Here is a 71113-nt window from a genome sequence, read left to right on the forward strand (position 1 = left end):
TGATCTCCGCGGACCTCTTGAGTTTTCAAAGGATGTGAGGCCTCCGGTCGCGTTGAGCCGGAGAATTACGTCTTTCTCTGTGTTCTGCACAGGGGATTCAGACATCCCTTCGTCTTCGGAGATGCAAGACGAGCCTGCATTCAGTTCACTGCAGGCATATCCGGCCTTACTTCGAGTCAGAGGATCTCGGTGTCCATTCCACTTGAGGCCACAAACTCAGGGTCCCTCTCACATAACTGTAGCTGAGAGAAGCCTCCTCTTGAGGGGCTTGTGGAAAGTTCGTATTCCTCTTGAGTCGAAGCCAGGGACTAAGCTCTCATCTCGAGTTGATTTGGGGTCCACGGAACCCTTTTGTGTTGCTCCAGTGACATCAGGATCCCTCTAGACTTGAGACAATGATCTTGGGTTTTCTCCGGAGTGCCATCAAGGAAATCAAGGCTCCTTTCACGTTTGATGTGGACCACGGAATTGCTCTGCACGCAGTGCAGGGGAATCGGGCCTCATCTCGTGGCGAGGGGGAAGCCTCATGGTTTTTCACGAGTTGCGGCCGGAACCTGGGGTATATTCTCGAGTTACGACTGGGAGGGCCCTTCCAGACACGAGATTGTTCAGCGAGACCAGGACTCCTGCCTAGGTGCGAGGGACACCTCGGGATTCCCCTCGAGTCTTGGCATGGCAATTGGGACACGTCTCCACGTGATGCGGGAGACCCAGAGTCCCTTTCCACGTAACACAGTTTTCCTGGGGCTCCTATCCATTTTCAAGAGGAGTCAGGCATCGTCTCCTTTGGAAGCATTGATCTCCGCGGACCTCTCGAGTTTTCAAAGAATGTGAGGCCTCCGGTCGCCATGAGGCGGAAAACTAGGTCTTTCTCTGGGGTCTGCACTGGGGATTCAGACATCCCTTCGCCTTGGGAGATGCAAGACTAGCCTGCATTCAATTCACTGCAGTGATATCCGGCCTTACTTCGAGTCAGAGCATCTCGGTGTCCATTCCGCTTGAGGCCACAAACTCAGGGTCCCTCTCACATACCAGTAGCTGAGAGAAGCCTCCTCTTGAGGTGCTTGTGGAAAGTTGGTATTCCTCTTGAGTGGAAGCTACGGACTGAGCTCTCATCTCGAGTTGATTTGGGGTCCACGGAGCCCTTTCGTGTTGCTCCAGTGACCTCAGGATCCATCGAGACTTGAGACAGAGATCTTGGGTTTTCTCTGGAGTGCCATCAAGGAAATCAAGGCTCCTTTCACGTTTGATGTGGAACACGGAATTTCTCTGCACGCAGTGCAGGGGAATCGGGCCTCATCTCACGGCGAGGGGGAAGTCTCATTGTTTTTCTCGAGTTGCGGCCGGAACCTGGCGTATATTCTCGAGTTACGACGGGGAGGGACCTTCCAGACACGGGTTTGTTCAACGACGTGAGGACTCCTGCCTAGGTGCGAGGGACACCTCGAGATTCTCCTCGAGTCTTGGCATGGCAATTGGGACGCGTCTCCACGAGAGGCGGGAGACCCAGGATCCCTTTCCACGTGCCACATGGATCCTGGGACTCCTATCCATTTTCAAGAGGTGTCAGGCATCGTCTCCTTTGGAAGCATTGTTCTCCGCGGACCTCTCGAGGTTTCAAAGGATGTGAGGCCTCCGGTCGCGCTGAGCCGGAGAACTAGGTCTTTCTCTGTGGTCTGCACAGGGTATTCAGACATCCCTTCGCCTTGGGAGACGCAAGACGAGCCGGCATTCAATTCACTGCAGGGATATCCGGCCTTATTTCGAGTCAGAGCATCTCGGTGTCCATTCCACTTGAGGCCACAAACTCAGGGTCCCTCTCACATAACTGTAGCTGAGAGAAGCCTCCTCTTGAGCTGCTTGTGGAAGGTTGGTATTCCTCTTGAGTGGAAGCCAGGGAATAAGTTCTCATCTCAAGTTGATTTGCAGTCCACGGAGCCCTTTCTTGTTGCTCCAGTGACCTCAGGATCCCTCTAGACTTGAGACAGTGATTTAGGGTTTTCTCTGGAGAGCCATCAAGAAAATCAAGGCTCCTTTCATGTTTGATGTGGAACACGGAATTGCTTTGCACGCAGTGCAGGGGAATCGGGCCTCATCTCGCGGCGAGGGGGAAGTCTCATGGTTTTTCTCGAGTTGCGGCCGGAACATGCGGTATATTCTCGAGTTACGACGGTGAGGACCCTTCCAAGCACTTGTTTGTTCAGCGACGTCAGGACTCCTGCCTAGGTGCGAGGGACACCTCGGGATTCTCCTCGAGTCTTGGCATGGCAATTGGGACGCGTACCCACGTGAGGCGGGAGACCCAGGGTCCCTTTCCAAGTGCCACAGGGATCCTGGCACTCCTATCCATTTTCAAGAGGAGTCAGGCATCGTCTCCTTTTGAAGCATTGATCTCCGCCGACCTCTCGTGTTTTCAAAGGTTGTGGGGCCTCCGGTCGCCATGAGGCGGAGAACGAGGTCTTTCTCTGTGGTCTCCACAGGGGATTCAGACATCCCTTCGTCTCGGGAGCTGCAAGACGAGCCTGCATTCAATTCACTGCAGGGATATCCGGCCTTACTTAGAGTCAGAGCATCCCGGTGTCCATTCCACTTGAGGCCACAAACTCAGGGTCCCTCTCACATACCTGTAGCTGACAGAAGCCTTCTCTTGAGGTGCTTGTGGAAAGATGGTATTCCTCTTGAGTGGAAGCCAGGGAGTAAGCTCTTATCTCGAGTTGATTTGGGGTCCACAGAGCCCTTTCGTGTTGCTACAGTGACCTCAGGATCCCTCTAGACTTGAGACAGTGATCTTGGGTTTTCTCTGGAGTGCCATCAAGGAAATCAAGGCTCCTTTCACGTTTGATGTGGAACACGGAATTGCTCTGCACGCAGTGCAGGGGAATCGGGCCTCATCTCGCGGCGAGGGGGAAGTGTCTTGTTTTTTCTCGAGTTGCGGCTGGAACCTTGGGTATATTCTCGAGTTAGGATGGGGAGGGCCCTTCCAGACACGTGTTTGATCAGCGACGTCAGGATTCCTGCCTAGGTTTGAGGGACACCTCGGGATTCTCCTCGAGTCTTGGCATGGCAATTGGGACGCGTCTCCACGTGAGGCGGGAGACCCAGGGTCCCTTTCCACGTGCCACAGGGATCCTGGGACTCCTATCCATTTTCAAGAGGAATCAGGCCTCGTCTCCTTTGGAAGCACTGATCTCCCCGGACCTCTCGAGTTTTCAAAGGATGTGAGGCCTCCGGTCGCGATTAGGCGGAGGACTAGGTCTTTCTCTGTTGTCTCCACAGGGGATTCAGACATCACTTCATCTTGGGAGATGCAAGACGAGCCTGCATTCAATTCACGGCAGGGATATCCGGCCTTACTTCGAGTCAGAGCATCTCGGTGTCCATTCCACTTGAGGCCACAAACTCAGTGTCCCACTCACATACCTGTCGCTGAGAGAAGCCTCCTCTTGAGGTGCTTGTGGAAAGTTGGTATTCCTCTTGAGTCGAAGCCAGGGACTAAGCTCTCATCTCGAGTTGATTTGGGGTCCACGGAGCCCTTTCGTGTTGCTCCAGTGACCTCAGGATCCCTCTAGACTTGAGACAGTGATCATGGGTATTCTCTGGAGTGCCATCAAGGAAATCAAGGCTCCTTTCACGTTTGATGTGGAACATGGAATTGCTCTGCATGCAGTGCAGTGGAATCGGGCCTCATCTCGCGGCGAGGGGGAAGTCTCATGGTTTTTCTCGAGTTGCGGCCGGAACCTGGGGTATATTCTCGAGTTACGACGGGGAGGGCCCTTCCAGACACGTGTTTGTACAGCGACGTCAGGACTCCTGCCTAGGTGCGAGGGACAACTCGGGATTCTCCTCGTGTCTTGGCATATCAATTGGGACGCATCTCCACGTGAGGCGGGAGGCCCAGATTCCCTTTCCACGTGCCACAGGGATCCTGGGACTCCTATCCATTTTCAGGAGGAGTCAGGCATCGTCTCCTTTGGAAGCATTGATCTCTGCAGACCTCTCGAGTTTTCAAAGGATGTGAGGCTTCCAGACGCGATGAGGCGGAGGACTAGTTCTTTCTCTGTGTTCTGCACAGGGGATTCAGACATCCCTTCGTCTTGGGAGATGCAAGACGAGCCTGCATTCAATTCACTGCAGGGATATCCGGCCTTACTTCGAGTCAGAGCATCTCGGTGTCCATTCCACTTGAGGCCACAAACTCAGGGTCCCTCTCACGTACCTGTAGCAGAGAGAAGCCTCCTCTTGAGGTGCTTGTGGAAAGTTGGCATTCCTCTTGAGTCGAAGCCAGGGACTAAGCTCTCATCTGGAGTTGATTTGGGGTCCATGGAGCCCTTTCGAGTTGCTCCATTGACCTCAGGATCCCTCTAGACTTGAGACAGTGATCTTGGGTTTTCCCTGGTGTGCCATCAAGGAAATCAAGGCTCCTTTCACGTTTGATGTGGAACACGGAATTGCTCTGCACGCAGTGCAGGGGAATCTGGCCTCATCTCGCGGCGAGGGGGAAGTCTCATTGTTTTTTTCGAGTTGCGGCCAGAACCTGGGGTATATTCTCGAGTTACGACGGGGAGGGCCCTTCCAGACACGTGTTCGTTCAGCGACGTCAGGACTCGGGCCTAGGTGCGAGGGACAACTCGGGATTCTCCTCGAGTCTTGGCATGGCAATTGGGACTCGTCTCCACGTGTGGAGGGAGACCCAGGGTCCCTTTCCACGTGCCACAGGGATCCTGGGACTCCTGTCCATTTTAAAGAGGAGTCAGGCATCCTCTCCTTTGGAAGCACTGACCTCCTCGGACCTCTCGAGTTTTCAAAGGATGTGAGGCCTCTGCTCGCGATGAAGCAGAGAACTAGGTCTTTCTCTGTGGTCCCACAGGGGATTCAGACATCCCTACGTCTTGGGAGATGCAAGACGAGCCTGCATTCAATTCACTATTGGGTTATCCGGCCTTACTTCGAGTCAGAGCATCTCTGTGTCCATTCCACTTGAGGCCACAACTTCAGGGTCCCTCTCAGATACCTGTAGCTGAGAGAAGCCTCCTCTTGAGTTGCTTGTGGAAAGTTGGTATTCCTCTTTAGTCGAAACCTGGGACTAAGCTTTCATCTCGAGTGGATTTCGGGTCCACGGAGCCCTTTCGTGTTGCTACAGTGACCTCAGGATCCCTCTACACTTGAGACAGTGATCTTGGGTTTTCTCTGGAGTGCCATCAAGGAAATCAAGGCTCCTTTCACGTTTGATGTGGAACACGGAATTGTTCTGCACGCAGGGCAGGGGAATCGGGCCTCATCTCGCAGCGAGGGGGAAGTCTCATGGTTTTTCTCGAGTTGCGGCCGGAACCTGGAGTATATTCTCCAGTTAGAAGGGGAGGGACCTCCCAGGCACGTGATTGTTCAGCGACGTCAGGACACCTGCCTAGGTGCTAGGGACACCTCGGGATTCTCTTCGAGTCTTGGCATGGTAATTGGGACGCGTCTACACGTGAGGCGGGTGACCCAGGGTCCCTTTCCAAGTTACACAGGAGTCCGGAAACTCCTATTCATTTTCAAGAGGAGACAGGCATCGTCTCCTTTGGAAGCATTGATCTCCGCGGACCTCTTGAGTTTTCAAAGGATGTGAGGCCTCCGGCCGCGAGGAGGCGGAGAACTAGGTCTTTCTCTGTGATCTCCGCAGGGGATTAAGACATCCCTTCGTCTTGGGAGATGCAAGACGAGCCTGCATTCAATTCACTATTGGGTTATCCGGCCTTACTTCGAGTCAGAGCATCTCTGTGTCCATTCCACTTGAGGCCACAAATTCAGGGTCCCTCTCAGATACCTGTAGCTGAGAGAAGCCTCCTCTTGAGGTGCTTGTGGAAAGTTGGTATTCCTCTTGAGTCGACGCCAGGGACTAAGCTCTCATCTCGAGTTGATTTGGGGTCCACTGAGCCCTTTCGTGTTGCTACAGTGACCTCAGGATTCCTCTAAACTTGAGATAGTGATCTTGGGTTTTCTCTGGAGTGCCATCAAGGAAATCAAGGCTCTTTTCACATTTGATGTGGAACACGGAATTGCTCTGCATGCAGTCCAGGGGAATCAGGCCTCATATCGCGGCGAGGGGGAAGTCTCATGGTTTTTCTCGAGTTGTGGCCGGAACCTGGGGTATATTCTCGAGTTACGTGGGGAGGGCCCTTCCAGACACGTGTTTGTACAGCGACGTCAGGACTCCTGCCTAGGTGCGAGGGACACCTCGGGATTCTCCTCCAGAGTTGGCATGGCAATTGGGACTCGTCTCCACGTGAGGCGGTAGACCCAGGGTCCCTTTCCACGTGCCACAGTGATCCAGGGACTCCTATCCATTTTCAAGAGGAGTCAGGCATCGTCTCCTTTGGAAGCATTGATCTCCGCGGAACTCTCGAATTTTCAAAGGATGTGAGGCCTCCTGTCGCGATGAGGCGGAGGACTAGGTCTTTCTCTGTCGTCTCCACAGCGGATTCAGACATCCCTTTGTCTTGGGAGATGCAAGACGAGCCTGCATTCAATTCACTGCAGAGATATCCGGCCTTACTTCGAGTCAGAGCATCTCGGTGTCCATTCCACTTGAAGCCACAAACTCAGGGGCCCTCTCACATACCTGTAGCTGAGGAAGCCTCCTCTTGAGGTGCTTGTGGAAAGTTGGTATTCCTCTTGACTCGAAGCCAGGGACTAAGCTCTCAGCTCGAGTTGATTTGGGGTCCACGGAGCCCTTTCGTGTTGCTCCAGTGACCTCAGGATCCCTCTAGACTTGAGACAGTGATCTTGGGTTTTCTCTGGAGTGCCATCAAGGAAATCAAGGCCCCTTTCACGTTTGATGTGGAACACGGAATTGCTCTGCACGCAGTGAAGGGGAATCGGGTCTCATCTAGCAGCGTGGGGGAAGTCTCATGGTTTTTCTCGAGTTGCGGCCGGAACCTGGGGTATATTCTCGAGTTACGACGGGGAGGGCCCTTCCAGACATGTGTTTGTTCAGCGACGTCAGGACTCCTGCCTAGGAGCGAGGGACACCTCGGGATTCTCCTCGAGTCTTGGCATGGCAATTGGGAGGCGTCTCCACGTGAGGCGGGAGACCCAGGGTCCCTTTCGATGCGCCACAGGGATCCTAGGACTCCTATCCATTTTCAAGAGGAGTCAGGCATCGTCTCCTTTGGAAGCATTGATCTCCGCGGACCTCTCGAGTTTTCAAAGGATGTGAGGCCTCCGCTCGCGATGAGGCGGAGAACTCGGTCTTTCTCTGTGTTCTGCACAGGGGATTCAGACATCCCTTCGTCTTGGGAGATGCAAGACGAGCCTGCATTCAATTCACTGCAGGGATATCCGGCCTTACTTCGAGTCAGAGCATCTCGGTGTTCATTCCACTTGATGCCACAAACTCAGGGTCGCTCTCACATACCTGTAGCTGAGAGAAGCCTCCTCTTGAGGGGCTTGTGGAAAGTTCGTATTCCTCTTGAGTTGATGCCAGGGACTAATCTCTCATCTCGAGTTGATTTGGGGTCCACGGAGCCGTTTCGTGTTGCTCCAATGACCTCAGGATCCCTCTAGACTTGAGACAGTGATCTTGGGTTTTCTCTGGAGTGCCATCAAGAAAATCAAGGCTCCTTTCACGTTTGATGTGGAACACGGAATTGCTCTGCACGCAGTGCAGGGGAATCGGGCCTCATCTCGCGGCGAGGCGGACGTCCCATGATTTTTCCCAAGTTGCGGCCGGAACCTGGGGTATATTCTCGAGTTACGATGGCGAGGGCCCTTCTAGACACGTGTTTGTTCAGCGACGTCAGGACTCCTGCCTAGGTGCGAGGGACACCTCGGATTCTCCTCGAGTCTTGGCATGGCAATTGGGACGCGTCTCCACGTGAGGCGGGAGACCCAGGGTCCCTTTCCACGTGCCACAGGGATCCTGGGACTCCTATCCGTTTTCAAGAGGAGTCAGGCATCGTCTCCTTTGGAAGCATTTATCTCCGCGGACCTCTCGAGTTTTCAAAGGATGTGAGGCCTCCGCTCGCGATGAGGCGGAGGACTAGTTCTTTCTCTGTGGTCTCCACAGGGGATTCAGACATCCCATCGTCTTGGGAGATGCAAGCCGAGCCTGCATTCAATTCACTGCAGGGATATCCGGCCTTACTTCGAGTCAGAGCATCTCGGTGTCCATTCCACTTGAGGCCACAAACTCAGGGTCCCTCTCACATACCTGTAGCTGAGAGAAGCCTCCTCTTGAGGTGCTTGTGGAAAGTTGGTATTCCTCTTGAGTCTAAGTCAGGGACTAAGCTCTCATCTCGAGTTGATTTGGGGTCCACAGAGGCCTTTCGTGTAGCTCCAGTGACCTCAGGATCCCTCTAGACTTGAGACAGTGATCTTGGGTTTTCTCTGGAGGGCCATCAAGGAAATCAAGGCTCCTTTCACGTTTGATGTGGAACACGGAATTGCTCTGCATGCAGTGCAGGGGAATTGGGCCTCAACTCTCGGCGAGGGGGAAATCTCATGGTTTTTCTCGAGTTGCGGCCGGAACCTGGGGTATATTCTCGAGTTACGACGGGGAGGGCCCTTCCAGACATGTGTTTGTTCAGCGACGTTAGGACTCCTGCCTATGTGCGAGGGACACCTCGGGATTCTCCTCGAGTCTTGGCATGGCAATTGGGACGCGTCTCCACTTGAGGTGTGAGACCCAGGGTCCCTTTCCACGTGCCACAGGGATCCTGGGACTCCTATCCATTTTCAAGAGGAGTCAGGCATTGTCTCCTTTGGAAGCATTGTTCTCCGCGGAAGTCTTTAGTTTTCAAAGGATGTGAGGCCTCCGGTCGCGATGAGACGGAGAACTAGGTCTTTCTCTGTGGTCTCCACAGGGGATTCAGACATCCCTTCGTCTTGGGAGATGCAAGACGAGCCTGCATTCAATTCACTGCAGGGATATCCGGCCTTACTTCGAGTCAGAGCATCTCGGTGTCCATTCCACTTGATGCCACAAACTCAGGGTCCCTCTCACATACCTGTAGCTGAGAGAAGCCTCCTCTTGAGGGGCTTGTGGAAAGTTCGTATTCCTCTTGAGTTGAAGCCTGGGACTAAGCTCTCATCTCGAGTTGATTTGGGGTCCATGGAGCCCTTTCGTGTTGCTCCAGTGACCTCAGGATCCCTCTAGACTTGAGACAGTGATCTTGGGTTTTCTCTGGAGTGCCATCAAGGAAATCAAGGCTCCTTTCACGTTTGATGTGGAAGACGCAATTGCTCTGCACGAAGTGCTGGGGTATCGGGCCTCATCTCGCGGCGAGGCGGAAGTCTCATGGTTTTTCTCGAGTTGCGGCCGGAACCTTGGGTATATTCTCGAGTTACGATGGGGAGGGCCCTTACAGACACGTGTTTGTTCAGCGACGTCAGGACTCCTGCCTATGTGCGAGGGACACCTCGGATTCTCCTCGAGTCTTGGCATGGCAATTGGGTCGCGTCTCCACGTGAGGCGGGAGACCCAGGGTCCCTTTCCACGTGCCACAGGGATCCTGGGACTCCTATCCATTTTCAAGAGGAGTCAGGCATCGTCTCCTTTGGAAGCATTTATCTCCGCGGACCTCTCGAGTTTTCAAAGGATGTGAGGCCTCCGCTCGCGATGAGGTGGAGAATTAGGTCTTTCTCTGTGGTCTCCACAGGGGATTCAGACATCCCTTCCTCTTGGGAGATGCAGGACGAGCCTGCATTCAATTCACTGCAGGGATATCCGGCCTTACTTCGAGTCAGAGCATCTCGGTGTCCATTCCATTTGAGGCCACAAACTCAGGGGCCCCTCACATACCTGTAGATGAGAGAAGCCTCCTCTTGAGGTGCTTGTGGAAAGTTGGTATTCCTCTTAAGTCGAAGCCAGGTACTAAGCTCTCATCTCGTGTTGATTTGGGGTCCACGGAGCCCTTTCGTGTTGCTCCAGTGACCTCAGGATCCCTCTAGACTTGAGACAGTGATCTTGGGTTTTCTCTGAAGTGCCATCAAGGAAATCAAGGCTCCTTTCATTTTTGATGTGGAATTCGGAATTGCTCTCCACGCAGGGCAGGGGAATCGGGCCTCATCTCGCGGCAAAGGGTAAGTCTCATGGTTTTTCTCGAGTTGCGGCCGGAACCTGTGGTATATTCACGAGTTACGACGGGGAGGGCCCTTCCAGACACGTGTTTGTTCAGCGACGTCAGGACTCCTGCCTATGTGCAAGGGACACCTCGGGATTCTCCTCGAGTCTTGGCATGGCAATGGGGACGCGTCTCCACGTGAGGCGGGAGACCCAGGGTCCCTTTCCACGTGCCACAGGGATCCTGGGACTCCTATCCATTTTCAAGAGGAGTCAGGATCGTCTCCCTTGGAAGCATTGATCTCCGCGGACCTCTCGAATTTCCAAAGGATGTGAGGCCTCCGGTCGCGTTTAGGCGAAGAATTAGGTCTTTCTCTGTTGTCTCCACAGGGGATTCAGACATCCCTTCGTCTTGGCAGATGCAAGACAAGCGTGCATTCAATTCACTGCAAGGATATCCGGCCTTACTTCGAGTCAGACCATCTCGGTGTCCATTCCACTTGAGGCCAGCAACTCAGGGTCCCTCTCCCATACCTGTAGCTGAGAGAAGCCTCCTCTTGAGGTGCTTGTGCAAAGTTGGTATTCCTCTTGAGTCGAAGCCAGGGACTAAGCTCTCATCTCGAGTTGATTTGGGGTCCACGGAGCCCTTTCGTGTTGCTCCAGTGACCTCAGAATCCCTCTAGACTTGAGACAGTGATCTTGGGTTTTCTCTGGAGTGCCATCAAGGAAATCAAGGCTCCTTTCCCATTTGATGTGGAACACAGAATTGCTCTGCACGCAATGCAGGGGAGTCGGGCCTCATCTCGCGGCGAGGGGGAAGTCTCATGGTTTTTCTCGAGTTGCGGCCGGAACCTGGGGTATATTCTCGAGTTACGACGGGGAGGGCCCTTCCAGACACGTGTTTGTTCAGCGACGTCAGCACTCCTGCCTAGGTGCGAGGGACACCTCGGGATTCTGGTCGAGTCTTGGCATGGCAATTGGGACGCGTCTCCACGTGAGGCGGGAGACCCAGGGTCCCTTTCCACGTGCCACAGGGATCCTGGGACTCCTATCCATTTTCAAGAGGAGTCAGGCATCGTCTCCTTTGGAAGCATGGATCTCCGCGGACCTCTCGAGTTTTCAAAGGATGTGAGGCCTCCGGTCGCTATGAGGCGGAGGACTAGGTCTTTCTCTGTGGTCTCCACAGGGGATTCAGACATCCCTTCATCTTGGGAGATGCAAGACGAGCCTGCATTCAATTCACTGCAGGGATATCCGGCCTTACTTCGAGTCAGAGCATCTCGGTGTCCATTCGACTTGAGGCCACAAACTCAGGGTCCCTCTCACATACCTGTAGCTGAGAGAAGCCTCCTCTTGAGGTGCTTGTGGAAAGTTGGTATTCCTCTTGAGTCGAAGCCAGGGTCTAAGCTCTCATCTCGAGTTGAATTTGGTTCCACGGAGCCCTTTCGTGTTGCTCCAGTGACCTCAGGATCCCTCTAGACTTGAGACAGTGATCTTGGGTTTTCTCTGGAGTGCCATCAAGTAAATCAAGGCTCCTTTCACGTTTGATGTGGAAGACGGAATTGCTCTGCACGAAGTGCTGGGGTATCGGGCCTCATCTCGCGGCGAGGAGGAAGTCTCATGGTTTTTCTCGAGTTGCGGCCGGAACCTTGGGTATATTCTCGAGTTACGACGGGGAGGGCCCTTCCAGACACGTGTTTGTTCAGCGACGTCAGGACTCCTGCCTATGTGCAAGAGACACCTCGGGATTCTCCTCGAGTCTTGGCATGGCAATGGGGACGCGGCTCCACGTGAGGCGGGAGACCCAGGGTCCCTTTCCACGTGCCACAGGGATCCTGGGACTCCTATCCATTTTTAAGAGGAGTCAGGATCGTCTCCCCTGGAAGCATTGATCTCCGCGGACCTCTCGAATTTTCAAAGGATGTGAGGCCTCCAGTCGCGTTTAGGCGAAGAATTAGGTCTTTCTCTGTTGTCTCCACAGGGGATTCAGACATCCCTTCGTCTTGGCAGATGCAAGACAAGCGTGCATTCAATTCACTGCAAGGATATCCGGCCTTACTTCGAGTCAGACCATCTCGGTGTCCATTCCACTTGAGGCCAGCAACTCAGGGTCCCTCTCCCATACCTGTAGCTGAGAGAAGCCTCCTCTTGAGGTGCTTGTGCAAAGTTGGTATTCCTCTTGAGTCGAAGCCAGGGACTAAGCTCTCATCTCGAGTTGATTTGGGGTCCACGGAGCCCTTTCGTGTTGCTCCAGTGACCTCAGAATCCCTCTAGACTTGAGACAGTGATCTTGGGTTTTCTCTGGAGTGCCATCAAGGAAATCAAGGCTCCTTTCCCATTTGATGTGGAACACAGAATTGCTCTGCACGCAATGCAGGGGAGTCGGGCCTCATCTCGCGGCGAGGGGGAAGTCTCATGGTTTTTCTCGAGTTGCGGCCGGAACCTGGGGTATATTCTCGAGTTACGACGGGGAGGGCCCTTCCAGACACGTGTTTGTTCAGCGACGTCAGCACTCCTGCCTAGGTGTGAGGGACACCTCGGGATTCTGGTCGAGTCTTGGCATGGCAATTGGGACGCGTCTCCACGTGAGGCGGGAGACCCAGGGTCCCTTTCCACGTGCCACAGGGATCCTGGGACTCCTATCCATTTTCAAGAGGAGTCAGGCATCGTCTCCTTTGGAAGCATGGATCTCCGCGGACCTCTCGAGTTTCCAAAGGATGTGAGGCCTCCGGTCGCTATGAGGCGGAGGACTAGGTCTTTCTCTGTGGTCTCCACAGGGGATTCAGACATCCCTTCATCTTGGGAGATGCAAGACGAGCCTGCATTCAATTCACTGCAGGGATATCCGGCCTTACTTCGAGTCAGAGCATCTCGGTGTCCATTCGACTTGAGGCCACAAACTCAGGGTCCCTCTCACATACCTGTAGCTGAGAGAAGCCTCCTCTTGAGGTGCTTGTGGAAAGTTGGTATTCCTCTTGAGTCGAAGCCAGGGCCTAAGCTCTCATCTCGAGTTGAATTTGGTTCCACGGAGCCCTTTCGTGTTGCTCCAGTGACCTCAGGATCCCTCTAGACTTGAGACAGTGATCTTGGGTTTTCTCTGGAGTGCCATCAAGTAAATCAAGGCTCCTTTCACGTTTGATGTGGAAGACGGAATTGCTCTGCACGAAGTGCTGGGGTATCGGGCCTCATCTCGCGGCGAGGAGGAAGTCTCATGGTTTTTCTCGAGTTGCGGCCGGAACCTTGGGTATATTCTCGAGTTACGACGGGGAGGGCCCTTCCAGACACGTGTTTGTTCAGCGACGTCAGGACTCCTGCCTATGTGCAAGAGACACCTCGGGATTCTCCTCGAGTCTTGGCATGGCAATGGGGACGCGGCTCCACGTGAGGCGGGAGACCCAGGGTCCCTTTCCACGTGCCACAGGGATCCTGGGACTCCTATCCATTTTTAAGAGGAGTCAGGATCGTCTCCCCTGGAAGCATTGATCTCCGCGGACCTCTCGAATTTTCAAAGGATGTGAGGCCTCCAGTCGCGTTTAGGCGAAGAATTAGGTCTTTCTCTGTTGTCTCCACAGGGGATTCAGACATCCCTTCGTCTTGGCAGATGCAAGACAAGCCTGCATTCAATTCACTGCAAGGATATCCGGCCTTACTTAGAGTCAGACCATCTCGGTGTCCATTCAACTTGAGGCCAGCAACTCAGGGTCCCTCTCACATACCTGTAGCTGAGAGAAGCGTCCTCTTGAGGGGCTTATGGAAAGTTGGTATTCCTCTTGACTCGATGCCTAGGACTAAGCTCTCATCTCGAGTTGATTTGGGGTCCACGGAGCTCTTTCGTGTTGCTCCAGTGACCTCAGGATCCCTCTAGACTTGAGACAGTGATCTTGGGTTTTCTCTGGAGTGCCATCAAGGAAATCAAGGCCCCTTTCACGTTTGATGTGGAACACGGAATTGCTCTGCACGCAGTGCAGGGGAATCAGGCCTTATCTCGCGGCGAAGGGGAATTCTCATGGTTTTTCTCGAGTTGCGGCCGGAATCTGGGGTATATTCTTGAGTTAAGACTGGGAGGGCCCTTCCAGACACGTGTTTGTTCAGCGACGTCAGGACTCCTGCCTAGGTGCGAGGGACACATCGGGATTCTCCTCGAGTATTGCCATGGCATTTGGGACGCGTCTCCACGTGAGACGGAAGACCCAGTGTACCTTTCCACGTGCCAAAGGGATCCTGGGACTCCTATCCATTTTCAAGAGGAGTCAGGCATCGTCTCCTTTGGAAGCATTGATCTCCGCGGACCTCTCGAGTTTTCAAAGGATGTGAAGCCTCCGGTCGCGTTGAGGTGGAGAACTAGGTCTTTCTCTGTGTTCTGCACAGGGGATTCAAACATCCCTTCCTCTTGGGAGATGCAAGATGAGCCTGCATTCAATTCACTGCAGGGATATCCGGCCTTATTTCGAGTCAGAGCATCTCGGTGTCCATTCCACTTGATGCCACAAACTCAGGGTCCCTATCACATACCTGTAGCTGAGAGAAGCCTCCTCTTGAGGGGCTTGTGGAAAGTTCGTATTCCTCTTGAGTCGAAGCCAGGGACTAATCTCTCATCTCGAGTTGATTTGGGGTCCACGGAGCCCTTTCGTGTTGCTCCAGTGACCTCAGGTTCCCTCTAGACTTGAGAGAGTGATCTTGGGTTTTCTCTGGAGTGCCATCAAGGAAATCAAGTCTCCTTTCACGTTTGATGTGGAACACGGAATTGCTCTGCACGCAGCGTAGGGGAATCGGGCCTCATCTCGCGGCGAGGGGGAAGTCTAATGGTTTTTCTCGAGTTGCGGCCGGAACCTGGGGTATATTCTCGAGTTACGACGGGGAGGGCCCTTCAAGACACGTGTTTGTTCAGCGACGTCAGGACTCCTGCCTAGGTGCGAGGGACACCTCGGGATTCTCCTCGAGTCTTGGCATGGCAATTGGGACGCGTCTCCACGTGAGTCGGGAGACCCAGGGTCCCTTTCCACGTGCCACAGGGATCCTGGGACGCCTATCCATTTTCAAGAGGAGTCAGGCATCGTCTCCTTTGGAAGCATTGATCTCCGCGGACCTCTCGAGTTTTCAAAGGATGTGAGGCCTCCGCTCGCGATGAGGCGGAGAATTAGGTCTTTCTCTGTGGTCTCCACAGGGGATTCAGACATCCCTTCGTCTTGGGAGATGCAAGACGAGCCTGCATTCAATTCACTGCAGGGATATCCGGCCTTACTTCGAGTCAGAGAATCTCGGTATCCATTCCATTTGAGGCCACAATCTCAGAGGCCCTCTCACATACCTGTAGCTGAGAGAAGCCTCCTCTTCAGGTGCTTGTGGAAAGTTGGTATTCCTCTTGAGTCGAAGCCAGGGACTAAGCTCTCATCTTGAGTTGATTTGGTGTCCACGGAGCCCTTTAGTTTTGCTACAGTGACCTCAGGATCCCTCTAGACTTGAGACAGTGATCTTGGGTTTTCTGTGGAGTGCCGTCCAGGAAATCAAGGCTCCTTTCATTTTTGATGTGGAATACGGAATTGCTCTGCACGCAGGGCAGGGGAATCGGGCCTCATCTCGCGGCGAGGGGGAAGTCTCATGGTTTTTCTCGAGTTGCGGCCGGAACCTGGGGTATATTCTCGAGTTACGACGGGGAGGGCCCTTCCAGACACGTGTTTGTTCAGCGACGTCAGGACTCCTGCCTAGGTGCGAGGGACACCTCGGGATTCTCCTCGAGTCTTGGCATGGCAATTGGGACGCGTCTCCACGTGAGGCGGGAGACCCAGGGTCCCTTTCCACGTGCCACAGGGATCCTGGGACTCCTATCCATTTTCAAGAGGAGTCAGGCATTGTCTCCTTTGGAAGCATTGATCTCCGCGGACCTCTCGAGTTTTCAAAGGATGTGAGGCCTCCGCTCGCGATGAGGCGGAGAATTAGGTCTTTCTCTGTGGTCTCCACAGGGGATTCAGACATCCCTTCGTCTTGGGAGATGCAAGACGAGCTTGCATTCAATTCACTGCAGGGATATCCGGCGTTACTTCGAGTCAGAGCATCTCGGTGTCCATTCCATTTGAGGCCACAATCTTAGGGGCCCTCTCACATACCTGTAGCTGAGAGAAGCCTCCTCTTGAGGTGCTTTTGGAAAGTTGGTATTCCTCTTGAGTCGAGGCCAGGAACTAAGCTCTCATCTCGAGTTGATTTGGGGTCCACGGAGCCCTTTCGTGTTGCTCCAGTGACTTCAGGATCCCTCTAGACTTGAGACAGTGATCTTGGGTTTTCTCTGGAGTGCCAACAAGGAAATCAAGGCTCCTTTCACGTTTGATGTGGAACGCGGAATTGCTCTGCACGCAGTGCAGGGGAATCGGGCCTCATCTCGCGGCGAGTGGGAAGTCTCATGGTTTTTTTCGAGTTGCGGCCGGAACCTGGGGTATATTCTCGAGTTACGACGGGGAGGGCCCTTCGAGACACGTGTTTGTTCAGCGACGTCAGGACTCCTGCCTAGGTGCGAGGGACACCTCGGGATTCTCCTCGAGTCTTGGCATGGCAATTGGGCCGCGTCTCCACATGAGGCGGGAGACCCAGGGTCCCTTTCCACGTGCCACAGGGATCCTGGGACTCCTAACCATTTTCAAGAGGAGTCAGACATCGTCTCCTTTGGAAGCATTGATCTCCGCGGACCTCTCGAGTTTTCAAAGGATGTGAGGCCTGCGGTCGCGATGAGGCGGAGAACTAGGTCTTTATCTGTGGTTTCCATAGGGGATTCAGACATCCCTTCGTCTTGAGAGATGCAGGACGAGCCTGCATTCAATTCACTGCAGGGATATCCGGCCTTACTTCGAGTCAGAGCATCTCGGTGTCCATTCCACTTGAGGCCACAAACTCAGGGTCCCTCTCACATACCTGTAGCTGAGAGAAGCCTCCTCTTGAGGTGCTTCTGGAAAATTGGTATTCCTCTTGAGTCGAAGCCAGGGACTAAGCTCTCATCTCGAGTTGATTTGGGGTCCACGGAGCCCTTTCCTGTTGGTCCAGTGACCTCAGGATCCCTCTAGACTTGAGACAGTGATCTTGGGTTTTCTCTGGAGTGCCATCAAGGAAATCAAGGCTCCTTTCATTTTTGATGTGGAATACGGAATTGCTCTGCACGCAAGGCAGGGGAATCGGGCCTCATCTCTCGGACAGGGGGAAGTCTCATGGTTTTTTTCCAGTTGTGGCCCGAACCTGGGGTATATTCTCGAGTTACGACGGGGAGGGCCCTTCAAGACACGTGTTTGTTCAGCGACGTCAGGTCTCCTGCCTAGGTGCGAGGGACACCTCGGGATTCTCCTCGAGTCTTGGCTTGGCAATTGGGACGCGTCTCCACATGAGGCGGGAGACCCAGGGTCCCTTACCACGTGCCACAGGGATCCTGGGACTCCTATCCATTTTAAAGAGGAGTCAGGCATCGTCTCCTTTGGAAGCATTGATCTCCGCGGACCTCTCGAGTTTTCCAAGGATGTGAGGCCTCCGGTCACGATGAGGCGGAGTACTAGGACTTTCTCTGTGGTCTCCACAGGGGATTCAGACATCCCTTCGTCTTGGGAGATGCAACACGAGCCTGCATTCAATTCACTGCAGGGATATCCGGCCTTACTTCGAGTCAGAGCATCTCGGTGTCCATTCCACTTGAGGCCACAAACTCAGGGTCCCTCTCACATACCTGTAGCTGAGAGAAGCCTCCTCTTGAGGTGCTTGTGGAAAGTTGGTATTCCTCTTGAGTCGAAGCCAGGGACTAAGCTCTCATCTCGAGTGGATTTGGGGTCGACGGACCCCTTTCATTGTGCTCCAGTGACCTCAGGATCCCTCTACACTTGAGACAGTGATCTTGGGTTTTCTCTGGAGTGCCATCAAGGAAATCAAGGCTCCTATCATGTTTGATGTGGAACACGGAATTGCTCTGCACGCAGGGCAGGGGAATCGGGCCTCATCTCGCGGCGAGGGGGAAGTCTCATGGTTTTTCTCGAGTTGCGGCCGGAACCTGGGGTATATTCTCGAGTTACGACGGGGAGGGCCCTTCCAGACACGTGTTTGTTCAGCGACGTCAGGACTCCTGCCTAGGTGCGAGGGACACCTCGGGATTCTCCTCGAGTCTTGGCATGGCAATTGGGACGCGTCTCCACGTGAGGCGGGAGACCCAGGGTCCCTTTCCACGTGCGACAGGGATCCTGGGACTCCTATCCATTTTCAGGAGGAGTCACGCATCGTCTCCTTTGGAAGCATTGATCTCCGCGGACCTCTCGAGTTTTCAAAGGATGTGAGGCCTCCGGTCGGGTTGAGGCGGAGGACTAGGTCTCTCTGTGGTCTCCACAGGGGATTCAGATATCCCTTCGTCTTCGGAGATGCAAGACGAGCCTTCATTCAATTCACTGCAGGGATATCCAGCCTTGCTTCGAGTCAGAGCATCTCGGTGTCCATTCCACTTGAGACCACAAACTCAGGGTCCCTATCACATACCTCTAGCTGAGAGAAGCCTCCTCTTGAGGTGCTTGTGGAAAGTTGGTATTCCTCTTGAGTCGAAGCCAGGGACTAAGCTCTCATCTCGAGTAGATTTGGGGTCCACTGAGCCCTTTCTTGTTGCTAAAGTGACCTCAGGATCCCTCTAGACTTGAGACAGTGATCTTGGGTTTTCTCTGGAGTGCCATCAAGGAAATCAAGGCTCCTTTCACGTTTGATGTGGAACACCGAATTGCTCTGCACCCAGTGCAGGGGAATCGGGCCTCAACTCGCGGCGAGGGGGAAGTCTCATGGTTTTTCTCGAGTTGAGGCCGGAACATTGGGTATATTCTCGAGTTACGACGGGGAGGGCCCTTCCAGACACGTGATTGTTCAGCGACGTCAGGATTCCTGCCTAGGTGCGAGGAACACATCGGGATTCTCCTCGAGTCTTGGCATGGCAATTGGGACGCGTCTCCACTTGAGGCGGGAGACCCAGGGTCCCTTTCCACGTGCCACAGGGATCCTGGGACTCCTATCCATTTTCAAGAGGAGTCAGGCATCGTCTCCTTTGGAAGCATTGATCTCCGCGGACCTCTTGAATTTTCAAAGGATGTGAGGCCTCCAGTCGCGATGAGGCGGAGAACTAGGTCTTTCTCTGTGGTCTCCACAGGGGATTCAGACATCCCTTCGTCTTGGGAGATGCAAGATGAGCCTGCATTCAATTCACTGCAGGGATATCCGGCCTTACTTCGAGTCAGAGCATTTCGGTGTCCTTTCCACTTGATGCCACAAACTCAGGGTCCTTCTCACATACCTGTAGCTGAGAGAAGCCTCCTCTTGAGTGGCTGGTGGAAAGTTCGTATTCCTCTTGAGTTGAAGCCAGGGATTATTCTCTCATCTCGAGTTGATTTGCGGTCCACGAAACGCTTTCCTGTTGCTCCAGTGACCTCAGGATCCCTCTAGACTTGAGACAGTGATCTTGGGTTTTCTCTGGAGTGCCATCAAAGAAATCAAGGCTCCGTTCACGTTTGATGTGGAACACGGAATTGCTCTGCACGCAGGGCTTGGAAATCGGGCCTCATCTCGCGGCGAGTGGGAAGTCTCATGGTTTTTCTCGAGTTGCGGCCTGAACCTGGGGTATATTCTCGAGTTACAATGGGGAGGGCCCTTCCAGACACGTGTTTGTTCAGCGACGTCAGGACTCCTGCCTCGGTGCAAGGGACACCTCGGGATTCTCCTCGAGTCTTGTCATGGCCATTGGGACGCGTCTCCACGTGAGGCGGGAGACCCAGCGTCCCTTTCCACGTGCCACAGTGATCCTGGGGCTCCTATCCATTTTCAAGCGGAGTCAGGCCTCGTCTCCTTTGGAACCATTGATCTCCGCGGACCTCTCGAGTTTTCAAAGGACGTGAGGCCTCCGATCGCGATGAGGCGGAGAACTAGGTCTTTCTCTGTGGTCTCCACAGGGGATTCAGACATCCCTTCGTCGTGGGAGATGCAAAAGAGGCCTGCATTCAATTCACTGCAGGGATATCCGGCCTTACTTCGAGTCAGAGCATCTCGGTGTCCATTCCACTTGAGGCCACAAACTCAGGGTACCTCTCACAAACCTGTAGCTGAGAGAAGCCTCCTCTTGAGGTGCTTGTGGAAAGTGGGTATTCCTCTTGAGTTGAGGCCAGGAACGAAGCTCTCATCTCGAGTTGATTTGGGGTCCACGGAGACCTTTCGTGTTGCTACAGTGACCTCAGTATCACTCTAGACTTGAGACAGTGATCTTGGGTTTTCTCTGGAGTGCCATCAAGGAAATCAAGGCTCCTTTCATGTTTGATTTGGAACACGGAATTGCTCTGCGCGCAGTGCAGGGGAATCGGGCCTCATCTCGCGGCAAGGGGGAAGTCTCATTGTTTTTCTCGAGTTGCGGCCGGAACCTGGGGTACATTCTCGAGTTACGACCAGAAGGGCCTTCCCAGACACGTGTTTATTCAGCGATGTCAGGACTCCTGCCTGGGTGCGAGGGTCACCTCGGGATTCTCCTCGAGTCTTGGCATTGCCATTGTGACGCGTCTCCACGTGAGGCGGGAGACCCAGGATACCTTTCCACGTGCCACAGGGATCCTGGGACTCCTATCCATTTTCAAGAGGAGTCAGGAATCGTCTCCTTTGGAAGCATTCATCTCCAAGGATCTCTCGAGGTTTCAAAGGACGTGAGGCCTCCGGTCTTGATGAGGCGGAGAATTAGGTCTTTCTCTGTGGTCTCCACACCGGATTCAGACATCGCTTCTTTTGGGAGATGCAAGACAAGCCTGCATTCAATTCACTGCAAGGATATCCGGCCTTACTTCGAGTCAGACCATCTCGGTGTCCATTCCACTTGAGGCCAGCAACTCAAGGTCCCTCTCCCATACCTGTAGCTGAGAGAAGCCTCCTCTTGAGTGGCTTGTGGAAAGATCGTATTCCTCTTGAGTCGAAGCCAGGGCCTAAGCTCTCATCTCGAGTTGATTTGGGGTCCACGGAGCCGTTTCGTGTTGCTTCAGTGACCTCAGGATCCCTCTAGACTTGAGACAGTGATCTTGGGTTTTCTCTGGAGTGCCATCAAGGAAACCAAGGCTCCTTTCAGGTTTGATATGGAACACGGAATTGCTCTGCACGCAGTGTATGGGAATCAGGTCTTATCTCGCGGCGAAGGGGAATTCTCATGGTTTTTCTCGAGTTGCGGCCGGAACCTGTGGTATATTCTTGAGTTAAGACGGGGAGGGCCCTTCCAGACACGTGTTTGTTCAGCGACGTCAGGACTCCTGCCTAGGTGCGAGGGACACCTCGGGATTCTCCTCGAGTATTGCCATGGCATTTGGGACGCGTCTCCACGTGAGGCGGAAGACCCAGTGTCCCTTTCCACGTGCCAAAAGGATCCTGGGACTCCTATCCATTTCAAGAAGAGTCAGGCATCGTCTCCTTTGGAAGCATTTATCTCCGCGGACCTCTCGGGTTTTAAAAGGATATGAGGCCTCCTGTCGCGATGAAGCGGAGAACTAGGTCTTTCTCTGTGGTCTCCACAGGGGATTCAGACATCCCTTCATCTTGGGAGATGCAAGACGAGCCTGCATTCAATTCACTGCCGGGATATCCGGCCTTACTTGGTGTCAGAGCATCTCAGTGTCCATTCCACTTGAGGCCACAAAGTCAGGGTCCTCTCACATACCTATAGTTGAGAGAAGCCTCCTCTTGAGGTGCTTGTGGAAAGTTGGTATTCCTCTTGAGTCGGAGCCAGGGACTAAGCTCTCATCTCGAGTTGATTTGGGGCCACGGAGAAATTTCATGTTGCTCCAGTGACCTCAGGATCCCTCTAGACTTGAGTCAGTGATCTTGGGTTTTCTCTGGAGTGCCATCAAGGAAATTAAGGTTCCTTTCACGTTTGATGTGGAACACGGAATTGCTCTGCACGCAGTGCAGGGGAATCGGGCCTCATCTCGCGGCAAGTGGGAAGTCTCATGGTTTTATTCGAGTTGCGGTCGGAACCTGGGGTATATTCTTGAGTTACGACGGGGAGGGCCCTTCCAGACACGTGTTTGTTCAGCGACGTCAGGACTCCTGCCTAGGTGCGAGGGACACCTCGGGATTCTCCTCGAGTCTTGGCATGGCAATTGGGACGCATCTCCACGTGAGGCAGGAGACCCAGGGTCCCTTTCCACCTGCCACAGGGATCCTCGGACTCCTATCCATTTTCAGGAGGAGTCAGGCATCGTCGCCTTTGGAAGCATTGATCTCTGCAGACCTATCGAGTTTTCAAAATATGTGAGGCCTCCGGACGCGATGAGGCGGAGGACTAGTTCTTTCTCTGTCGTCTCCACAGGGGATTCAGACATCCCTTCGTCTTGGGAGATGCAAGACGAGCCTGCATTCAATCCACTGCAGGGATATCCGGCCTTACTTCGAGTCAGAGCATCTCGGTGTCCATTCCACTTGAGGCCACAAACTCAGGGTCCCTCTCACGTACCTGTAGCTGAGAGAAGCCTCCTCTTAAGGTGCTTGTGGAAAGTTGGTATTCCTCTTGAGTCGAAGCCAGGGACGAAGCTCGCATCTCGAGTTGATTTGGGGTCCACGGAGCCCTTTCGTGTTGCTCCAGTGACCTCAGGATCCCTCTAGACTTGAGACAGTGAACTTGGGTTTTCTCTGGAGTGCCATCAAGGAAATCAAGGCTCCTTTCACGTTTGATGTGGAACACGGAATTGCTCTGCACGCAGTGCAGGGGAATCGGGCCTCATCTCACGGCGGGGGGGAAGTCTCATCGTTTTTCTCGAGTTGCGTCCAGAACCTGGGGTATATTCTCGAGTTACGACGGGGAGGGCCCTTCTAGACACGTGTTTGTTCAGCGACGTTAGGTCTCCTGCCTAGGTGCTAGGGACACCTCGGGATTCTCCTCGAGTCTTGGCATCGCAATTGGGACGCGTCTCCACGTGAGGCGGGAGACCCAGGGTCCCTTTCCACGTGCCACAGGGATCCTGGGACTCCTATCCATTTTCAAGAGGAGTCAGGCATCGTCTCCTTTGGAAGCATTGATCTCTGCAGACCTCTCGAGTTTTCAAAGGATGTGAGGCCTCCGGTCGCGATGAGGCGGAGGACTAGGTCTTTCTCTGTCGTCTCCACAGCGGATTCAGACATCCCTTCGTCTTGGGAGATGCAAGACGAGCCTGCATTCAATTCACTGCAGGGATATCCGGCCTTACTTCGAGTCAGAGCATCTCGGTGTCCATTCAACTTGAGGCCAAAAACTCAGGGTCCCTCTCACATACCTGTAGCTGAGAGAAGCCTCCTCTTGAGGTGCTTGTGGAAAGTTGGTATTCCTCTTGAGTCGAAGCCAGGGACTACGCTCTCATTTCGAGTTAATTTGGGGTCCACGCAGCCCTTTCCTGTTGGTCCAGTGACCTCAGGATCCCTCTAGACTTGAGACAGTGATCTTGGGTTTTCTCTGGAGTGCCATCAATGAAATCAAGACTCCTTTCACGTTTGATGTGGAACACGGAATTGCTCTGCATGCAGTGCAGGGGAATCGGGCCTCAACTCGCGGCGAGGGGGAAATCTCATGGTTTTTCTCGAGTTGCGGCCGAAACCTGGGGTATATTCTCGAGTTACGACGGGGAGGGCCCTTCCAGACACGTGTTTGTTCAGCGACGTCAGGATTCCTGCCTAGGTGGGAGGGACACCTCGGGATTCTCCTCGAGTCTTGGCATGGCAATTTGGACGCGTCTCCACGTGAGGAGGGAGACCCAGGGTCCCTTTCCACGTGCCACAGGGATCCTGGGACTCCTATCCATTTTCAAGAGGAGTCAGGCATCGTCTCCTTTGGAAGCATTGATCTCCGCGGACCTCTCGAGTTTTCAAAGGATGTGAGGCCTCCGGTTGCGATGAGGCGGAGAACTCGGTCTTTCTCTGTGGTCTCCACAGGGGATTCAGACATCCCTTCGTCTTGGGAGATGCAATACGAGCCTGCATTCAATTCACTGCAGGGATATCCGGCCTTACTTCGAGTCAGAGCATCTCGGTGTCCATTCCACTTGAGGCCACAAACTCAGGGTCCCTCTCACATACCTGTAGCTGAGAGAAGCCTCCTGTTGACGTGCTTGTGGAAAGTTGGTATTCCTCTTGTGTCGAAACCAGGGACTAAGCTCTCATCTCGAGTTGATTTGGGGTCCACGGAGCCCTTTCGTGTTGCTCCAGTGACCTCAGGATCCCTCTAGACTTGAGACAGTGATCTTGGGTTTTCTCTGGAGTGCCATCAAGGAAATCAAGGCTCCTTTCACGTTTGATGTGGAACACGGAATTGCTCTGCACGCAGTGCAGGGGAATCAGGCCGCATCCAGCGGCGAGGGGGAAGTCTCATGGTTTTTCTCGAGTTGCGGCCGGAACCTGGGGTATATTCTCGAGTTATGACGGGGAGGGCCCTTCCAGACACGTGTTTGTTCAGCGACGTTAGGACTCCTGCCTAGGTGCTAGGGACACCTCGGGATTCTCCTCGAGTCTTGGCATGGCAATTGGGACGCGTCTCCACGTGAGGCGGGAGACCCAGGTTCCCTTTCCACATGCCACAGGGATCCTGGGACTCCTATCCATTTTCAAGAGGAGTCAGGCATCGTCTCCTTTGGAAGCATTGATCTCCGCGGACCTCTCGAGTTTTCAAAGTATGTGAGGCCTCAGGTCGCGATGAGGCGGAGGACTAAATCTTTCTCTGTGGTCTCCACAGCGGATTCAGACATCCCTTCTTCTTGGGAGATGCAAGACGAGCCTGCATTCAATTCACTGCAGGGATATCCGGCTTTATTTCGAGTCAGAGCATCTCGGTGTCCATTCCACTTGAGGCAACCAACTCAGGGGCCCTCTCACATACCTGTAGCTGAGAAAAGCCTCCTCTTGAGGTGCTTGTGGAAAGTTGGTATTCCTCTTGAGTCGAAGCCAGGGACTAAGCTCTCATCTCGAGTTGATTTGTGGTCCTCGGAGCCCTTTCGTGTTGCTCCAGTGACCTCAGGATCCCTCTAGACTTGAGACAGTGAACTTGGGTTTTCTCTGGAGTGCCATCAAGGAAATCAAGGTCCTTTCAAGTTTGATGTGGAAAACGGAATTGCTCTGCACGCAGGGCAGGGGAATCGGGCCTCATCTCGCGGCGAGGGGGAAGCCTCATGGTTTTTCATGAGTTGCGGCCGGAACCTGGGGTATATTCTCGAGTTACGACGGGGAGGGCCCTTCCAGACACGTGTTTGTTCAGCGACGTCAGGACTCCTGCCTAGGTGCGAGGGACACCTCGGGATTCTCCTCGAGTCTTGGCATGGCAATTGGGTAGCGTCTCCACGTGAGGCGGGAGACCCAGTGTTTCTTTCCACGTGCCACAGTGATCCTGGGACTCCTATCCATTTTCAAGAGGAGTCAGGCATCATCTCCTTTGGAAGCATTGATCTCTGCAGACCTCTCGAGTTTTCAAAAAATGTGAGGCCTCCGGACACGATGAGGCGGAGGACTAGGTCTTTCTCTGTGGTCTCCTCAGGGGATTCAGACATCCCTTCGTCTTGGGAGATGGAAGACGAGCCTGCATTCAATTCACTGCAGGGATATCCGGCCTTACTTCGAGTCAGAGCGTCTCGGTGTCCATTGCACTTGAGGCCACAAACTCTGGGTTCCTCTCACATACCTGTAGCTGAGAGAAGCCTCCTCTTGAGGTGCTTGTGGAAAGTTGGTATTCCTCTTGAGTCGAAGCCAGGGACTAAGCTCTCATCTCGAGTTGATTTGGGGTCCACGGAGCCCTTTCGTGTTGCTCCAGTGACCTCAGGATCCCTCTAGATTTGAGACAGTTGTCTTGGCTTTTCTCTGGAGTGCCATCAAGGAAATCAAGGCTCCTTTCACGTTTATGTGGAACACGGAATTGCTCTGCATGCAGTGCAGGGGAATCGGGCCTCAACTCGCGGCGAGGGGGAAATCTCATGGTTTTTCTCGACTTGCGGCCGGAACCTGGGGTATATTCTCGAGTTACGACGGGGAGGGCCCTTCCAGACACGTGTTTGTTCAGCGACGTCATGACTCCTGCCTAGGTGCGAGGGACACCTCGGGATTCTCCTCGAGTCTTGGCATGGCAATTGGGACGCGTCTCCACGTGAGGCGGGAGACCCAGGGTCCCTTTCCACGTGCCACAGGGATCCTGGGACTCCTATCCATTTTCAATAGGAGTCAGGCATCGTCTCCTTTGGAAACATTGATCTCCGCGGACCTCTCGAGTTTTCAAAGGATGTGAGCCCTCCGCTCGCGATGAGGCGGAAAATTCGGTCTTTCTCTGTGGTCTGCACAGGGTATTCAGACATCCCTTCGCCTTGGAAGACGCAAGACCAGCCTGCATTCAATTCACTGCAGGGACATTCGGCATTGCTTCGAGTCAGAGCATCTCGGTGTCCATTCTACTTGAGGCCATAAACTCAGGGTCCCTCTCACATACCTGTAGCTGAGAGAAGCCTCCTCTTGAGGTGCTTGTGGAATGTTGGTATTCCTCTTGAGTCGAAGCCAGGGACTAAGCTCTCATCTCGAGTTGATTTGCGGTCCACGGAGCCCTTTCGTGTTGCTCCAGTGACGTCAGGATCCCTCTAGCCTTGAGACAGTGATCTTGGGTTTTCTCTGGAGTGCGATCAAGGAAATCAATTCTCCTTTCACGTTTGATGTGGAACACGGAATTGCTCTGCAAGGAGTTCAGGGGAATCGGGCCTCATCTCGCAGTGAGGGGGAAGTCTCATGGTTTTTCTCATGTTGTGGTCGGAACCTGGGGTATATTCTCGAGTTATGACAAGAAGGGCCATTCCAGACACGGGTTTGTTCAGCGACGTCAGGATTCCTGCCTAGGTGAGAGGGACACCTCGGGATTCTCCTCGAGTCTTGGTATGGCAATTGGGATGTGTCTCCACGTGAGGCGGGTGACCCAGGGTCCCTTTCCACGTGCCACAGGGATCCTGGGACTCCTATCCATTTACAAGAGGAGTCAGGCATCGTCTCCTTTGGAAGCATTGATCTCCGCAGACCTCTCGAGTTTTCAAAGGATGTGAGGCCTCCGGTCGCGATGAGGCGGAGAACTAGGCCTTTCTCTGTGGTCTGCACAGGGTATTCAGACATCCCTTCGTCTTGGGAGATGCAAGACGAGCCTGCATTCAAATCACTGCAGGGATATCCGGCCTTACTTCGAGTCAGAGCATCTCGGTGTCCATTCCACTTGAGGCCACAAACTCAGGGTCCCTCTCACATACCTGTAGCTGAGAGAAGCCTCCTCTTGAGGTGCTTGTGGAAAGTTGGTATTCCTCTTGCGTCGAAGCCAGGGACTAAGCTCTCATCTCGAGTTGATTTGGGGTCCACGGAACCCTTTTGTGTTGCTCCAGTGACCTCAGGATACCTCTAGACGTGAGACAGTGATCTTGGGTTTTCTCTGGAGAGCCATCAAGGAAATCAAGTCTTCTTTCACGTTTGATGTGGAACACGGAATTGCTCTGCAGGCAGTGCAGGGAAATCTGGCCTCATGTCGCGGCGGGGTGAAGTCTCATTGTTTTTCTCGAGTTGCGGCCGGAAGCTGGTGTATATTCTGGAGTTACGATGGGGAGGGCCGTTCAGACACATGTTTGTTCAGCGACGTCAGGACTCCTGCCTAGGTGCGAGGGACACCTCGGGATTATCCTCGAGTCTTTGCATGGCAAATGGGACGCGTCTCCACGTGAGGCGGGAGACCCAGGGTCCCTTTCCACGTGCCACAGGGATCCTGGGACTCCTATCCATTTTCAAGAGGAGTCAGGCATCGTCTCCTTTGGACGCATTGATCTCCGCGGACCTCTCGAGTTTTCAAAGGATGTGAGGCCTCCGGTCGCGATGAGGCGCAGAACTAGGTCTTTCTCTGAGGTCTCCACAGGGGATTCAGACATCCCTTCGTCTTGGGAGATGCAAGACGAGCCTGCATTCAATTCACTGCAGGGATATCCGGCCTTACTTCGAGGCAGAGCATCTCGGTGTCCATTCCACTTGATGCCACAAACTCAGGGTACCTCTCATATACCTGTAGCTGAGAGAAGCCTCCTCTTGAGGGGCTTGTGGAAAGTTCGTATTCCTCTTGAGTTGAAGGCAGGGACTAATCTCTCATCTCGAGTTGATTTGGGGTCCACGGAGACCTTTTGTGTTGCTCCAGTGACCTCAGGATCCCTCTAGACTTGAGACAGTCATCTTGGGTTTTCTCTGGAGTACCATCAAGGAAATCAAGGCTCCTTTCACGTTTGATGTGGAACACGGAATTGCTCTGCAAGGAGTTCAGGGGAATCGGGCCTCATCTCGCGGCGAGGGGTAAGTCTCATGGTTTTTCTCGAGTTGCGGCCGGAACCTGGGGAATATTCTCGAGTTATGACGGGGAGGGCCCTTCCAGACACATGTTTGTTCAGCGACGTCAGGACTCCTGCCTAGGTGCGAGGGACACCTCGGGATTCTCCTCGAGTCTTGGCATGGCAATTGGGACGCGTCTCCATGTGAGGCGGGAGACCCAGAGTCCCATTCTACGTGCCACAGGGATCCTGGGACTCCTATCCATTTTCAAGAGGAGTCAGGCATCGTCTCCTTTGGAAGCATTGATCTCTGCAGACCTCTCGAGTTTTCAAAGATGTGAGGCCTCCGGTCGCAATGAGGCGGAGGACTAGGTCTTTCTCTGTGGTCTCCACAGGGGATTCAGACATCCCTTCATCTTGGGAGATGCAAGACGAGCCTGCATTCAATTCACTGCAGGGATATCCGGCCTTACTTCGAGTCAGAGCATCTCGGTGTCCATTGCACTTGAGGCCACAAACTCAGGGTCCTTCTCACATACCTGTAGCTGAGAGAAGCCTCCTCTTGAGGTGCTTGTGGAAAGTTGGTATTCCTCTTGAATCTAGGTCAGGGACTAAGCTCTCATCTCGAGTTGATTTGGGGTCCACAGAGCCCTTTCGTGTTGCTCCGGTGACCTCAGGATCCCTCTAGACTTGAGACAGTGATCTTGGGTTTTCTCTGGAGTGCCATCAAGGAAATCTAGGCTCCTTTCACGTTTGATATGGAACACAGAATTGCTCTGCATGCAGTGCAGGGGAATCTGGCCTCAACTCGCGGCAAGGGGGAAATCTCATGGTTTTTCTCGAGTTGCGGCCGTAACCTTGGGTATATTCTCGAGTTACGACGGGGAGGTCCCTTCCAGACACGTGTTTGTTCAGCGACGTCAGAACTCCTGCCTAGGCGCGAGGGACCCCTCGGGATTCTACTCGAGTCTTGGAATGGCAATTGGGACGCGTCTCCATGTGAGGCGGGAGACCCAGGGTCCCTTTCCAAGTGCCACAGGGATCCTGGGTCTCCTATCCATTTTCAAGAGGAGTCAGGCATCGTCTCCATTGGAAGCATTGATCTCCGCGGACCTGTCGAGTTTTCAAAGGATGTGAGGCCTCCCGTCGCGATGATGCGGAGGACTAGGACTTTCTCTGTGGTCTCCACAGGGGATTCAGATATCCCTTCGTCTTGGGAGATGCAAGACGAGCCTGCATTCAATTCACTTCAGGGATATCCGGGCTTACTTCGAGTCAGAGCATCTCCATGTCCATTCCACTTGAGGCCACAAACTCAGGGTCCCTCTCACATACCTGTAGCTGAGAGAAGCCTCCTCTTGAGGTGCTTGTGGAAAGTTGGTATTCCTCTTGAGTCGAAGCCAGGGACTAAGCTTTCATCACGAGTTGATTTTGGGTCCACGGAGCCCTTTGGTGTTGCTCCAGTGACCTCAGGATCCCTCTAGACTTGAGACAGTGATCTTGGGTTTTCTCTAGAGTGCCATCAAGGAAATCAAGTCTCCTTTCACGTTTGATGTGGAACACGGAATTGCTCTGCACGCAGTGCAGGGAAATCGGGCCTCATCTTGCAGCTAGTGGGAAGTCTCATGGTTTTTCTCGAGTTGCGGCCCGAACCTGATATATTCTCGAGTTACGCCGGGGAGGGCCCTTCCAGTCACGTGTTTGTTCAGCAACGTCAGGACTCCTGCCTTGGTGCGAGGGACACCTCGGGATTCTCCTCGAGTCTTGGCATGGCAATTGGGACGCGTCTCCATGTGAGGCGGGATACCCATGGTCCCTTTCCTCGTGCCACAGGGATCCTGGGACTCCTATCCATTTTCAAGAGGAGTCAGGCATCGTCTCCTTCGGAAGTATTGATCTCCGCGGACTTCTCGAGTTTTCAAAGGATGTGAGGCCTCCGGTCGCGATGAGGCGGAGAACTAGGTCTTTCTCTGGCTTCTGCACAGGGTATTCAGACATCCCTTCGCCTTGGTAGACACTAGACGAGCCTGCATTCAATTCACTGCAGGGATATCCGGACTTGCTTCGAGTCAGAGCATCTCGGTGTCCATTCCACTTGAGGCCACAAACTCAGGGTCCCTCTCACATACCTGTAGCTGAGAGAAGCCTCCTCTTGAGGTGCTTGTGGAAAGTTGGTATTCCTCTTGAGTGGAAGCCAGGGACTAAGCTTTCATCTCGAGTTGATTTGCGGTCCACAGAGCCCTTTCGTGTTGCTCCAGTGACCTCAGGATCCCTCTAGACTTGAGACAGTGATCTTGGGTTTTCTCTGGAGTGCCATCTAGGAAATCAAGGCTCCTTTCACGTTTGATGTGGAACACCGAATTGCTCTGCACCCAGTGCAGGGGAATCGGGCCTCATCTCGCGGCGAAGGGGAAGTCTCATGGTTTTTCTCGAGTTGCGGCCGGAACCTGGGGTATATTCTCAAGTTGCGACTGGAAGGGCCCTTCCAGACACGAGTTTGTTCAGCGAGGTCAGGACTCCTGCCTAGGTGCGAGAGACACCTCGGGATTCCCCTCGAGTCTTGGCATGGCAATTGGGACACGTCTCCACGTGAAACGGGAGACCCAGAGTCCCTTTCCACGTGCCACAGTGATCCTGGGACTCCTATCCATTTTCAAGAGGAGTCAGGCATCGTCTCCTTTGGAAGCATTGATCTCCGCGGACCTCTCGAGTTTTCAAAGGATGTGAGGCCTCCGGTCGCGATGAGGCGGAGGACTAGGTCTTTCTCTGTGGTCTCCACAGGGTATTCAGACATCCCTTCGCCTTGGGAGACGCAAGACGAGCCTGCATTCAATTCACTGCAGGGATATCCAGGCTTACTTCGAGTCAGAGCATCTCGGTGTCCATTCCGCTTGAGGCCACAAACTCAGGGTCCCTCTCACATACCTGTAGCTGAGAGAAGCCTCCTCTTGAGGTGCTTGTGGAAAGTTGGTATTCCTCTTCAGTGGAAGCCAGGGACTAAGCTCTCATCTCGAGTTGATTTGTGGTCCACGGAGCCCTTTCGTGTTGCTCCAGTGACCTCAGGATCCATTTAGACATGAGACAGAGATCTAAGGTTTTCTCTGGAGTGCCATCAAGGAAATCAAGGCTCCTTTCACGTTTGATGTGGAACACGGAATTTCTCTGCAAGCAGTGCAGGGGAATCGGGCCTCATCTCGCGGCGAGGGAGAAGTCTCATGGTTTTTCTCGAGTTGCGGCCGGAACCTGCGGTATATTCTCGAGTTACGACTGGAAGGCCCTTCCAGACACGAGTTTGTTCAGCGAGGTCAGGACTCCTGCCTAGGTGCGAGGGACACCTCGGGATTCTCCTCGAGTCTTGGCATGGCAATTGGGACGCGTCTCCATGAGAGGCGGGAGACCCAGGATCCCTTTCCACGTGCCACAGGGATCCTGGGACTCCTATCCATTTTCAAGAGGTGTCAGGCATCGTCTCCTTTGGAAGCATTGTTCTCCGCGGACCTCTCGAGGTTTCAAAGGATGTGAGGCCACCGGTAACGAAGAGGCGGAGATCTATTTCTTTCTCTGTGGTCTCCACAGGGGATTCAGACATCCCTTCGTCTTGGGAGATGGAAGACGAGCCTGCATTCAATTCACTGCAGGGATATCTGGCCAAACTTTGAGTCAGAGCATCTCGCTGTCCATTCCACCTGAGGCCACAAACTCAGGGTCCCTCTCACATACTTGTAGCTGAGAGAAGCCTCCTCTTGTGGTGTTTGTGGAAAGTTGGTATTCCTCTTGCGTCGACGCCAGGGACTAAGCTCTCATCTCGATTTGATTTGGGGCCCACGGAGCCCTTTCTTGTTGCTCCAGTGACCTCAGGATCCCTCTAGACTTGAGACAGTGATCTTGGGTTTTCTCTGGAGTGCAATCAAGGAAATCAAGGCTCCTTTCTCGTTTGATGTGGAACACGGAATTGCTCTGCACGCAGTGCAGGGGAATCGGGCCTCATCTCGCAGAGAGGGGGAAGTCTCATGGTTTTTCTCAAGTTGCGGCCGGAACCTGGGGTATATTCTCGAGTTACGACCGGGAGGGCCCTTCCAGACACGAGATTGTTCAGCGACGTCAGGACTCCTGCCTAGGTGCGAGGGACACCTCGGGATTCTCCTCGAGTTTTGGCATGGCAATTCGGATGCCTCTCCAGGTGAGGCGGGAGACCCAGGGTCCCTTTCCACATGCCACAGGTATCCTGGGACTCCTATCCATTTTCAAGAGGAGTGAGGCATCGTCTCCTTTGGTAGCATTGATATCCGCGGAACTCTCAAGTTTTCAAAGGATGTGAGGCTCCGGTCACCATGAGCCGGAAAACTAGGTCTTTCTCTGTGGTCTGCACAGGGTATTCAGACATCCCTTCGCGTTGGGAGATGCAAGACGAGCCTGCATTCAATCCACTGCAGGGATATCCGGCCTTACTTCGAGTCAGAGCATCTCGGTGTCCATTCCACTTGAGGCCACCAACTCAGGGTCCCTCTCACATACGTGTAGCTGAGAGAAGGCTCCTCTTGAGGTGTTTGTGGAAATTTGCTATTCCTCTTGAGTCGAAGCCAGGGACTAAGCTCTCATCTCGATTTGATTTGGGGCCCACGGAGCCCTTTCTTGTTGCTCCAGTGACCTCAGGATCCCTCTAGACTTGGGACAGCGATCTTGGGTTTTCTCTGGAGTGCAATCAAGGAAATCAAGGCTCCTTTCTCGTTTGATGTGGAACACGGAATTGCTCTGCATGCAGTTCAGGGGAATCAGGCCTCATCTCGCAGAGAGGGGGAAGTCTCATGGTTTTTCTCAAGTTGCGGCCGGAACCTGGGGTATATTCTCGAGTTACGATGGGGAGGGTCCTTCCAGACACGAGATTGTTCAGCGACGTCAGGACTCCTGCCTAGGTGCGAGGGACACCTCGGGATTCTCCACGAGTCTTGGCATGGCAATTGGGACGCGTCTCCACGTGAGGCGGGAGACCCATGGTCCCTTTCCTCGTGCCACAGGGATCCTGGGACTCCTATCCATTTTCAAGAGGAGTCAGTCATCGTCTCCTTCGGAAGTATTGATCTCCAGGGACCTCTCGAGTTTTCAAAGGATGTGAGGCCTCCGGTCGCGATGAGGCGGAGAACTAGGTCTTTCTCTGGGGTCTGCACAGGGATTCAGACATCCCTTCACCTTGGTAGACGCAAGACGAGCCTGCATTCAATTCACTGCAGGGATATCTGGCCAAACTTTGAGTCAGAGCATCTCGCTGTCCATTCCACCTGAGGCCACAAACTCAGGGTCCCTCTCACATACTTGTAGCTGAGAGAAGCCTCATCTTGAGGTGTTTGTGGAAAGTTGGTATTCCTCTTGTGTCGAAGCCAGGGACTAAGCTCTCATCTCGATTTGATTTGGGGCCCACGGAGCCCTTTCTTGTTGCTCCAGTAACCTCAGGATCCCTCTAGACTTGGGACAGTGATCTTGGGTTTTCTCTGGAGTGCAATCAAGGAAATCAAGGCTCCTTTCTCGTTTGATGTGGAACACCGAATTGCTCTGCACGCAGTGCAGGGGAATCGGGCCTCATCTCGCAGAGAGGGGGAAGTCTCATGGTTTTTCTCAAGTTGCGGCCGGAACCTGGGGTATATTCTCGAGTTACGACGGGGAGGGCCCTTCCAGACACGAGATTGTTCAGCGACGTCAGGACTCCTGCCTAGGTGCGAGGGACACCTCGGGATTCTCCTCGAGTCTTGGCATGGCAATTCGGATGCCTCTCCACGTGAGGCGGGAGACCCAGGGTCCCTTTCCACATGCCACAGGTATCCTGGGACTCCTATCCATTTTCAAGAGGAGTGAGGCATCGTCTCCTTTGGTAGCATTGATATCCGAGGACCTCTCAGTTTTCAAAGAATGTGAGGCCTCCGGTCGCCATGAGGCGGAAACCTAGGTCTTTCTCTGTGGTCTGCACAGGGTATTCAGACATCCCTTCGCCTTGGGAGATGCAAGACGAGCCTGCATTCAATTCACTGCTGGGATATCCGGCCTTACTTCGAGTCAGAGCATCTCGGTGTCCATTCCACTTGAGGCCACCAACTCAGGGTCCCTCTCACATACCTGTAGCTGAGAGAATCCTCCTCTTGAGGTGCTTGTGGAAAGTTGGTATTTCTCTTGAGTGGAAGCCAGGGACTAAGCTTTCATCTCGAGTTGATTTGCGGTCCACGGAGCCCTTTCGTGTTGCTCCAGTGACCTCAGGATCCCTCTAGACTTGAGACAGTGATCTTGGGTTTTCTCTGGAGTGCCATCAAGGAAATCAAGGCTCCTTTCACGTTTGATGTGGAACACGGAATTGCTCTGCACGCAGTGCAGGGGAATCTGGCCTCATGTCGCGGCGAGGGGGAAGTCTCATTGTTTTTCTCGAGTTGCGGCCGGAACCTGGGGTATATTCTCGAGTTACGACGGGGAGGGACCATCCAGACACGGGTTGGTTCAGCGACGTCAGGACTCCTGCCTAGGTGTGAGGGACACCTCGGGATTCCCCTCGAGTCTTGGCATGGCAATTGGGACGCGTTTCCACGTGAGGCGGGAGATAGAGGGTCCCTTTCCACGTGCCAGAGGGATCCTGGGACTCCTATCCATTTTCAAGAGGAGTCAGGCATCGTCTCCTTTGGAAGCATTGATCTCCGCGGACCTCTTGAGATTTCAAAGGATGTGAGGCCTCCGGTCGCGTTGAGCCGGAGAACTAGGTCTTTCTCTGTGTTCTGCACAGGGGATTCAGACATCCCTTCGTCTTGGGAGATGCAAGACGAGCCTGCATTCAATTCACTGCAGGCATATCCGGCCTTACTTCGAGTCAGAGCATCTCGGTGTCCATTCCACTTGAGGCCACAAACTCAGGGTCCCACTCACATAACTGTGGCTGAGAGAAGCCTCCTCTTGAGGGGCTTGTGGAAAGTTCGTATTCCTCTTGAGTCGAAGCCAGGGACTAAGCTCTCATCTCGAGTTGATTTGGGGTCCACGGAACCCTTTTGTGTTGCTCCAGTGACATCAGGATCCCTCTAGACTTGAGACAGTGATCTTGGGTTTTCTCCGGAGTGCCATCAAGGAAATCAAGGCTCCTTTCACGTTTGATGTGGACCACGGAATTGCTCTGCACGCAGTGCAGGGGAATCGGGCCTCATCTCGCGGCGAGGGGGAAGTCTCATGGTTTTTCACGAGTTGCGGCCGGAACCTGGGGTATATTCTCGAGTTACGACTGGGAGGGCCCATCCAGACACGTGTTTGTTCAGCGACGTCATGACTCCTGCCTAGGTGCGAGGGACACCTCGGGATTCTCCTCGAGTCTTGGCATGGCAATTGGGACGCGTCTCCACGTGAGGCGGGAGACCCTGGGTCCCTTTCCACGTGCCACAGGAATCCTGGGACTCCTATCCATTTGCAAGAGGAGTCAGGCATCGTCTCCTTTGGAAGCATTGATCTCCGCGGACCTCTCCAGTTTTCAAAGGATGTGAGGCCTGCCCTCGCAATGAGGCGGAGAATTAGGTCTTTCTCTGTGGTCTCAACAGGGGATTCAGACATCCCTTCGTCTTGGGAGATGCAAGACGAGCCTGCATTCAATTCACTGCAAGGATATCCGGACTTATTTCGAGTCAGAGCATCTCGGTGTCCATTCCACTTGAGGCCACAAACTCAGGGTACCTCTCACATACCTGTAGCTGAGCGAAGCCTCCTCTTGAGGGGCTTGTGGAAACTTGGTATTCCTCTTGAGTCGAAGCCAGGGACTAAGCTCTCATCTAGAGTTGATTTGTGGTCCACGGAGCCCTTTCGTGTTGCTCCAGTGACCTCAGGATCCCTCTAGACTTGAGACAGTCTTCTTGGGTTTTCTCTGGAGTACCATCAAGGAAATCAAGGCTCCTTTCACGTTTGATGTGGAACACGGAATTGCTCTGCACGCAGGGCAGGGGAATCGGGCCTCATCTCGCGGCGAGGGGTAAGTCTCATGGTTTTTCTCGAGTTGCGGCCGGAACCTGGGGTATATTCTCCAGTTACGACGGGGAGGGCCCTTCCAGACACATGTTTGTTCAGCGAGGTCAGGACTCCTGCCTAGGTGGGAGGGACACCTTGGGATTCTCCTCGAGTCTTGGCATTGCAATTGGGACGCGTCTCCATGTGAGTCGGGAGACCCAGGGTCCCATTCCACGTGCCACAGGGATCCTGGGACTCCTATCCATTTTCAGGAGGAGTCAGGCATCGTCTCCTTTGGAAGCATTGGTCTCTGCAGACCTCTCGAATTTTCAAAGGATGTGAGGCCTCCGGTCGCAATGAGGCGGAGGACTAGGTCTTTCTCTGTGGTCTCCACAGGGGATTCAGACATCCCTTCATCTTGGGAGAGGCAAGACGAGCCTGCATTCAATTCACTGCAGGGATATCCGGCCTTACTTCGAGTCAGAGCATCTCGGTGTCCATTGCACTTGAGGCCACAAACTCAGGGTCCCTCTCACATACCTGTAGCTGAGAGAAGCCTCCTCTTGAGGTGCTTGTGGAAAGTTGGTATTCCTCTTGAGTCTAGGTCAGGGACTAAGCTCTCATCTCGAGTTGATTTGGGGTCCACAGAGCCCTTTCGTGTTGCTCCAGTGACCTCAGGATCCCTCTAGACTTGAGACAGTGATCTTGGGTTTTCTCTGGAGTGCCATCAAGGAAATCAAGGCTCCTTTCACGTTTGATATGGAACACAGAATTGCTCTGCATGCAGTGCAGGGGAATCGGGCCTCACCTCACGGCAAGGGGGAAATCTCGTGGTTTTTCTCGAGTTGCAGCCGGAACCTGGGGTATATTCTCGAGTTACGACGGGGAGGGCCCTTCCAGACACGTGTTTGTTCAGCGATGTCAGGACTCCTGCCTAGGTGTGAGGGATACCTCGGGATTCTCCTCGAGTCTTGGCAGGCTAGTTGGCACGCGTCTCCACGTGAGGCGGGAGACCCAGAGTCCCTTTCCACGTGCCACAGGGATCCTGGGACTCCTATCCATTTTCAAGAGGAGTCAGGCATCGTCTCCTTTGGAAGCATTGATCTCCGCACACCATTCATGTTCTCAAAGGATGTGAGGCCTCCGGTCGCGATGAGGCGGAGGACTAGGTCTTTCTCTGTCGTCTCCACAGGGGATTCAGACATCCCTTCGTCTGGGAGATGCAAGATGAGCCTGCATTCAATTCACTGCAGGGATATCCAGCCTTACTTCGAGTCAGAGCATCTCGGTGCCTAATCCACTTGAGGCCACAAACTCAGGGTCCCTCTCACATACCTGTAGCTGAGAGAAGCCTCCTCTTGAGGTGCTTGTGAAAATTGGTATTCCTCTTGAGTCGAAGCCAGGGACTAAGCTCTCATCTCGAGTTAATTTGGGGTCCACGGAGCACTTTCTTGTTGCTCCAGTGACCTCAGGATCCCTCTAGACTTGAGACAGTGATCTTGTGTTTTCTCTGGAGTCCCATCAAGGAAATCAAGGCTCCTTTCACGTTTGATGTGGAACACGGAATTGCTCTGCACGCAATGCAGGGGAATCGGGCCTCATCTCGCGGCGAGGGGGGAGTCTCATTGTTTTTCTCGAGTTGCGGCCGGAACCTGGGGTATATTCTCGAGTTACGACGGGGAGGGCCCTTCGAGACACGTGTTTGTTCAGCCACGTCAGGACTCCTGCCTAGGTGCGAGGGACACGTCGGGATTCTCCTCGAGTCTTGGCATGGCAATTGGGTCGCGTCTCCACGTGAGGCGGGAGACCCAGGGTCCCTTTCCACGTGCCACAGGGATTCTGGGACTCCTATGCACTTTCAAGAGGAGTCAAGCATCCTCTCCTTTGGAAGCATTGATCTCCGCGGAACTCTCCAGTTTTCAAAGGATGTGAGGCCTCCGGTCGCGATGAGGCCGAGAACTAGGTCTTTCTCTGTGGTCTCCACAGGGGATTCAGACATCACTTCGTCTTGGGAGATGCAAGACGAGCCTGCATTCAATTCACTGCAGGGATATCCGGCCTTACTTTGAGTTACAGATTCTCAGTGTCCATTCCACCTGAGGCCACAAACTCAGGGTCCCTCTCACATACCTGTGCCTGAGAGAAGCCTCCTCTTGAGGTGCTTGTGGAAAGTTGGTATTCCTCTTGAGTCGAAGCCAGGGACTAAGCTCTCATCTCGAGTTGATTTGGGGTCCATGGCGCCCATTCGTGTTGCTACAATGACCTCAGGATTCCTCTAGACTTGAGACAGTGATCTTGGGTTTTCTCTGGAGTGCCATCAAGGAAATCAAGGATCCTTTCAATTTTGAGGTGGAACACGGAATTGCTCTACATGCAGTGCAGGGGAATCGGGCCTCATCTCGCAGCGAGGGGGAAGTCTCATGGTTTTTCTCGAGTTGCGGCCGGAACCTCGGCTATATTCTCGAGTTATGACGGGGAGGGCCCTTCCAGACACGGGTTTGTTCAGCGACGTCATGTCTCCTGCCTACGTGCGAGGGACACCTCTGGATTCTCCTCGACTCTTGGCATGGCAATTGGGACGCGTCTCGCCGTGAGGCGGGAGACCCAGGGTCCCTTTCCACGTACCACAGGGATCCTGGGACTCCTATCCATTTTCAAGAGGAGTCAGGCATCATCTCCTTTGGAAGCATTGATCTCGGCGGACCTCTCGAGTTTTCAAAGGATGTGAGACCTTCGGTGGCGATGAGGCGGAGAACTAGGTCTTTCTCTGTGGTCTGCACAGGGTATTCAGACATCACTTCGTCTTGGGAGATGCAAGACGAGCCTGCATTCAATTCACTGCAGGGATATCCGGCCTTATTTCGAGTCAGAGCATCTCGGTGTCCATTCCACTTGAGGCCACAAACTCAGGGTCCCTCTCACATAACTGTAGCTGAGAGAAGCCTCCTCTTGAGGTGCTTGTGGAAGGTTGGTATTCCTCTTGAGTGGAAGCCAGGGAATAAGTTCTCATCTCGAGTTGATTTGCAGTCCACGGAGCCCTTTCTTGTTGCTCCAGTGACCTCAGGATCCCTCTAGACTTGAGACAGTGATTTAGGGTTTTCTCTGGAGAGCCATCAAGAAAATCAAGGCTCCTTTCATGTTTGATGTGGAACACGGAATTGCTTTGCACGCAGTGCAGGGGAATCGGGCCTCATCTCGCGGCGAGGGGGAAGTCTCATGGTTTTTCTCGAGTTGCGGCCGGAACATGCGGTATATTCTCGAGTTACGACGGTGAGGACCCTTCCAAGCACTTGTTTGTTCAGCGACGTCAGGACTCCTGCCTAGGTGCGAGGGACACCTCGGGATTCTCCTCGAGTCTTGGCATGGCAATTGGGACGCGTACCCACGTGAGGCGGGAGACCCAGGGTCCCTTTCCAAGTGCCACAGGGATCCTGGGACTCCTATCCATTTTCAAGAGGAGTCAGGCATCGTCTCCTTTTGAAGAATTGATCTCCGCCGACCTCTCGTGTTTTCAAAGGTTGTGGGGCCTCCGGTCGCCATGAGGCGGAGAACGAGGTCTTTCTCTGTGGTCTCCACAGGGGATTCAGACATCCCTTCGTCTCGGGAGCTGCAAGACGAGCCTGCATTCAATTCACTGCAGGGATATCCGGCCTTACTTAGAGTCAGAGCATCCCGGTGTCCATTCCACTTGAGGCCACAAACTCAGGGTCCCTCTCACATACCTGTAGCTGACAGAAGCCTTCTCTTGAGGTGCTTGTGGAAAGATGGTATTCCTCTTGAGTGGAAGCCAGGGAGTAAGCTCTTATCTCGAGTTGATTTGGGGTCCACAGAGCCCTTTCGTGTTGTTACAGTGACCTCAGGATCCCTCTAGACTTGAGACAGTGATCTTGGGTTTTCTCTGGATTGCCATCAAGGAAATCAAGGCTCCTTTCACGTTTGATGTGGAACACGGAATTGCTCTGCACGCAGTGCAGGGGAATCGGGCCTCATCTCGCGGCGAGGGGGAAGTGTCTTGTTTTTTCTCGAGTTGCGGCTGGAACCTTGGGTATATTCTCGAGTTACGATGGGGAGGGCCCTTCCAGACACGTGTTTGTTCAGCGACGTCAGGATTCCTGCCTAGGTTTGAGGGACACCTCGGGATTCTCCTCGAGTCTTGGCATGGCAATTGGGACGCGTCTCCACGTGAGGCGGGAGACCCAGGGTCCCTTTCCACGTGCCACAGGGATCCTGGGACTCCTATCCATTTTCCAGAGGAGTCAGGCATCGTCTCCTTTGGAAGCACTGATCTCCCCGGACCTCTCGAGTTTTCAAAGGATGTGAGGCCTCCGGTCGCGATGAGGCGGAGGACTAGGTCTTTCTCTGTTGTCTCCACAGGGGATTCAGACATCACTTCATCTTGGGAGATGCAAGACGAGCCTGCATTCAATTCACTGCAGGGATATCCGGCCTTACTTCGAGTCAGAGCATCTCGGTGTCCATTCCACTTGAGGCCACAAACTCAGTGTCCCACTCACATACCTGTCGCTGAGAGAAGCCTCCTCTTGAGGTGCTTGTGGAAAGTTGGTATTCCTCTTGAGTCGAAGCCAGGGACTAAGCTCTCATCTCGAGTTGATTTGGGGTCCACGGAGCCCTTTCGTGTTGCTCCAGTGACCTCAGGATCCCTCTAGACTTGAGACAGTGATCATGGGTATTCTCTGGAGTGCCATCTAGGAAATCACGGCTCCTTTCACGTTTGATGTGGAACACGGAATTGCGCTGCATGCAGTGCAGGGGAATCGGGCCTCAACTCGCGGCGAGGGGGAAATCTCATGGTTTTTCTCGAGTTGCGGCCAGAACCTGGGGTATAATCTCGAGTTACGACGGGGATGGCCCTTCCAGACACGTGTTTGTTCAGCGACGTCAGGACTCCTGCCTAGGTGCGAGGGACACCTCGGGATTCTCCTCGGGTCTTGGCATGGCAATTGGGACGCGTCTCCACGTGAAGCGGGAGACCCAGGGTCCCTTTCCACGTGCCACAGGGATCCTGGGACTCCTATCCATTTTCAAGAGGAGTCAGGCATCGTCTCCTTTGTAAGCATTGTTCTCCGCGGAAGTCTTTAGTTTTCAAAGGATGTGAGGCCTCCGGTCGCGATGAGATGGAGAACTAGGTCTTTCTCTGTGGTCTCCACAGGGGATTCAAACATCCCTTCGTCTTGGGAGATGCAAGACGAGCATGCATTCAATTCACTGCAGGGATATCTGGCCTTACTTCGAGTCAGAGCATCTCGGTGTCCATTCCACTTGAGGCCACAAATTCAGGGTCCTTCTCACATACATGTGGCTGAGAGAACCCTTCTCTTGAGGTGCTTGTGGAAAGTTGGTATTCCTCTTGAGTCGAAGCCAGGTACTAAGCTCTCATTTCGAGTTGATTTGGGATCCACGGAGCCCTTTCGTGTTGCTCCAGTGACCTCAGGATCCCTCTAGACTTGAGACAGTGATCTTGGGTTTTCTCTGGAGTGCCATCAAGGAAATCAAGGATCCTTTCACGTTTGATGTGGAACACGGAATTGCTCTGCACGCAGTCCAGGGGAATCGGGCCATATCTCGCGGCGAGGGGGAAGTCTCATGGTTTTTCTCGAGTTGCGGCCGGAACCTGGGGTATATTCTCGAGTTACGACGGGGAGGGCCCTTCCAGACACGTGTTCGTTCAGCGACGTCAGGACTCGGGCCTAGGTGCGAGGGACAACTCGGGATTCTCCTCGAGTCTTGGCATGGCAATTGGGACTCGTCTCCACGTGTGGAGGGAGACCCAGGGTCCCTTTCCACGTGCCACAGGGATCCTGGGACTCCTGTCCATTTTAAAGAGGAGTCAGGCATCCTCTCCTTTGGAAGCACTGACCTCCTCGGACCTCTCGAGTTTTCAAAGGATGTGAGGCCTCTGCTCGCGATGAAGCAGAGAACTAGGTCTTTCTCTGTGGTCTCCACAGGGGATTCAGACATCCCTACGTCTTGGGAGATGCAAGACGAGCCTGCATTCAATTCACTATTGGGTTATCCGGCCTTACTTCGAGTCAGAGCATCTCTGTGTCCATTCCACTTGAGGCCACAAATTCAGGGTCCCTCTCAGATACCTGTAGCTGAGAGAAGCCTCCTCTTGAGTTGCTTGTGGAAAGTTGGTATTCCTCTTTAGTCGAAGCCTGGGACTAAGCTCTCATCTCGAGTGGATTTCGGGTCCACGGAGCCCTTTCGTGTTGCTACAGTGACCTCAGGATCCCTCTAGACTTGAGACAGTGATCTTGGGTTTTCTCTGGAGTGCCATCAAGGAAATCAAGGCTCCTTTCACGTTTGATGTGGAACACGGAATTGTTCTGCATGCAGGGCAGGGTAATCGGGCCTCATCTCGCAGCGAGGGGGAAGTCTCATGGTTTTTCTCGAGTTGCGGCCGGAACCTGGGGTATATTCTCCAGTTAGAAGGGGAGGGACCTTCCAGGCACGTGATTGTTCAGCGACGTCAGGACTCCTGCCTAGGTGCGAGGGACACCTCGGGATTCTCTTCGAGTCTTGGCATGGTAATTGGGACGCGTCTCCACGTGAGGCGGGTGACCCAGGGTCCCTTTCCAAGTTACACAGGAGTCCGGAAACTCCTATCCATTTTCAAGAGGAGACAGGCATCGTCTCCTTTGGAAGCATTGATCTCCGCGGACCTCTTGAGTTTTCAAAGGATGTGAGGCCTCCGGCCGCGAGGAGGCGGAGAACTAGGTCTTTCTCTGTGGTCTCCACAGGGGATTCAGACATCCCTTCGTCTTGGGAGATGCAAGACGAGCCTGCATTCAATTCACTGCAGGGATATCCGGCCTTACTTCGAGTCAGAGCATCTCGGTGTCCATTCCACTTGAGGCCACAAACTCAGGGTCCCTCTCACGTACCTTTAGCGGAGAGAAGCCTCCTCTTGAGGTGCTTGTGGAAAGTTGGTATTCCTCTTGAGTCAAAGCCAGGGACTATGTTCTCATCTCGAGTTGATTTGGGGTCCATGGAGCCCTTTCCTGTTGCTCCAGTGACCTCAGGATCCCTCTAGACTTGAGACAGTGATCTTGGGTTTTCTCTGGAGTGCCATCAAGGAAATCAAGGCTCCTTTCACGTTTGATGTGGAACACGGAATTGCTCTGCACGCAGTGCAGGGGAATCTGGCCTCATCTCGCGGCGAGGGGGAAGTCTCATTGTTTTTTTCGAGTTGCGGCCGGAACCTGGGGTATATTCTCGAGTTACGACGGGGAGGGCCCTTCCAGACACGTGTTCGTTCAGCGACGTCAGGACTCGGGCCTAGGTGCGAGGGACAACTCGGGATTCTCCTCGAGTCTTGGCATGGCAATTGGGACTCGTCTCCACGTGTGGCGGGAGACCCAGGGTCCCTTTCCACGTGCCACAGGGATCCTGGGACTCCTGTCCATTTTCAAGAGGAGTCAGGCATGGTCTCCTTTGGAAGCATTGATCTTCTCGGGCCTCTCGAGTTTTCAAAGGATGTGAGGCCTCTGCTCGCGATGAAGCAGAGAACTAGGTCTTTCTCTGTGGTCCCCACAGGGGATTCAGACATCCGTACGTCTTGGGAGATGCAAGGCGAGCCTGCATTCAATTCACTGCAGGGATATCTGGCCTTACTTCGAGTCAGAGCATCTCGGGGTCCATTCCACTTGAGGCCACAAACTCAGGGTCCTTCTCACATACATGTGGCTGAGAGAAGCCTCCTCTTGAGGTGCTTGTGGAAAGTTGGTATTCCTCTTGAGTCGAAGCCAGGTACTAAGCTCTCATCTCGAGTTGATTTGGGGTTCACGGAGCCCTTTCGTGTTGCTACACTGACCTCAGGATCCCTCTAGACTTGAGACAGTGATCTTGGGTTTTCTCTGGAGTGCCATCAAGGAAATCAAGGCTCCTTTCACGTTTGATGTGGAACATGGAATTGCTCTGCACGCAGTCCAGGGGAATCGGGCCATATCTCGCGGCGAGGGGGAAGTCTCATTGTTTTTCTCGAGTTGCGGCCGGAACCTGGGGTATATTCTCGAGTTACAACGGGGAGGGCCCTTCCAGACCCGTGTTTGTTCAGCAACGTCAGGACTCCTGCCTAGGGGCGAGGGACACCTCGGGATTCTCCTCGAGTCTTGGCATGGCCTTTGGGACGCGTCTCCACGTGAGGCGGGAGACCCAGGGTCCGTTTCCACGTTCCACAGGGATCCTGGGACTCCTATCCATTTCAAGAGGAGTCAGGCATCGTCTCCTTTGGAAGCATTGATCTCCGAGGACCTCTCGAGTTTTCAAAGGATGTGAGGCCTCCGGTCCCCATGAGGCTGAGAACTAGGTCTTTCTCTGTGGTCTCCACAGGGGATTCAGACATCCCTTCGTCTTGGGAGATGCAAGACGAGCCTGCATTCAATTCACTGCAGGGATTTCCGGCCTTACTTCGAGTCAGAGCATCTCGGTTTCCATTCTACTTGAGGCCACAAACTCAGGGTCCCTCTCACATACCTGTAGCTGAGAGAAGCCTCCTCTTGAGGGGCTTGTGGAAAGTTGGTATTCCTCTTGAGTCGAAGCCAGGGACTAAGCTCTCATCTCGAGTTGATATGGGGTCCACGGAGCCCTTTCGTGTTGCTCCAGTGACCTCAGGATGCCTCTAGACTTGAGACAGTGATCTTGGGTTTTCTCTGGAGTGCCATCAAGGAAATCAAGGCTCCTTTCACGTTTGATGTGGAACACGGAATTGCTCTGCAAGCAGTGCAGGGGAATCAGGCCTTATCTCGCGGCGATGGGGAATTCTCATGGTTTTTCTCGAGTTGCGGCCGGAACCTGGGGTATATTCTCGAGTTAAGACGGGAAGGGCCCTTCCAGACACTTGTTTGTTCAGCGACGTTAGGACTCCTGCCTAGGTGCGAGGGACAACTCGGGATTCTCCTCGAGTTTTGGCATGGCAATTGGCACGCGTCTCCACGTGAAGCAGGAGACCCAGGGTCCCCGTCCATGTGGACAGGGATCCTGGGACTCCTATCCATTTTCAAGAGGAGTCAGGCATCGTCTCCTTTGGAAGCATTGATCTCCGCGGACCTCTCGTGTTTTCAAAGGATGTGAAGCCTCCGGTCGTGTTGAGGTGGAGAACTAGGTCTTTCTCTGTGTTCTGCACAGGGGATTCAAACATCCCTTCCTCTTGGGAGATGCAAGATGAGCCTGCATTCAATTCACTGCAGGGATAACCGGCCTTACTTCGAGTCAGAGCATCTCGGTGTCCATTCCACTTGATGCCACAAACTCAGGGTCCCTATCACATACCTGTAGCTGAGAGAAACCTCCTCTTGAGGGGCTTGTGGAAAGTTCGTATTCCTCTTGAGGTGAAGCCAGGGACTAATCTCTCATCTCGAGTTGATTTGGGGTCCACGGAGCCCTTTCGTGTTGCTCCAGTGACCTCAGGTTCCCTCTAGACTTGAGAGAGTGATCTTGGGTTTTCTCTGGAGTGCCATCAAGGAAATCAAGGCTCCTTTCACGTTTGATGTGGAACACGGAATTGCTCTGCACGCAGCGTAGGGGAATCGGGCCTCATCTCGCGGCGAGTGGGAAGTCTCATGGTTTTTCTCGAGTTGCGGCCGGAACCTGGGGTATATTCTCGAGTTACGACGGGGAGGGCCCTTACAGACATGTGTTTGTTCAGCGACGTCAGGACTCCTGCCTAGGTGCGAGGGACACCTCGGGATTCTCCTCGAGTCTTGGCATGGCAATTGGGACGCGTCTCCACGTGAGTCGGGAGACCCAGGGTCCCTTTCCACGTCGCACAGGGATCCTGGGACGCCTATCCATTTTCAAGAGGAGTCAGGCATCGTATCCTTTGGAAGCATTGATCTCCGCGGACCTCTCGAGTTTTCAAAGGATGTGAGGCCTCCGCTCGCGATGTGGCGGAGAATTAGGTCTTTCTCTGTGGTCTCCACAGGGGATTCAGACATCCCTTCGTCTTGGGAGATGCAAGGCAAGCCTGCATTCAATTCACTGCAGGGATATCCGGCCTTACTTCGAGTCAGAGCATCTCGGTGTCCATTCCACTTGAGGCCACAAACTCAGGGTCCCTCTCACGTACCTGTAGCGGAGAGAAGCCTCCTCTTGAGGTGCTTGTGGAAAGTTGGTATTCCTCTTGAGTCTAAGCCAGGGACTAAGCTCTCATCTCGAGTTGATTTGGGGTCCATGGAGCCCTTTCCTGTTGCTCCAGTGACCTCAGGATCCCTCTAGACTTGAGACAGTGATCTTGGGTTTTCCCTGGAGTGCCATCAAGGAAATCAAGGCTCCTTTCACGTTTGATGTGGAACACGGAATTGCTCTGCACGCAGTGCAGGGGAATCTGGCCTCATCTCGCGGCGAGGGGGAAGTCTCATTGTTTTTTTCGAGTTGCGGCCAGAACCTGGGGTATATTCTCGAGTTACGACGGGGAGGGCCCTTCCAGACACGTGTTCGTTCAGCGACGTCAGGACTCGGGCCTAGGTGCGAGGGACAACTCGGGATTCTCCTCGAGTCTTGGCATGGCAATTGGGACTCGTCTCCACGTGTGGAGGGAGACCCAGGGTCCCTTTCCACGTGCCACAGGGATCCTGGGACTCCTGTCCATTTTAAAGAGGAGTCAGGCATCCTCTCCTTTGGAAGCATTGACCTCCTCGGACCTCTCGAGTTTTCAAAGGATGTGAGGCCTCTGCTCGCGATGAAGCAGAGAACTAGGTCTTTCTCTGTGGTCTCCACAGGGGATTCAGACATCCCTACGTCTTGGGAGATGCAAGACGAGCCTGCATTCAATTCACTATTGGGTTATCCGGCCTTACTTCGAGTCAGAGCATCTCTGTGTCCATTCCACTTGAGGCCACAAATTCAGGGTCCCTCTCAGATACCTGTAGCTGAGAGAAGCCTCCTCTTGAGTTGCTTGTGGAAAGTTGGTATTCCTCTTTAGTCGAAGCCTGGGACTAAGCTCTCATCTCGAGTGGATTTCGGGTCCACGGAGCCCTTTCGTGTTGCTACAGTGACCTCAGGATCCCTCTAGACTTGAGACAGTGATCTTGGGTTTTCTCTGGAGTGCCATCAAGGAAATCAAGGCACCTTTCACGTTTGATGTGGAACACGGAATTGTTCTGCACGCAGGGCAGGGGAATCGGGCCTCATCTCGCAGCGAGGGGGAAGTCTCATGGTTTTTCTCGAGTTGCGGCCGGAACCTGGGGTATATTCTCCAGTTAGAAGGGGAGGGACCTTCCAGGCACGTGATTGTTCAGCGACGTCAGGACTCCTGCCTAGGTGCTAGGGACACCTCGGGATTCTCTTCGAGTCTTGGCATGGTAATTGGGACGCGTCTCCACGTGAGGCGGGTGACCCAGGGTCCCTTTCCAAGTTACACAGGAGTCCGGAAACTCCTATCCATTTTCAAGAGGAGACAGGCATCGTCTCCTTTGGAAGCATTGATCTCCGCGGACCTCTTGAGTTTTCAAAGGATGTGAGGCCTCCGGCCGCGAGGAGGCGGAGAACTAGGTCTTTCTCTGTGATCTCCGCAGGGGATTAAGACATCCCTTCGTCTTGGGAGATGCAAGACGAGCCTGCATTCAATTCACTATTGGGTTCTCCAGCCTTACTTCGAGTCAGAGCATCTCTGTGTCCATTCCACTTGAGGCCACAAATTCAGGGTCCCTCTCAGATACCTGTAGCTGAGAGAAGCCTCCTCTTGAGTTGCTTGTGGAAATTTGGTATTCCTCTTGAGTCTAAGCCAGGGACTAAGCTCTCATCTCGAGTTGATTTGGGGTCCACTGAGCCCTTTCGTGTTGCTACAGTGACCTCAGGATTCCTCTAAACTTCAGATAGTGATCTTGGGTTTTCTCTGGAGTGCCATCAAGGAAATCAAGGCTGTTTTCACATTTGATGTGGAACACGGAATTGCTCTGCATGCAGTCCAGGGGAATCAGGCCTCATATCGCGGCGAGGGGGAAGTCTCATGGTTTTTCTCGAGTTGTGGCCGGAACCTGGGGTATATTCTCGAGTTACGACGGGGAGGGACCTTCCAGACACGTGTTTGTTCAGCGACGTCAGGACTCCTGCCTAGGTGCGAGGGACACCTCGGGATTCTCCTCGAGTCTTGGCATGGCAATTGGGACTCGTCTCCACGTGAGGCGGTAGACCCAGGGTCCCTTTCCACGTGCCACAGGGATCCAGGGACTCCTATCCATTTTCAAGAGGAGTCAGGCATCGTCTCCTTTGGAAGCATTGATCTCCGCGGAACTCTCGAATTTTCAAAGGATGTGAGGACTCCGGTCGCGATGAGGCGGAGAACTAGGTCTTTCTCTGTGGTCTCCACAGGGGATTCAGACATCCCTTCGTCTTGGGAGATGCAAGACGAGCCTGCATTCAATTCACTGCAGGGATATCCGGCCTTACTTCCAGTCAGAGCATCTCGGTGTACAGTCCACTTGAGGCCACAAACTCAGGGTCCCTCTCACATACCTGTAGCTGAGAGAGGCCTCCTCTTGAGGTGCTTGTAAAGTTGGTAATCCACTTGAGTCGAAGCAGACACTAAGCTCTCATCTCGAGTTGATTTGGGGTCCACGGAGCCCTTTCTTGTTGCTACAGGGACCTCGGGATCCCTCTAGACTTGTGACAGTGATCTTGGGATTTCTCTGGAGTGCCATCAAGGAAATCAAGGCTCCTTTCATGTTTGATGTGGAACACGGAATTGCTCTGCACGCAGTTCAGTGGAATCCGGCCTCATCTCACGGCGAGGGGGAAGTCTAATTGTTTTTCACGAATTGCGGCTGGAACCAGGGGTATATTCTCGAGTTACGACGGGGAGGGCCGTTCCAGAAACGTGTTTGTTCAGCGACGTCAGGACTCGGACCTAGGTGCGAGGGACAACTCGGGATTCTCCTCGAGTCTTGGCATGGCATTTGGGACTCGTCTCCACGTGTGGCGGGAGACCCAGGGTCCCTTTCCACGTGCCACAGGGATCCTGGAACTCCTATCCATTTTCAAGAGGAGTCAGGCATCGTCTCCTTTGGAAGTATTGATCTTCTCGGGCCTCTCGAGTTTTCAAAGGATGTGAGGCCTCTGCTCGCGATGAAGCAGAGAACTAGGTCTTTCTCTGTGGTCCCCAAAGGGGATTCAGACATCCGTACGTCTTGGGAGATGCAAGGCGAGCCTGCATTCAATTCACTTTGGGATATTCGGCCTTACTTCGAGTCAGAGCATCTCGGTGTCCATTCCACTTGAGGCCACAAATTCAGGGTCCCTCTCAGATACCTGTAGCTGAGAGAAGCCTCCTCTTGAGGTCCTTGTGGAAAGTTGGTATTCCGCTTTAGTCGAAGCCAGGGACTAAGCTCTCATCTCGAGTGGATTTCGGGTCCACGGAGCCCTTTCGTGTTGCTCCAGTGACCTCAGGATCCCTCTAGACTTGAGATAGTGATCTTGGGTTTTCTCTGGAGTGCCATCAAGGAAATCAAGGCTCTTTTCACATTTGATGTGGAACACGGAATTGCTCTGCACGCAGTGCAGGGGAATCGGGCCTCATCTCGCTGCGAGGGGGCAGTCTCATGGTTTTTCTCGAGTTGCGGACCGAACCTGGGGCATATTCTCGAGTAACCACGGGGAGGGACCTTCCAGACACGTGTTTGTTCAGCGACGTCAGGACTCCTGCCTAGGTGCGAGGGACACCTCGGGATTCTCCTCGAGTCTTGGCATGGCAATTGGCACGCGTCTCCACGTGAGGCGGGAGACCCAGTGTCCCTTTCCACGTGCCACAGAGATCCTGGGACTCCTATCCATTTTCAAGAGGAGTCAGGCATCGTCTCCTTTGGAAGCATTGATCTCTGCAGACCTTTCGAGTTTTCAAAGGTTGTGAGGCCTCCGGTCGCGATGAGGCGGAGGACTAGATCTTTGTCTGTCGTCTCCACAGGGGATTCAGACATCCCTTCGTCTTGGGAGATGCAAGACGAGCCTGCATTCAATTCACTGCAGGGATATCCGGGCTTACTTCGAGTCAGAGCATCTCAGGGTCCATTCCACTTGAGGCCACAAACTCAGGGTCCCTCTCACATACCTGTTGCTGAGAGAATCCTCCTCTTGAAGTGCTTGTGGAAAGTTGGTATTCCTCTTGAGTCGAAGCCAGGGACTAAGCTCTCATCTGGAGTTGATTTGGGGTCCATGGAGCCCTTTCGAGTTGCTCCAGTGACCTCAGGATCCCTCTAGACTTGAGACAGTGATCTTGGGTTTTCTCTGGAGTGCCATCAAGGAAATCAAGGCTCCTTTCACGTTTGATGTGGAACACGGAATTGCTCTGCAAGCAGTGCAGGGGAATCAGGCCTCATGTCGCAGCGAGGGGGAAGTCTCATGGTTTTTCTCGAGTTGCGGCCGGAACCTGGGGTATATTCTCGAGATAAGACGGGGAGGGCCCTTCCAGACACGTGTTTGTTCAGTGACGTCAGGACTCCTGCCTAGGTGCGAGGGACACCTTGGGATACTCCTCGAGTCTTGGCATGGCAATTGGGACGCGTCTCCACGTGAGGCGGGAGACCCAGGGTCCCTTTCCACGTGCCACAGGGATCCTGGGACTCCTATTCATTTTCAAGAGGAGTCAGGCATCGTCTCCTTTGGAAGCATTGATCTCCGCGGACCTCTCGAGTTTTCAAAGGATGTGAGGCCTCCAGTCGCGTTGAGGCGGAGGACTAGGTCTTTCTCTGTGGTCTCCACAGGGGATTCAGACATCCCTTCGTCTTGGGAGATGCAAGACGAGCCTTCATTCAATTCACTGCAGGGATATCCGGCCTTACTTCGAGTCAGAGCATCTCGGTGTCCATTCCACTTGAGGCCACAAACTCAGGGTCCCTCTCACATACCTGGAGCTGAGAGAAGCCTCCTCTTGAGGTGCTTGTGGAAAGTTGGTATTCCTCTTGAGTCGAAGCCAGGGTCTAAGCTCTCATCTCGAGTTGAATTTGGTTCCACGGAGACCTTTCGTGTTGCTCCAGTGACCTCAGGATCCCTCTAGACTTGAGACAGTGATCTTGGGTTTTCTCTGGAGTGCCATCAAGGAAATCAAGGCTCCTTTCCCATTTGATGTGGAACACAGAATTGCTCTGCACGCAATGCAGGGGAGTCGGGCCTCATCTCGCGGCGAGGGGGCAGTCTCATGGTTTTTCTCGAGTTGCGGCCGGAACCTGGGGTATATTCTCGAGTTACGACGGGGAGGGCCCTTCCAGACACGTGTTTGTTCAGCGACGTCAGCACTCCTGCCTAGGTGCGAGGGACACCTCGCGATTCTGGTCGTGTCTTGGCATGGCAATTGGGACGCGTCTCCACGTGAGGCGGGAGACCCAGGGTCCCTTTCCACGTGCCACAGGGATCCTGGGACTCCTATCCATTTTCAAGAGGAGTCAGGCATCGTCTCCTTTGGAAGCATGGATCTCCGCGGACCTCTCGAGTTTTCAAAGGATGTGAGGCCTCCGGTCGCTATGAGGCGGAGGACTAGGTCTTTCTCTGTGGTCTCCACAGGGGATTCAGACATCCCTTCGTCTTGGGAGATGCAAGACGAGCCTGCATTCAATTCACTGCAGGGATATCCGGCCTTCCTTCGAGTCAGAGCATCTCGGTGTCCATTCGACTTGAGGCCACAAACTCAGGGTCCCTCTCACATACCTGTAGCTGAGAGAAGCCTCCTCTTGAGGTGCTTGTGGAAAGTTGGTATTCCTCTTGAGTCGAAGCCAGGGTCTAAGCTCTCATCTCGAGTTGAATTTGGTTCCACGGAGCCCTTTCGTGTTGCTCCAGTGACCTCAGGATCCCTCTAGACTTGAGACAGTGATCTTGGGTTTTCTCTGGAGTGCCATCAAGTAAATCAAGGCTCCTTTCACGTTTGATGTGGAAGACGGAATTGCTCTGCACGAAGTGCTGGGGTATCGGGCCTCATCTCGCGGCGAGGAGGAAGTCTCATGGTTTTTCTCGAGTTGCGGCCGGAACCTTGGGTATATTCTCGAGTTACGACGGGGAGGGCCCTTCCAGACACGTGTTTGTTCAGCGACGTCAGGACTCCTGCCTATGTGCAAGAGACACCTCGGGATTCTCCTCGAGTCTTGGCATGGCAATGGGGACGCGGCTCCACGTGAGGCGGGAGACCCAGGGTCCCTTCCACGTGCCACAGGGATCCTGGGACTCCTATCCATTTTTAAGAGGAGTCAGGATCGTCTCCCTTGGAAGCATTGATCTCCGCGGACCTCTCGAATTTTCAAAGGATGTGAGGCCTCCAGTCGCGTTTAGGCGAAGAATTAGGTCTTTCTCTGTTGTCTCCACAGGGGATTCAGACATCCCTTCGTCTTGGCAGATGCAAGACAAGCCTGCATTCAATTCACTGCAAGGATATCCGGCCTTACTTAGAGTCAGACCATCTCGGTGTCCATTCAACTTGAGGCCAGCAACTCAGGGTCCCTCTCACATACCTGTAGCTGAGAGAAGCGTCCTCTTGAGGGGCTTATGGAAAGTTGGTATTCCTCTTGACTCGATGCCTAGGACTAAGCTCTCATCTCGAGTTGTTTTGGGGTCCACGGAGCCCTTTCGTGTTGCTCCAGTGACCTCAGGATCCCTCTAGACTTGAGACAGTGATCTTGGGTTTTCTCTGGAGTGCCATTAAGGAAATCAAGGCCCCTCTCACGTTTGATGTGGAACACGGAATTGCTCTGCACGCAGTGTAGGGGAATCAGGCCTTATCTCGCGGCGAAGGGGAATTTCATGGTTTTTCTCGAGTTGCGGCCGGAATCTGGGGTATATTCTTGAGTTAAGACGGGGAGGGCCCTTCCAGACACGTGTTTGTTCAGCGACGTCAGGACTCCTGCCTAGGTGCGAGGGACACATCGGGATTCTCCTCGAGTATTGCCATGGCATTTGGGACGCGTCTCCACGTGAGACGGAAGACCCAGTGTACCTTTCCACGTGCCAAAGGGATCCTGGGACTCCTATCCATTTTCAAGAGGAGTCAGGCATCGTCTCCTTTGGAAACAATGACCTCCGCAGACCTCTGGAGTTTTCAAAGGATGTGAGGCCTTCCGTCGCGATGAGGCGGAGAACTAGGTCTTTCTCTGTGGTCTCCACAGGGGATTCAGACATCCCTTCGTCTTGGGAGATGCAAGACGAGCCTGCATTCAATTCACTGCAGGGATATCCGGCCTTACATCGAGTCAGAGCATGTCGGTGTCCATTCCACTTGAGGCCACAAACTCAGGGTCCCTCTCACATACCTGTAGCTGAGAGAAGCCTCCTCTTGTGGTGCTTGTGAAAAGTTGGTATTCCTCTTTAGTCGAAGCCAGGGACTAAGCTCTCATCTCGAGTTGATTTGGGGTCCACGGAGCCCTTTCGTGTTGCTCCAGTGACCTCAGCATCCCTCTAGACTTGAGACAGTGATCTTGGGTTTCTCTGGAGTGCCATCACAGAAATCAAGGCTCCTTTCACGTTTGATTTGGAACACGGAATTGCTCTGCATGCAGTGCAGGGGAATTGGGGCTCATCTTGCGGCGAGGGGGAAGTCTCATAGTTTTTCTCGAGTTGCGGCCGGAACCTGGGGTATATTCTCGAGTTACGACGGGGAGGGCCCTTCCAGACACGTGTTTCTTCAGCGACATCAGGACTCCTGCCTAGGTGTGAGGGACACCTCGGGATTCTCCTCGAGTCTTGGCATGGCAATGGGGACGCGGCTCCACGTGAGGCGGGAGACCCAGGGCACTTTCCACGTGCCACAGGGATCCTGGGACTCCTATCCATTTTCAAGAGGAGTCAGGCATCGTCTCCTTTGGAAGCATTGATCTCCGCGGACCTCTCGAATTTTCAAAGGATGTGAGGCCTCCGGTCGCGTTGAGGCGGAGAATTAGGTCTTTCTCTGTGGTCTCCACAGGGGATTCAGACATCCCTTCGTCTTGGGAGATGCAAGACAAGCCTGCATTCAATTCATTGCAAGGATATCCGGCCTTACTTCTAGTCAGACCATCTCGGTGTCCATTCCACTTGTGGCCAGCAACTCAGGGTCCCTCTCCCATACCTGTAGCTGAGAGAAGCCTCCTCTTGAGGTGCTTGTGCAAAGTTGGTATTCCTCTTGAGTCGAAGCCAGGGACCTAGCTCTCATCTCAAGTTGATTTGGGGTCCACGGAGCCCTTTCGTGTTGCTCCAGTGACCTCAGAATCCCTCTAGACTTGAGACAGTGATCTTGGGTTTTCTCTGGAGTGCCATCAAGGAAATCAAGGCTCCTTTCCCATTTGATGTGGAACACAGAATTGCTCTGCACGCAATGCAGGGGAGTCGGGCCTCATCTCGCGGCGAGGGGGAAGTCTCATGGTTTTTCTCGAGTTGCGGCCGTAACCTGGGGTATATTCTCGAGTTATGATGGGGAGGGCCCTTCCAGACACTTGTTTGTTCAGCGACGTCAGGACTCCTGCCTAGGTGCGAGGGACACCTCGGGATTCTCCTCGAGTCTTGGCATGGAAATTGGCACGCGTCTAGACGTGAAGCAGGAGACCCAGTGTCCCCGTCCATGTGGACAGGGATCCTGGGAATTTTAACCATTTTCAAGAGAAGTCAAGCATCGTCTCCTTTGGAAGCATTGACCTCCGCGGACCTCTCGAGTGTTCAAAGGATGTGAGGCCTCCGGTCGCGACGAGGCGGACGAGTAGCTCCTTCTCTGTCGTCTCCACTGGGGATTAAGACATTCCTTCGTCTTGGGAGATGCAAGACGAGCCTGCATTCAATTCATTGCAGGGATATCCGGCCTTACTTCGAGTCAGAGCATCTCGGTGTCCATTCCACTTGAGGCCACAAACTCAGGGTCCCTCTCACATACCTGTAGCTGAGAGAAGCCTCCTCTTGAGGTGCTTGTGGAAAGTTGGTATTCCTCTTGAGTCGAAGCCAGGGACTAAGCTCTCATCTCGAGTTGATTTGGGGTCCACGGAGCCCTTTCGTGTTGCTCCAGTGACCTCAGGATCCCTCTAGACTTGAGACAGTGATCTTGGGTTTTCTCTGGAGTGCCATCAAGGAAATCAAGGCTCCTTTCACGTTTGATGTGGAACACGGAATTGCTCTGCACGCAGTGCAGGGGAATCTGGCCTCATGTCGCTGCGAGGGGGAAGTCTCATGGTTTTTCTCGAGTTGCGGCCGGAACCTGGGGTATATTCTCGAGTTACGACGGGGAGGACCCTTCCAGACACGTGTTTGTTCAGTGACGTCAAGACTCCTGCCTAGGTGCGAGGGACTCCTCGGGATTCTCCTCGAGTCTTGGCATGGCAATTGGGACGCGTCTCCACGTGAGGCGGGAGACTCAGGGTCCCTTTCCACGTGCCACAGGGATCCTGGGACTCCTATCCATTTTCAAAAGGAGTCAGGCATCGTCTCCTTTGGAAGCATTGATCTCCCCGGACCTCTCGAGTTTTCAAAGGATGTGAGGCCTCCGGTCGCCATGAGGCTGAGAACTAGGTCTTTCTCTGTGGTCTCCACAGGGGATTCAGACATCCCTTCGTCTTGGGAGAAGCAAGACGAGCCTGCATTCAATTCACTGCAGGGATTTCCGGCCTTACTTCGAGTCAGAGCATCTCGGTTTCCATTCTACTTGAGGCCACAAACTCAGGGTCCCTCTCACATACCTGTAGCTGAGAGAAGCCTCCTCTTGAGGGGCTTGTGGAAAGTTGGTATTCCTCTTGAGTCGAAGCCAGGGACTAAGCTCTCATCTCGAGTTGATATGGGGTCCACGGAGCCCTTTCGTGTTGCTCCAGTGACCTCAGGATGCCTCTAGACTTGAGACAGTGATCTTGGGTTTTCTCTGGAGTGCCATCAAGGAAATCAAGGCTCCTTTCACGTTTGATGTGGAACACGGAATTGCTCTGCAAGCAGTGCAGGGGAATCAGGCCTTATCTCGCGGCGATGGGGAATTCTCATGGTTTTTGTCGAGTTGCGGCCGGAACCTGGGGTATATTCTCGAGTTAAGACGGGAAGGGCCCTTCCAGACACTTGTTTGTTCAGCGACGTTAGGACTCCTGCCTAGGTGCGAGGGACAACTCGGGATTCTCCTCGAGTTTTGGCATGGCAATTGGCACGCGTCTCCACGTGAAGCAGGAGACCCAGGGTCCCCGTCCATGTGGACAGGGATCCTGGGACTCCTATCCATTTTCAAGAGGAGTCAGGCATCGTCTCCTTTGGAAGCATTGATCTCCGCGGACCTCTCGTGTTTTCAAAGGATGTGAAGCCTCCGGTCGTGTTGAGGTGGAGAACTAGGTCTTTCTCTGTGTTCTGCACAGGGGATTCAAACATCCCTTCCTCTTGGGAGATGCAAGATGAGCCTGCATTCAATTCACTGCAGGGATAACCGGCCTTACTTCGAGTCAGAGCATCTCGGTGTCCATTCCACTTGATGCCACAAACTCAGGGTCCCTATCACATACCTGTAGCTGAGAGAAACCTCCTCTTGAGGGGCTTGTGGAAAGTTCGTATTCCTCTTGAGGTGAAGCCAGGGACTAATTTCTCATCTCGAGTTGATTTGGGGTCCACGGAGCCCTTTCGTGTTGCTCCAGTGACCTCAGGTTCCCTCTAGACTTGAGAGAGTGATCTTGGGTTTTCTCTGGAGTGCCATCAAGGAAATCAAGGCTCCTTTCACGTTTGATGTGGAACACGGAATTGCTCTGCACGCAGCGTAGGGGAATCGGGCCTCATCTCGCGGCGAGTGGGAAGTCTCATGGTTTTTCTCGAGTTGCGGCCGGAACCTGGGGTATATTCTCGAGTTACGACGGGGAGGGCCCTTACAGACATGTGTTTGTTCAGCGACGTCAGGACTCCTGCCTAGGTGCGAGGGACACCTCGGGATTCTCCTCGAGTCTTGGCATGGCAATTGGGACGCGTCTCCACGTGAGTCGGGAGACCCAGGGTCCCTTTCCACGTGCCACAGGGATCCTGGGACGCCTATCCATTTTCAAGAGGAGTCAGGCATCGTATCCTTTGGAAGCATTGATCTCCGCGGACCTCTCGAGTTTTCAAAGGATGTGAGGCCTCCGCTCGCGATGTGGCGGAGAATTAGGTCTTTCTCTGTGGTCTCCACAGGGGATTCAGACATCCCTTCGTCTTGGGAGATGCAAGGCGAGCCTGCATTCAATTCACTGCAGGGATATCCGGCCTTACTTCGAGTCAGAGCATCTCGGTGTCCATTCCACTTGAGGCCACAAACTCAGGGTCCCTCTCACGTACCTGTAGCGGAGAGAAGCCTCCTCTTGAGGTGCTTGTGGAAAGTTGGTATTCCTCTTGAGTCTAAGCCAGGGACTAAGCTCTCATCTCGAGTTGATTTGGGGTCCATGGAGCCCTTTCCTGTTGCTCCAGTGACCTCAGGATCCCTCTAGACTTGAGACAGTGATCTTGGGTTTTCCCTGGAGTGCCATCAAGGAAATCAAGGCTCCTTTCACGTTTGATGTGGAACACGGAATTGCTCTGCACGCAGTGCAGGGGAATCTGGCCTCATCTCGCGGCGAGGGGGAAGTCTCATTGTTTTTTTCGAGTTGCGGCCAGAACCTGGGGTATATTCTCGAGTTACGACGGGGAGGGCCCTTCCAGACACGTGTTCGTTCAGCGACGTCAGGACTCGGGCCTAGGTGCGAGGGACAACTCGGGATTCTCCTCGAGTCTTGGCATGGCAATTGGGACTCGTCTCCACGTGTGGAGGGAGACCCAGGGTCCCTTTCCACGTGCCACAGGGATCCTGGGACTCCTGTCCATTTTAAAGAGGAGTCAGGCATCCTCTCCTTTGGAAGCATTGACCTCCTCGGACCTCTCGAGTTTTCAAAGGATGTGAGGCCTCTGCTCGCGATGAAGCAGAGAACTAGGTCTTTCTCTGTGGTCTCCACAGGGGATTCAGACATCCCTACGTCTTGGGAGATGCAAGACGAGCCTGCATTCAATTCACTATTGGGTTATCCGGCCTTACTTCGAGTCAGAGCATCTCTGTGTCCATTCCACTTGAGGCCACAAATTCAGGGTCCCTCTCAGATACCTGTAGCTGAGAGAAGCCTCCTCTTGAGTTGCTTGTGGAAAGTTGGTATTCCTCTTTAGTCGAAGCCTGGGACTAAGCTCTCATCTCGAGTGGATTTCGGGTCCACGGAGCCCTTTCGTGTTGCTACAGTGACCTCAGGATCCCTCTAGACTTGAGACAGTGATCTTGGGTTTTCTCTGGAGTGCCATCAAGGAAATCAAGGCACCTTTCACGTTTGATGTGGAACACGGAATTGTTCTGCACGCAGGGCAGGGGAATCGGGCCTCATCTCGCAGCGAGGGGGAAGTCTCATGGTTTTTCTCGAGTTGCGGCCGGAACCTGGGGTATATTCTCCAGTTAGAAGGGGAGGGACTTTCCAGGCACGTGATTGTTCAGCGACGTCAGGACTCCTGCCTAGGTGCTAGGGACACCTCGGGATTCTCTTCGAGTCTTGGCATGGTAATTGGGACGCGTCTCCACGTGAGGCGGGTGACCCAGGGTCCCTTTCCAAGTTACACAGGAGTCCGGAAACTCCTATCCATTTTCAAGAGGAGACAGGCATCGTCTCCTTTGGAAGCATTGATCTCCGCGGACCTCTTGAGTTTTCAAAGGATGTGAGGCCTCCGGCCGCGAGGAGGCGGAGAACTAGGTCTTTCTCTGTGATCTCCGCAGGGGATTAAGACATCCCTTCGTCTTGGGAGATGCAAGACGAGCCTGCATTCAATTCACTATTGGGTTCTCCAGCCTTACTTCGAGTCAGAGCATCTCTGTGTCCATTCCACTTGAGGCCACAAATTCAGGGTCCCTCTCAGATACCTGTAGCTGAGAGAAGCCTCCTCTTGAGTTGCTTGTGGAAATTTGGTATTCCTCTTGAGTCTAAGCCAGGGACTAAGCTCTCATCTCGAGTTGATTTGGGGTCCACTGAGCCCTTTCGTGTTGCTACAGTGACCTCAGGATTCCTCTAAACTTCAGATAGTGATCTTGGGTTTTCTCTGGAGTGCCATCAAGGAAATCAAGGCTGTTTTCACATTTGATGTGGAACACGGAATTGCTCTGCATGCAGTCCAGGGGAATCAGGCCTCATATCGCGGCGAGGGGGAAGTCTCATGGTTTTTCTCGAGTTGTGGCCGGAACCTGGGGTATATTCTCGAGTTACGACGGGGAGGGCCCTTCCAGACACGTGTTTGTTCAGCGACGTCAGGACTCCTGCCTAGGTGCGAGGGACACCTCGGGATTCTCCTCGAGTCTTGGCATGGCAATTGGGACTCGTCTCCACGTGAGGCGGTAGACCCAGGGTCCCTTTCCACGTGCCACAGGGATCCAGGGACTCCTATCCATTTTCAAGAGGAGTCAGGCATCGTCTCCTTTGGAAGCATTGATCTCCGCGGAACTCTCGAATTTTCAAAGGATGTGAGGACTCCGGTCGCGATGAGGCGGAGAACTAGGTCTTTCTCTGTGGTCTCCACAGGGGATTCAGACATCCCTTCGTCTTGGGAGATGCAAGACGAGCCTGCATTCAATTCACTGCAGGGATATCCGGCCTTACTTCCAGTCAGAGCATCTCGGTGTACAGTCCACTTGAGGCCACAAACTCAGGGTCCCTCTCACATACCTGTAGCTGAGAGAGGCCTCCTCTTGAGGTGCTTGTGGAAACTTGGTATTCCTCTTGAGTCGAAGCCAGGGACTAAGCTCTCATCTCGAGTTGATTTGGGGTCCACGGAGAACTTTCTTGTTGCTCCTGTGACCTCAGGATCCCTCTAGACTTGAGACAGTGATCATGGGTTTTCTCTGGAGTGCCATTAAGGAAATCAAGGCTCCTTTAACGTTTGATGTGGAACACGGAATTGCTCTGCACGCAGTGCAGGGGAATCGGGCCTCATCTCGCGGTGAAGGGGAAATCTCATGGTTTTTCTCGAGTTGCGCCCGGAACCTGGGGTATATTCTCGAGTTACGACGGGGAGGGACCTTCCAGACACGTGTTTGTTCAGCGATGTCAGGACTCCTGCCTAGGTGCGAGGGACACCTCGGGATTCTCCTCGAGTATTGGCATGGCAATTGGCACGCGTCTCCACGTGAGGCGGGAGACCCAGTGTCTCCTTCCACGTGCCACAGTGATCCTGGGACTCCTATCTATTTTCAAGAGGAGTCAGGCATCGTCTCCCTTGGAAGCATTGATCTCTGCAGACCTTTCGAGTTTTCAAAGGTTGTGAGGCCTCCGGTCGCGATGAGGCGGAGGACTAGGTCTTTGTCTGTCGTCTCCACAGGGGATTCAGACATCCCTTCGTATTGGGAGATGCAAGACGAGCCTGCATTCAATTCACTGCAGGGATATCCGGGCTTACTTCAAGTCAGAGCATCTCGGTGTCCATTCGACTTGGGGCCACAAACTCAGGGTCCCTCTCACATACCTGTTGCTGAAAGAAGCCTCCTCTTGAGGTGCTTGTGGAAAGTTGGTATTCCTCTTGAGTCGAAGCCAGGGACTAAGCTCTCATCTCGAGTTGATTTGGGGTTCATGGAGCCCTTTCGAGTTGCTCCAGTGACCTCAGGATCCCTCTAGACTTGAGACAGTGATCTTGGGTTTTCTCTGAAGTGCCATCAAGGAAATCAAGGCTCCTTTCACGTTTGATGTGGAACACGGAATTGCTCTGCCTGCAGTGCAGGGGAATCGGGCCTCAACTCGCGGCGAGGGGGAAATCTCATGGTTTTTCTCGAGTTGCGGCCGGAACCTGGGGTATATTCTCGAGTTACGACGGGGAGGGCCCTTCGAGACACGTGTTTGTTCAGCGACGTCAGGACTCCTGCCTAGGTGCGAGGGACACCTCGGGATTCTCCTCGAGTCTTGGCATGGCAACTGGGACGCGTCTCCACCTGAGGCGGGAGACCCAGTGTCCCTTTCCACGTGCCACAGGCATCCTGGGACTCCTATCCATTTTCAAGAGGAGTCAGGCATCGTCTCCTTCGGAAGTATTGATCTCAGCGGACCTCTCGAGTGTTCAAAGTATATGAGGCCTCCGGTCGCGATGACGCGGAGGACTAGGTTTTTCTCTGTGGTCTCCACAGGGGATTCAGACAACCCTTCGTCTTGGGAGATGCAAGATGAGCCTGCATTCAATTCACTGCAGGGATATCCAGCCTTACTTCGAGTCAGAGCATCTCGGGGTCCATTCCACTTGAGGCCACAAACTCAGGGTCCCTCTCACATACCTGTAGCTGAGAGAAGCCTCCCCTTGAGGTGCTTGTGGAAAGTTGGCTATCCTCTTGAGTCGAAGCCAGGGACTAAGCTCTCATCTCGAGTTGATTTGTGGTCCACGGAGACCTTTCGTGTTGCTCCAGTGACCACAGGATCCCTCTAGACTTGAGACAGTGATCTTGGGTTTCCTCTGGAGTGCCATCAAGGAAATCAAGGCTCCTTTCACGTTTGATGTGGAACACGGAATTGTTCTGCACGCAGTGCAGGGGAATCGGGCCTCATCCAGCGGCGAGGGGGAAGTCTCATGGTTTTTCTAGAGTTGCGGCCAGAACCTGGGGTATATTCTCGAGTTACGACGGGGAGGGCCCTTCCAGACACGTGTTTGTTCAGCGACGTCAGGACTCCTGCCTAGGTGTGAGGAACACCTCGGGATTCTCCTCGAGTCTTGGTATGGCAATGGGGACGCGCCTCCACGTGAGGCGGGAGACCCAGGGTCCCTTTCCACGTGCCACAGGGATCCTGGGACTCCTGTCCATTTTCAAGAGGAGTCAGGCATCGTCTCCTTTGGAAGCATTGATCTCCGCGGACCTCTCGAATTTTCAAAGGATGTGAGGCCTCCGGTCGCGATGAGGCGGAAAATTAGGTCTTTCTCTGTCGTCTCCACAGGGGATTCAGACATCCCTTCGTCTTGGGAGATGCAAGACGAGCTTGCATTCAATTCACTGCAGGGATATCCGGCCTTCCTTCGAGTCAGAGCATCTCGGTGTCCATTCCACATGAGGTCACAAACTCAGGGTCCCTCTCACATACCTGTAGCTGAGAGAAGCCTCCTCTTGAGGTGCTTGTGGAAAGTTGATATTCCTCTTGAGTCAAAGGTAGGGACTAAGCTCTCATCTCGAGTTGATTTGGGGTCCACGGAGCCCTTTCTTGTTGCTCCAGTGACCTCAGGATCCCTCTAGACTTGAGACAGTGATCTTGGGTTTTCTCGGGAGTGCCATCAAGGAAATCAAGGCTCCTTTCAAGTTTGATGTGGAACACGGAATTGCTCTGCACGAAGTGCAGGGGAATCGGGCCTCATCTCGCCGCGAGGGGGAAGTCTCATGGTTTTTCTCGAGTTGCGGACGGAATATGGGGTATATTCTCGAGTTACGACGGGGAGGGCCCTTCCAGACACGTGTTTGTTCATCGACGTCAGGACTCCTGCCTAGCTGCGAGGGACAACTTGGGATTCTCCTCGAGTCTTGGCATGGCAATTTGGACGCGTCTCCACGTTACGCGGGAGACCCAGGGTCCCTTTCCACGTCCCACAGGGATGCTGGGACTCCTATCCATTTTCAAGAGGAGTCAGGCATCATCTCCTTTTGAAGCATTGATCTCCGCATACCTCTCGAATTTTCAAAGGATGTGAGGCCTCGGGTCGCGATGAGTCGGAGGACTAGGTCTTTGTCTTTCGCCTCCACAGCGGATTCAGACAACCCTTCGTCTTGGGAGATGCAAGACGAGCCTGCATTCAATTCACTGCAGGGATAAACGGCCTTACTTCGAGTCAGAGCATCTCGGTGTCCATTCCACTTGAGGCCTCAAACTCAGGGTCCCTCTCACATACCTGTAGCTGAGAGAAGCCCCTCTTGAGGTGGTTGTGGAAAGTTGGTATTCCTCTAGAGTCGAAGCCAGGGACTAAGCTCTCATCTCGAGTTGATTTGGTTTCCACGGAGCCCTTTTTTGTTGCTACTGTGACCTCAGGATCTCTCTAGACTTGAGACAGTGATCTTGGGTTTTCTCTGGTATGCCATGAAGGAAATCAAGGCTCCTTTCACGTTTAATGTGGAACACGGAATTGTTCTGCACGCAGTGCAGGGGAATCGGGCCTCATCTCGCGGCGAGGGGGAAGTCTCATGGTTTTTCTCGAGTTGCGGCCGGAACCTGGGGTATATTCTCGAGTTACGACGGGGAGGGCCCTTCCAGACACGTGTTTGTTCAGCGACGTCAGGACTCCTGCCTAGGTGCGAGGGACACCTCGGGTTTCTCCTCGAGTCTTGGCATGGCAATGGGGTCGCGTCTCCACGTGAGCCGGAAGACCCAGGGTTCCTTTCCACGTTTCACAGGGATCCTGGGACTCCTATCCATTTTCAAGAGGTGTCAGGCATCGTCTCCTTTGGAAGCATTGATCCCCGCGGACCTCTAGAATTTTCAAAGGATGTGAGGCCTCCGGTCGCGATGAGGCGGAAAATTAGGTCTTTCTCTGTGATCTCCACTGGGGATTCAGACATCCCTTCATCTTGTGAGATGCAAGACGAGCCGGCATTCAATTCACTGCAGGGATATCCGGCCTTACTTCGAGTCAGAGCATCTCGGTGTCCATTCCACTTGAGGCCGCAAACTCAGGGTCCCTGTCACATACCTGTAGCTGAGAGAAGCCTCCTCTTGAGGTGCTTGTGGAAAGTTGGTATTCCTCTTGAGTGGAAGCCAGGGACTAAGCTCTCATCTCGAGTTGATTTCGGGTCCACGGAGCCCTTTCCTGTTGCTCCAGTGACCTCAGGATCCCTCTAGACTTGAGACAGTGATCATGGGTTTTCTCTGGAGTGCCATCAAGGAAATCAAGGCTCCGTTCACGTTTGATGTGGAACACGGAATTGCTCTGCACGCAGTGCAGGGGAAACAGGCCTCATCTTGCGGCGAGGGGGAAGTCTCATGGTTTTTCTCGAGTTGCGGCCGGAACCTGGGGTATATTCTCGAGTTACGACGGGGAGGGCCCTTCCAGACACGTGTTTGTTGAGCGACGTCAGGACTCCTGCCTAGGTTTAGGGACACCTCGGGATTCTCCTCGAGTCTTGGCATGGCAATTGGGAGGCGTCTCCACGTGAGGCGGGAGACCCAGAGTCCCTTTCCACGTGCCACAGGGATCCTGGGACTCCTATCCATTTTCAAGAGGAGTCAGGCATCGTCTCCTTTGGAAGCTTTGATATCCGCATATCTTCCGAATTTTCAAAGGATGTGAGGCCTCCGGTCGCGATGAGGCGGAGGACTAGGTCTTTCTCTGTCATCTCCACAGAGGATTCAGACATCCCTTCGTCTTGGGAGATGCAAGACGAGCCAGCATTCAATTCACTGCAGGGATATCCGGCCTTACTTCGAGTCAGAGCATCTCGATGTCCATTCCACTTGAGGCCACAAACTCAGGGTCCCTCTCACATACCTGTAGCTGAGAGAAGCCTCCTCTTGAGGTGCTTGTGGAAAGTTGATATTCCTCTTGAGTCAAAGCCAGGGACTAAGCTCTCATCTCGAGTTGATTTGGGGTCCACGGAGCCCTTTCGTGTTGCTCCAGTGACCTCAGGATCCCTCTAGACATGAGACAGTGATCTTGGGTTTTCTCTGGTGTGCCATCAAGGAAATCAAGGCTCCTTTTACGTTTGATGTGGAACACGGAATTGATCTGCACGCAGTGCAGGGGAATCGGGCCTCATCTCGCGGCGAGGGGGAAGTCTCAAGGTTTTTCTCGAGTTCCGGCCGGAACCTGGGGTATATTCTCGAGTTACGACGGGGAGGGCCCTTCCAGACACGTGTTTGTTCAGCGACGTCAGGACTCCTGCCTAGGTGCGAGGGACACCGCGGATTTCTCTTCGAGTCTTGGCATGGCAATGGGGTCGCATCTCCACGTGAGCCGGGAGACCCAGGGTTCCTTTCCACGTTTCACAGGGATCCTGGGACTCCTATCCATTTTCAAGAGGTGTCAGGCATCGTCTCCTTTGGAAGCATTGATCCCCGCGACCTCTAGAATTTTCAAAGGATGTGAGGCCTCCGGTCGCGATGAGGCGGAAAATTAGGTCTTTCTCTGTGGTCTCCACTGGGGATTCAGACATCCCTTCGTCTTGGGAGATGCAAGACGAGCCGGCATTCAATTCACTGCAGGGATATCCGGCCTTACTTTGAGTCAGAGCATCTCGGTGTCCATTCCACTTGAGGCCACAAACTCAGGGTCCCTGTCACATACCTGTAGCTGAGAGAAACCTCCTCTTGAGGTGCTTGTGGAAAGTTGTTATTCCTCTTGAGTCGAAGCCAGGGACTAAGCTCTCATCTCGAGTTGATTTCGGGTCCACGGAGCCCTTTTGTGTTGCTCCAGTGACCTCAGGATCCCTCTAGACTTGAGACAGTGATCATGGGTTTTCTCTGGAGTGCCATCAAGGAAATCAAGGCTCCTTTCAAGTTTGATGTGGAACACGGAATTGCTCTGCACGCAGTGCAGGGGAAACGGGCCTCATCTTGCGGCGAGGGGGAAGTCTCATGGTTTTTCTCGAGTTGCGGCCGGAACCTGGGGTATATTCTCGAGTTACGACGGGGAGGGCCCTTCCAGACACGTGTTTGTTCAGCGACGTCAGGACTCCTGCCTAGGTGCGAGGGACAGTTCGGGATTCTCCTCGAGTCTTGACATGGCAATTTGGACGCGTCTCCACGTGAGGCGGGAGACCCAGAGTCCCTTTCCACGTGCCACAGGGATCCTGGGACTCCTATCCATTTTCAAGAGGAGTCAGGCATCGTCTCCTTTGGAAGCATTGATCTCCGCATATCTCCCGAATTTTCAAAGGATGTGAGGCCTCCGGTCGCGATGAGGCGGCCTAGGTCTTTCTCTGTCGTCTCCACAGAGGATTCAGACATCCTTCGTCTTGGGAGATGCAAGACGAGCCAGCATTCAATTCACTGCAGGGATATCCGGTCTTACTTCGAGTCAGAGCATCTCGGTGTCCATTCCACTTGAGGCCACAAACTCAGGGTCCCTCTCACATACCTGTAGCTGAGAGAAGCCTCCTCTTGAGGTGCTTGTGGAAACTTGGTATTCCTCTTGAGTCGAAGCCAGGGACTAAGCTCTCATCACGAGTTGATTTGGGGTGCACGGAGCCCTTTCGTGTTGCTCCAGTGACCTCAGGATCCCTCTAGACTTGAGACAGTGATCTTCGGTTTTCTCTGGAGTGCCATCAAGGAAATCAAGGCTCCGTTCACGTTTGATGTGGAACACGAAATTGCTCTGCATGCATTGCAGGGGAATCGGGCCTCATCTCGCGGCGAGGGGAAAGTCTCATGGTTTTTCTCGAGTTGTAGCCGGAACCTGGGTTATATTCTCGAGTTACGACGGGGAAGACCCTTCCAGACACGGGTTTGTTCAGCGACGTGAGGACTCCTGCCTAGGTGCGAGGGACACCTCGGGATTCTCCTCGAGTCTTGGCATAGCAATTGGGACGCGTCTCCACGTGAGGCGGGAGACCCAGGGTCCCTTTCCACGTGCCACAGGGATCCTGGGACTCCTATCCATTTTCAAGAGGAGCCAGGCATCGTCTCCTTTGAAAGCATTGATCTCCGCGGACCTCTCGAGTTTTCAAAGGATGTGAGGCCTCCGGTCGCGATGAGGCGGAGAACTCGGTCTTTCTCTGTGGTCTCCACAGGGGATTCAGACATCCCTTCGTCTATGGAGATGCAAGACGAGCCTGCATTCAATTCACTGCAGGGATATCCGGCCTTACTTCGAGTCAGAGCATCTCGGAGTCCATTCCACTTGTGGCCACAAACTCAGGTGCCCTCTCACATACCTGTAGCTGAGAGAAGCCTCCTCTTGAGGTGCTTGTGGAAAGTTGGTATTCCTCTTGAGTCGAAACCAGGGACTAAGCTCTCATCTCGAGTTGATTTGGGGTCCACGGAGCCCTTTCGTGTTGCTCCAGTGACCTCAGGATCCCTCTAGACTTGAGACAGTGATCTTGGGTTTTCTCTGGAGTGCCATCAAGGAAATCAAGGCTCCGTTTACGTTTGATGTGGAACACGGAATTGCTCTCACGCAGTGCAGGGGAATCGGGCCTCATCTCGCGGCGAGGGGGAAGTCTCATGGTTTTTCTCGAGTTTGGCCGGAACCTGGGGTATATTCTCGAGTTACGACGGGGAGGGCCTTTCCAGACACGGGTTTGTTCAGCGACGTGAGGACTCCTGCCTAGGTGCGAGGGACACCTCGGGATTCTCCTCGAGTCTTGGCATAGCAATTGGGACGCGTCTCCACGTGAGGCGGGAGACCCAGGGTCCCTTTCCACGTGCCACAGGGATCCTGGGACTCCTATCCATTTTCAAGAGGAGCCAGGCATCGTCTCCTTTGGAAGCATTGATCTCCGCGGACCTCTCGAGTTTTCAAAGGATGTGAGGCCTCCGGTCGCGATGAGGCAGAGAACTAGGTCTTTATCTGTGGTCTCCACAGGGGATTCAGACATCCCTTCACTTGGGCGATGCAAGACGAGCCTGCATTCAATTCACTGCAGGGATATCCGGCCTAACTTTGAGTCAGAGCATCTAGGTGTCCATTCCACTTGAGGCCACAAACTCAGGGGCCCTCTCACATATGTGGAGCTGAGAGAAACCTCCTCTTGAGGTGCTTGTGGAAACTTGGTATTCCTCTTGAGTCGAAGCCAGGGACTAAGCTCTCATCTCGAGTTTATTTGGGGTCCACAGAGCCATTTCGTGTTGCTCCAGTGACCTCAGAATCCCTCTAGACTTGAGACAGTGATCTTGGGTTTTCTCTGAAGTGCCATCAAGGAAATGAAGGCTCCTTTCACGTTTGATGAGGAACACGGACTTGCCCTGCACGCAGTGCAGGGGAATTGGGCCTCATCTCCTGTTGAGGGGGAAGTCTCATGGTTTTTCTCGAGTGGCGGCTGGAACCTGGGTTATATTCTCGAGTTACGACGGGGAGGGCCCTTCCAGACACGTGTTTGTTCAGCGACGTCAGGACTCCTGCCTAGGTGCGAGGGACACCTCGGGATTCTCCTCGAGTCTTGGCATGGCAATTGGGACGCGTCTCCACGTGAGGCGGGAGACCCAGGGAACGTTTCCATGTGCCACAGGTATCCTGGGACTCCTATCCAATTTCAAGAGGAGTCAGGCATCGTCTCCTTTGGAAGCATTGATCTCCGCAGACCTCTCGAGTTTTCAAAGGATGTGAGGCCTACGGTCGCGATGAGGCGGAGGACTAGGGCTTTCTCTGTGGTCTCCACAGGGGATTCAGACATCCCTTCGTCTTGGGAGATGCAAGACGAGCCTGCATTCAATTCACTGCAGGGATATCCGGCCTTACTTCGAGTCAGAGCATCTCGGTGTCCATTCGACTTGAGGCCACAAACTCAGGGTCCCTGTCACATACATGTAGCTGTGAGAAGCCTCCTCTTGAAGTGCTTGTGGAAAGTTGGTATTCCTCTTGAGTCGAAGCCAGGGAATAAGTTCTCATCTCGAGTTGATTTGGGGTCCACGGAACCCTTTCGTGTTGCTCCAGTGACCTCAGGATCCCTCTAGACTAGAGACAGTGATCTTGGGTTTTCTCTGGAGTGCCATCAAGTAAATCAAGGCTGCTTTCAAGTTTGATGTGGAACACGGAATGGCTCTGCATGCAGTGCAGTGGAATTGGGCCTCATCTCGCGTCGAGGGGGAAGTCTCATGGTTTTTCTCTAATGCGGCCGGAACCTGGGGTATATTCTCGAGTTACGATGGGGAGGGCCCTTCCAGACACGTGCTTGTTCAGCGACGTCAGGACTCCTGCCTAGGTGCGAGGGACACCTCGGTATTCTCCTCGAGTCTTGGCATGGCAATTGGGACGTGTCTCCCCGTGAGGCGGGACACTCAGGGTCCCTTTCCACGTGCCACAGGGATCCTGGGACTCCTATCCATTTTCAAGAGGAGTCAGGCATCGTCTCCTTTGGAAGCATTGATCTCCGCGGACCTCTCGAGTTTTCAAAGGATGTGAGGCCTCCGGTCGCGTGGAGGCGGAGGTCTAGGTCTTTCTCTGTGATCTCCACAGGGGATTCAGACATCCCTTCATCTTGGGAGATGCAAGACGAGCCTGCATTCAGTTCACTGCAAGGATATCCGGGCTTACTTCGAGTCAGAGCATCTCTGTGTCCATTCCACTTGAGGCCACAAACTCAGGGTCCCTCTCACATACCTGTTGCTGAGAGAAGCCTCCTCTTGAGGTGCTTGTGGAAAGTTGGTATTCCTCTTGAGTCGAAGCCAGGGACTAAGCTCTCATCTCGAGTTGATTCGGGTTCCACGGAACAGTTTCGTGTTGCTCCAGTGACCTCAGGATCCCTCTAGCCTTGAGACAGTGATCTTGGGTTTTCTCTGGAGTGCCATCAAGGAAATCAAGGCTCCTTTCACGTTTGATGTGGAACACGGAATTGCTCTGCACGCAGTGCAGGGGAATCGGGCCTCATCTCGCGGCGAGGGGGAAGTCTCATGGTTTTTCTCGAGTTGCGGCCGGAACCTGGGGTATATTCTCGAGTTACGACGGGGAGGGCCCTTCCAGACACGTGTTTGTTCAGCGACGTCAGGACTCCTGCCTAGGTGCGAGGGACAACGCGGTATTCTCCTCGAGTCTTGACATGGCAATTTGGAAGCGTCTCCACGTGAGGCGGGAGACCCAGTGTCCCTTTCCACGTGCCACAGGGATCCTGGGACTCCTATCCATTTTCAAGAGGAGTCAGGCATCGTCTCCTTTGGAAGCATTGATCTCCGCATACCTCTCGAATTTTCAAAGGATGTGAGGCCTCCGGTCGCAATGAGGCGGAGGACTACGTCTTTCTCTGTGGTCTCCACAGCGGATTCAGACATCCCTTCGTCTTGGGAGATGCAAGACGAGCCTGCATTCAATTCACTGCGGGGATATCCGGCCTTACTTCGAGTCAGAGCATCTCGGTGTCCATTCCACTTGAGGCGACAAACTCAGGGTCCCTCTCACATACCTGTAGCTGAGAGAAGCCTCCTCTTGTAGTGCTTGTGGAAAGTTGGTATTCCTCTTGAGTCGAAGCCAGGGACTAACCTCTCATCTCGAGTTGATTTGGGGTCCACAGAGCACTTTGGTGTTGCTCCAGTGACCTCATGATCCCTCTAGACTTGAGACAGTGATCTTGGGTTTTCTCTGGAGTGCCATCAAGGAAATCAAGGCTCCTTTCATTTTTGATGTGGAGCACAGAATTGCTCTGCATGCAGTGCAGGGGAATCGGGCCTCATCCAGCGGCGAGGGGGAAGTCTCATGGTTTTTCTCGACTTGCGACGGGAACCTGGGGTATATTCTCAAGTTACGACGGGGAGGGCCCTTCCAGACACGTGTTTGTTCAGCGACGTCAGGAATCCTGCCTAGGTGCGAGGGACACCTCGGGATTCTCCTCGAGTCTTGGCATGGCAATGGGGACGCGTCTCCACGTGAGGTGGGAGACCCAGGGTCCCTTTCCAAGTGACACAGGGATCCTGGGACTCCTATCCATTTTCAAGAGGAGTCAGGCATCGTCTCCTTTCGAAGCATTGATCTCCGCGGACCTCTCGACTTTTCAAAGGATGTGAGGCCTCCGGTCGCGATGAGGCGGATAACTAGGTCTTTATCTGTGGTCTCCACAGGGGATTCAGACATCCCTTCGTCTTGGGAGATGCAAGACGAGCCTGCATTCAATTCACTGCAGGGATATCCGGCCTAACTTCGAGTCAGAGCATCTCGGTGTCCATTCCGCTTGAGGCCACAAACTCAGGGTCCCTCTCACATACCTGTAGCTGAGAGAAGGCTCCTCTTGAGGTGCTTGTGGAAACTTGGTATTCCTCTTGAGTCGAAGCCAGGGACTAGGCTCTCATCTCGA

This window comes from Dama dama, chromosome 27, assembly GCF_033118175.1.
Source record: "Dama dama isolate Ldn47 chromosome 27, ASM3311817v1, whole genome shotgun sequence".
Lineage (NCBI taxonomy): Eukaryota > Metazoa > Chordata > Mammalia > Artiodactyla > Cervidae > Dama > Dama dama.